This window comes from Wyeomyia smithii, chromosome 1, assembly GCF_029784165.1.
Source record: "Wyeomyia smithii strain HCP4-BCI-WySm-NY-G18 chromosome 1, ASM2978416v1, whole genome shotgun sequence".
Taxonomy (NCBI): domain Eukaryota; kingdom Metazoa; phylum Arthropoda; class Insecta; order Diptera; family Culicidae; genus Wyeomyia; species Wyeomyia smithii.
The window spans coordinates 171,830,797-171,901,839 of NC_073694.1; the positions used below are offsets into that span (position 1 = coordinate 171,830,797).

General features: G+C 38.9%; 5 protein-coding genes and 1 long non-coding RNA gene across 11 annotated transcripts in view; 2 read left to right on the forward strand and 4 right to left on the reverse strand.

The window, feature by feature from the left end:
- Positions 1-9,852: 9,852 nt before the first annotated feature.
- LOC129731610 (uncharacterized) lies at positions 9,853-53,076 on the reverse strand. Of its 5 annotated transcripts, none has more exons than XM_055691758.1 (12): positions 52,853-53,076; positions 49,371-50,159; positions 39,282-39,442; positions 38,979-39,224; positions 38,742-38,923; positions 14,806-14,924; positions 13,834-14,737; positions 13,658-13,788; positions 13,433-13,604; positions 12,986-13,372; positions 12,609-12,924; positions 9,853-12,546 (listed from the first exon to the last, which is right to left on the reverse strand). In XM_055691758.1, the coding sequence occupies exons 2-12, from the start codon at positions 49,959-49,961 to the stop codon at positions 9,876-9,878; spliced, it is 5,880 nt and encodes a 1,959-aa protein (XP_055547733.1). In that variant the 5' UTR covers positions 49,962-50,159; positions 52,853-53,076; the 3' UTR covers positions 9,853-9,875. The 5 variants fall into 5 exon arrangements, with proteins under 5 accessions (XP_055547733.1, XP_055547725.1, XP_055547716.1 ...); XM_055691750.1 differs by having other exon boundaries at positions 52,738-53,076; XM_055691741.1 differs by having other exon boundaries at positions 52,582-53,076.
- A 6,111-nt stretch (positions 53,077-59,187) lies between these two features.
- LOC129717690 (WD repeat-containing protein 37) lies at positions 59,188-63,332 on the reverse strand. Its single transcript, XM_055667784.1, has 3 exons — positions 62,679-63,332; positions 61,763-62,624; positions 59,188-61,705 (listed from the first exon to the last, which is right to left on the reverse strand). The coding sequence occupies exons 1-3, from the start codon at positions 63,001-63,003 to the stop codon at positions 61,330-61,332; spliced, it is 1,563 nt and encodes a 520-aa protein (XP_055523759.1). The 5' UTR covers positions 63,004-63,332; the 3' UTR covers positions 59,188-61,329.
- Positions 63,333-63,534: 202 nt separating this feature from the next.
- On the reverse strand, positions 63,535-65,112 carry LOC129722688 (uncharacterized). Its single transcript, XR_008727631.1, has 3 exons — positions 64,905-65,112; positions 64,610-64,838; positions 63,535-63,660 (listed from the first exon to the last, which is right to left on the reverse strand). It is a non-coding gene; the product is annotated as an uncharacterized LOC129722688 (long non-coding RNA).
- LOC129722679 (histone deacetylase 11) lies at positions 64,931-66,333 on the forward strand. The gene is made up of 2 exons (XM_055676338.1): positions 64,931-65,416; positions 65,470-66,333. The coding sequence occupies exons 1-2, from the start codon at positions 65,108-65,110 to the stop codon at positions 66,223-66,225; spliced, it is 1,065 nt and encodes a 354-aa protein (XP_055532313.1). The 5' UTR covers positions 64,931-65,107; the 3' UTR covers positions 66,226-66,333.
- A 170-nt stretch (positions 66,334-66,503) lies between these two features.
- Positions 66,504-67,877, forward strand: LOC129722667 (RIB43A-like with coiled-coils protein 2). The gene is made up of 2 exons (XM_055676311.1): positions 66,504-66,635; positions 66,704-67,877. Exons 1-2 carry the CDS (start codon positions 66,513-66,515, stop codon positions 67,724-67,726), a joined length of 1,146 nt encoding a protein of 381 aa, XP_055532286.1. The 5' UTR covers positions 66,504-66,512; the 3' UTR covers positions 67,727-67,877.
- Positions 67,739-71,043, reverse strand: part of LOC129722651 (nicastrin) — a 3,594-nt gene continuing 289 nt past the window's right edge. The window contains exons 1-4 of one of the 2 annotated variants that reach the window (XM_055676273.1): positions 70,527-71,043; positions 70,115-70,464; positions 68,015-70,049; positions 67,739-67,937 (exon numbers count right to left, since the gene is read on the reverse strand). The exon at positions 70,527-71,043 is cut by the window's right edge and continues 289 nt beyond it. In XM_055676273.1, coding sequence (XP_055532248.1) covers positions 67,913-67,937; positions 68,015-70,049; positions 70,115-70,175 — 2,121 coding nt within the window. In that variant the 5' untranslated portion in view covers positions 70,176-70,464; positions 70,527-71,043 and the 3' untranslated portion in view covers positions 67,739-67,912. Of the gene's footprint in view, positions 67,938-68,014; positions 70,050-70,114 lie in introns of both variants that reach the window. The other variant, XM_055676263.1, reaches the window with a different exon arrangement.

Sequence of the window (71,043 nt, forward strand, 5' to 3'; positions counted from 1 at the left end):
AATGTCATTTAGTTGGGTATCATATGAAGAATATGAACAAGGAGTAACAGAATTGAGCAATATTTTAAAAAAAATCTATAATAATAGCTGCCACACAAAAGTATTACTCTTTTGTTCCGATTTCAGAAAATAAGATACAAACGAAGCTGTTTTCAAAAGATGACGAATCATTTACTTATGATGTATATAATATATTAGGTGAAACTAGTTCTGTAAAGTATCTATGTCATAAAAAAATATGTTCCTAAGATAATGAAACTCGAAAATAAATATTTGATTCCTATATATATTTATATCACTTAGAACATTTAACTCTTTTCTTGAGAACCGTTCACCCAATCGTTTTGTTGTCAAAGAATGAATTGTATATTTTTGATCAAGCATTCCAATGAATGTATGTTTTTTTGCTGGAGAACCATGGACAAATTAAGAAAAACGTGTATTTTCTTAAATTTTTATAATTTTTCGAGCTTAAATTAGAAATAACTCGAAAACCAATGCCTTTAGAATGTTAACTACCAAGAGCTTTTTGATTTAAAATGACTCTCTGCATCTTTTAAAATCATCAGAATACAAATATTTTGAAAAATGTTTGAATTAGAATTTTCATAAAAAAATTAGTCTACCATGAAAAAATATTTTTCATTTCTCCATCATGGACTTTTTTTTTAAAGTTGCGTATTAACGTCAAGTTTCTTTTAAAAAAAAATTAAAAAAAAATTCAACTCTTTTTTTTTAAATTGAAATTTAATGTTTATTTTTATTTTGGTCAAAAAAAATTTTTTTGTACAGTGTATATTTTTTTATGATGCATTTTCAATTCCCTGCAACTCATTCTCAGTCAGTTTTTCTATACAACCAACGGTTTCTGGGCTACAATGCTTCGAATAAAACCTGTGCCAAAAGGCATACGCCCTTTTAGAATGTAACTCATGGGTGTAAAAAATCTCTCCACCTGTGAAAAATGCTCAGTTTGCTAAGCCAAATACGTGTGCAAAGTTTCATTCAAATCAAAAATGGTCGATTAAATTTTCGCGTATTTCCAGGCGATTTGAAATGATTTTGCTCGGTACTTCTGGCATTTAACCGTAACATTTGCCATAGCGGATAAAAATATGCGCGTAGGTATTGCGACTTTCGCACCAGTTTGGACAACCTCATAATACACGATTATCACCGTCGAATCTTACACACGATTCCGCAGTTATGGGCGATATTTATCGATACCATGGATATCGAAACATCAAACAGAAATATTCTAGTATATCGACAAAGATACTACATTATGACTGCTACATTGATAGGTTAATAAGAATATACCGATAAATATCAAATTCTTAAAGTATGTTGAAACCGTGAGGACAGGTATCGATAGCACGATACTATGATAATTAAAAATGTACCTTGATTCGAAAGTATCGATAGTCAGTATCACCCATTCAATCATTAGCCCTTGATATTGTTTGGATTAATTAAACATATAATTTTAAATTGAAGCTTGAATAAAAAAAATATATTACATGATGCAAATTAATTACTAAAACAAACAAAACTACCACTGCACTACTAAGCTGTCAGTTTAAGAAAGCGAAATAAGAAATTCGACAAGGAATGATTATTACAGAAGTCTAAATAGTCATGCAGGGGCAATATGTTTTTGAGTTCTTTCTTCGTTTTATTCCCGAATTTTCTCCTCAGTTCCCGCGACAAAACTATTGGAGTAGATCTGTCTCTTCAGGTTTGTCCAGAAATTCATGATGAGACGCAGTGCGTGGACATTAGGTCGGTTCGCCAACTCGGGTACCACATCGATATTCAGTCACTCTATCTCCTCCAACGATCCCTTCGAGTAATGAGATGACGCCAGATCCGGCAACACCAGCGCGTCTTCGCCCTTATGATATTTTTTGATAAACGACGCAACTTCCGGCAAGCACTTCGTACTATAGATTCCCCCGTTCACGATTTGTCCGGAAAATAAGTAGAGCGGCTTTGATATCCCCTTCTCGCTGAGTGTTACCCACAGCAGTAGAAGAACTTAAAGCCCTAGAGTTAAAGTTTGGACGACTGTCACTGAAAAGTTCCAATCGAACTGTCAAAACTCGTTCCAATCGAACATAAGAATGTTTGACATGTCAAGTTTGTCTTAGTAGATGGGAAGTATTGTGATTTAGCAATAGCAAAATGCGAAAAAAGAGATGAAACTCGAATATAACAAAAAACAAAACATTGAAATCCAAAAATCTTTACGATGTTTTTTTTTTCAAATAGACCCCCTTTTTATTGTCTCTGATCTTTTGCTTCTGATTAATTTTTAATTTTGTTTTTCCACACTGTTGACAACTGGAAGAGATTCTGAGTTGGACACATGGAATTTAGAACGGAGCGTAATCAATCGACATATTATCCGGTGTCTCACTGAGCCACAAACTTACTAACTAACTTACTTACTAACTTTTCCATTCTCCGACGCGAAGCATAAATCATCGTGATTAAAGTTTATTCGGATTGATATTTTCAAAACGCCAAACTCACGCTACAAAGACGTGTTGTTTCTGTTATTAAAATATCCTCCGGTAATTCACAAAACTCAAGCCATTTTTTTGGCGGTGAATCGAAAATAGCTCAGGTTTTCAGAACTTCGTGATATTCGATTTGAACAAAATAGAAAACAGTACTTCATTTTTTCACTACTATATGTAGCAAAACAAACTGAAACAAAAAACTATGAAACTGAAAATACGAGTAGTCATGTAATGACTTTTATTTTTTGCAATGTTGCTAGTTCTTTGAAATTTTAGAATGGCTGCCAGATCGACGGAAATTCAGTCGGCCAAACTTTAACTCTAGGCCTTTAGAAGAACTTGGTGTGTGAAATGAACTTCGCTTCGGAGCTCATTTCCTTCGTGAGGGAAGTAAAATACAAAGTGCCCTGCCAATTGTTTCCATCCAGGGTGAGATAGTCGTCCCTCACCACCGCCACGTCGCGATTCACTGGAAAAACCGACTTGACCCACTTATTCTGCCGCTGTCGCTGCGTCATTGCGTGCAGCTCCGAGGCCAGTGTACGGGACTGCCGCTTCCTTACATGTATGTCTATGTTTGCCCGGTACTTTTTTGCTATTTGGCCGGTTTCACCGACCTCCCGGCCAAGTGCACTCAACGATGTTGCTACTTTGGAGTTTCTTGTCGCCCAGGGTCGTCGGACGTCCGGAACCGGCCTTTCTTTCGATGCTTTGTCCAAAAGTGCCAAGAAGTTGTAGATGCCGGAACGGGCGTATCCGGCATCCAAAAAACGCCGCACAGTGTCCATTTTCGACGCGGCACACTTCTGAGCAGAATAGCCTCATTGTTTCTGTCATCACGGTTAGAATTCGACTGATATAGCTGTCAAATTTTTTATACTGACTCATGGGCTACTTTGATTGATGTTGCATGCATGGGTAGTTTTGTCAGTGTGCATGAAGGTAGGGTAAGCATGTATGAAACGCACCCTCCTCCCTTCCCGGGGCACAACTATGCAAGTTTGAAAATTGTCACTAGCAGCAAAAAATAAACAAAAACAAATTTTGTTCTGAGCTCCCTCAGATCTGATGTCTTGCAGCGTTTCCGTAAAGTTTTGCGGATAGTGTATAAAATTTATTACCTGGTATTTGCACTCATATATCTCAAGTGAACCTATAAGCAGCTGTATCAAGTAAAAAACGGTAGAAATTGTATAATTTGCTAAAATATTCAATGCTTTCTGCTACACTAAAGCTCCGGGCGGTATGCCCCACTTTAGCCGGGCTGATATGTTCAATGCTTTAGCGTTTACTTCTGAGACTTTAAGTTGCTGTTTCACTCCGCGTGCTAAACTGTTGTAGAGGAGTAGAGGCATATGAAGCTATTGTATGGGGCATATTATACTGCATCTGAGGCGTTTTGTCCCCGTAGATTGGAAAGCTTGCGATGCAATCATATTTTTTAATAAAATGATGGCGTTTTTGTGTAACAATCATTACAAAACAAAATAATAGCAGTGCATCACCAACTAAATAGAGTATCTAACTGCATGAAAGACTTGTTGTTTGTGATAAACATAGTTACAATATTTCTATTTCAAGCAGTAAATGTGGAGTTGACGATTGAAAAATATACTTATTGGGGAAATAGTTAATTATTTATTTTCCATCGCTTGCCCCCTTTTCGCGCGTCATCATTTACTTTACTCAGTAGACAACTACAAACCACAATATTGACGATGTTGCTTAGAGGAGGCGAATTGTTGCTATCACTCAACATTAAACTGCTTTCTCTACAAAAAAAAGTTAAATAAAATAATGTATTAGGGATTCTCGGCTCATCAGTCAGCAAGCATTGGGAAAACGAAAATGTCGCTACTTCTTCTCCAACGTTTCGACAATTTATTTTGTCTTTATCAAGGAGTATTAGCTCTACGTTTTGTTGTCATGTTATTGTCTACCGTCTGCCGGAGTGAGATTAAGCCACGGGGGTGAGATTGAGCCAAAACGGGAAATGTCTGTATGTTAAATTACTTGAGATTTCCAAAACCTAATACCTCAAATTCAATACTTTATGAAACATGACATATTTATTCACAACTTAAAATGGAATATAGATAATATCAGTGAACTGTTTCGCTTAAAGAATTTTTCAAAGTACAGGGTGAAAAACATGCGCAAATAACGTTATCCAAAAATGTCCCAGGAAAACCAACCCGATCAAGAAATCACATCAACTTACTGCTCAGTTGGTACGTGAGGATGTTGTCTCCAATGTGTTGAGAAAATATTATGCATTGAACCTGTGCCGGCTCAGAAAATAATGTTTCTCCAAACTGTAAACTTTTCGAGCCCTTTTGGGGTGAGATTGTGCCAAGCTATATTGAACGGCACAGTGTGCGGAATTCACATTCACGACAAAATTATATCAGTATACACCAAAACATATGCATTGTTTACATAGGGTATGTTTTTTTTCCATATAGCATAAGCATGGGCGCAACTACGGGGGGGCTGCAGCCCCCCTTAGCAAGTTTTAAGCCCCCCCCTAGAATTTCCCAGAGAATAATTGTAGTCAATATAAATACATCCCATACTTCCTATCAGAGCATCAAAATCAACACAAATTGAGAAGTCATCATTCATTGGCTGAGAACTAGTACTGTGCCCAGGATCGATTCTCAAACCTAGCTCTCTTACTTACCTTACTAATAAGACGAGTGCCGTGGTGGCTCGTGCTGTATCAAGGAGTTGTTGCCATGCTGCTCGGTTTTGGGCTGTGTTTCGCCAGTTCCTCAGACGTCTCATCACCCGCAAGTCTCTTTCGATCTGGTCGAGCCATCGCGCACGCTGCGCCCCCTAGTCCACAGGGTTGCTGAAGAGAAGTGATTTCACAGGATCATCGTCCGGCATCCTTACGACGCGACCGGCCCACCGCAACCTATTGACTTTCGCCAGCTGTGCAACAGGGTTCTCTCCAAGCAGCGCGTGCAGCTCATGGTTCATGCACTGTCGCCATTATCCGTCGTCTGTCTGTATTCCACAATAGATAGTCCGCAGCACCTTCTGTTCGAAAACTTCAAGAGCGTTGAGGCCAGAAGCGTTGATGTATCGATTCCGTAGAGAACTACCGGTCGTATCAGCTACATCGTCAACTTTTTACTTCGTCGCACTAGACTCGATCGAAGTAGTCATGCCAATAACCCCCCCCCTCCCCCCCACAATTGGTGCGTACGTTTGTATGTCTGAGGAAAAAGAGCCGTCGATGAGAACATGGTCAATTTGGTTTGTTGTACGTTGGTCAGGTGATCTCCAGGTGGTTTCGTGGATGTCTTTTTGGGGAAAGCAGGTTCCCCGGACTGCCAGTCTGCGGGAAGCTGCGAAGTTGACGCATCCCTGGCCGTTGTCGTTCGTGACGGTGTGCAGGCTGTGCGGGCTAATCACCGGCTTATATATGTTTTCCCTACCGACCTGAGCGTTCATGTCCCCAATTACGATCTTGATGTCTCTACGTGAGCAGCTATCGTAGAGTTTCCCCAGCTGTGCGTAGAACGTTTCTTTCTCTATATCGGGACGTCCTTCGAGAGGGCAGTAGGCATTGAGGATGGTGTAGTTGTAGAACCGGCGCAACGATGCCGAACTGGTGAAGTTCTAGCTGATGCAGCAGGATCCGGTCGGCACCCGAGGCGTTAAGCGATCTACTGTTACATGTACCGTGCTTCTAATCGTCGGCCTTATTTCGTCACTAGATCATTGCGGGTAATTCCGGTTCGTTTTCAATTCTTGATTGTTCGTAGTATGTTTATTTTAGCATGCTGCTTTACTAGGGCTGCGATACCTAGTCTCGCGACGGGGCCGCCGTCTTGGGTGTAAAGGCGTGAACCGCTTTTCATAGTTCACCGTCCACTTCGGATCAGTCGCTGTTCGAGCCGCCCCCATCCTGGAAAACAGACGCTCAAACAAGCTGCTCTCCAAAGAGAACAATTACCGCTTCCCTGTCAGCCAAGTTCCCACCGGTTCCTCAATCTTCTCATGGTTGCTCGTATTCCAGTCGGTTCCACGTGGAGTTAAGAATATGGTATTGTGCCTTGGACCACACTGGGATCTATTTTATGCCGACTAGCACGGGTGTACTGCTGGTACGCACTGCCCAGCCGTTTACCAAACCTAGTTCGCCTCAATATCGAATTAGTGTCAGCTGAAAGAGATGGTCAAGATATTCAATACATCTTCGGAGATTTATTCCCGATTGAAGTGATTTTGTCTTCTGTTACGACACTACTTTATGCGTTTTTAAATAGGCGCATTGTAACTCTTTTTCCTATTTTTTTTAAATGAAGTGTATGAAAACTAGCCCCCCCCCCCCCTAGAAATTTTCCTTAGTTGCGCCCATGAGCATAAGGTATGTTGTCTAGCTATGGTATTCTTTGAATTAATGACTAAAAGCTTAAGAAGCTTACTGTTCTCAATTGTTAGATTTAAACTTTCAATGATTGATATTACTTATGGAATGTAACAAAATTTTATACTCCGATTCTATATAAACTGATGACTTTTAATGTGAAGAAGGAGGGTTGTGGGTACGTTTCCAGAGGTTTTGAGATCTCCAATGGAATATACAGTTGTCAACACATAATAATTGAAACGAAAAGTCTTCTCAAACTTCATGTCCTAACGTTTTCCCTTTTTAGGCTACCTGGAAACGCCACTATGTGTATAGAGACTGTTTTTAAGCCACGTTCTCATAACTAATTACTCTATGTATCAATTTGATCCTGCCATACTTTTTTCTATAATTCATATGAGATATAGTTTCTGATCAACCCCCTAAAGCCCCTTAATAGTCCACGTTGTTTATGGTTGTCCCTATACTTACTGTTTTATCATGTTAGTCATGTCGATTATTCGTAGACATACTACTTTCCATTTAACAGGTATTAAATTCAACTTTTTGTTTTTGGCACAATCTCACCCCATAGAAGGGGTGAGATTGAGCCAAAGTTCATGTATTTTTAGCAAAATTATAGGTTATTGTAACTTAACCATACTTGTTGTAGTTGTTAACAAAACATACTAGAATGCATTGGTGTATTTTGGATCGAATTCTTTGCTTAAATATGTGCGTTACAAGCTTGAGAACAAAAAAGCATCATTTTTTGGCACAATCTCACCCCGGATGACGGTACGTTTAAATTGAAAAAAAAAGTCACTGTCGTTGCAGATATTGTTCTTAGTGTCACTGAAAAACAGTTCTATTCGTTCACATAAGAATTTACATGTTACTAATGTAACTATACTAATTTGCACGTCTTTTTAAAAATTGGATTAAATAGATTAGATCACGCTGTTCGGTTTTTGTCGTGTACGTTTAAAAAACTTATTAATTATTATTGAAAATTTCATCAAATTCGATGCAGTGTTTCTTAAGAGATGTCTATTTTTTATTTTTACCCAAATTTCAAATGACAATAACAACTAGAAAACTCACTCAAATTCAATAAACATTAGAAAATCAAGTTCTCGAATGAAACTCTTCAAGTTTTTAATACATATTCAAAAAAAAAGACATCGCGATTTTTAGTGATCCGTGTCACGTATTCTGACCCAATTTCTAATCGATGACGGTCTTGGTGCATCTAAATACTTTTTTAAATATTTGTTGGATTTTGAAATTGTTCGATTATTTATCCAAGCTTAATTTTTGACTGGATTTTTTTTTTACAAAACCACAAGGAACTTTTCGATTCACTCGTTAATCTTACCTCATTGCATCAGCCGCTGTTTGGGCAAAATATAACACCGAACGATGATGACAGTGAACCGTGTCGTAATTTATTGTTACAAAAAATAGCTATTTCGTTCGTTCCAACCTGTTCCAACCATTCGATGTATGAAAGAATTATTTATATCATAGTGTTTGCAAAAATCGTGCCATTATGACAGGTTGAACGCATAGCATGCACACAGAGAAAACACACTGATAAGAATGTTTTTCAAGAAGTGCTGACTAATTTTATTGTCACTTGTTGCAAAAACAATTTCCTATTGAAGTGCACTCCGGCAGCATTGATCTCTGATTTCACATCGTGTTCAAAAGTGTATTGCTTACAGAAGCATCGACATGTTGCGAAATTAAGGCTAAGAATTATTTTCCTAATTATGTTTTTGCATCAAATTTCGGCGTTGGTATTATTACGTTACTTTCCAGAAATGAACTCTCGTCAATAAAAACTTCATAATCCATCAAAGCTGGAAAAGATAAGCGCAAACAAACCGAAAGGTAACACAAAAAAACAACATCCTAACTCCCGTTCAGTTATTCGTTGCTTCACCCAACAGGGTGTACCAGTTACGGTGTAACCGTACCGGTCCGTGATATATCCCACACCCAAAAACCCCCACCTGAGGAAATATGTAGACGGGAATCATCGCTTCTGCCCGTTATCTTATCTATCGGTCACACCGTTTGCGTTATTTTTCGATATTTGCTCAAAGGTTGACATCGCAGACACATAAAAAAATATCCATAGTTTACTGCAGTTGAAAATCGTTGAAGCGGTTTTGGTTGTTCACAAAACTACCAGTCGAAAAATACGTTTTGACCCCACCGTCGTAGATGGCCTGGAACTAATCTGACCTGATTTTGCCAACTAGGTGTCACAATTTAGCTTACACCGAGTTTCATGAGTATTCATCACTGAGGTGCGCTATACGCTAATCAATATTGACCATACTATGTGGAGCGATAACGGGCAACAGTCTAAACTTTATGGCTACTTGGGTAAGAATTTTGTGTAGTTTCGAAATGTTTGTTCGCCGATGAGTTTTATTTTACCTCCGTGCGTTTATAACTAGGCATGATAAATTTATGTACTATATATTGATAAGTATGTAACTTCGATAACTTGGGGAGATTGGAGAATGAATGTTTCGCTACGGGTTTGCGTCTGCATCGATATTCAACGTAGTGAAGACAGTTTCAGCCCAAGCCAGGCAAACAGGTATGAACGTACGGGAAGCCGATTGCAGGTTGATTCCCCTGGGCTACATGAGTGATAGATAAGAACATGAAGGTTCCACACAAATTAATACAAAGTAATTGATTCCTCTATATTTATTGTTTTCTTACTCAATTGACTCGTTTTTATTCAGATCTATAATACAGGCAAATGTTCAAATCTACGACAGACTGTGTGAGCCGCATCCGCTAGACATTGTGTCACAGATCGTCAGAAGTGCAAATAAAATGCACACGAAAATACTGGAACTTAAAACATTTACACCAACATGTTCATATAAATTCGAATTGCAATGCTCCCTCTCTACTTTTCATGTTTTGTTTTTGTAATACTATTGATTTTGCCGATCTAGCTAATGTGACTGCTGAGAACCCTTCCGTTCTGGTTCCAAAAATCCTAGACTTCTGCTTTTTTTCAGCTCGTCACTTCGTTCGTGACTTTTGCGAAACCGATTGCAAATAGCCTGTACGCTGCCTGACTTTTTCAAAGACTCACCAGTGACCCCACCCCTGGCATCGCTCTGACCCAGGTTCTGCTCGCTACCCATTCTCATCGCTTCGCCACTGATGTCCACCATCAGACTTTGCCGGCAAAGCGTGGAAATGGTTTGCATCTTACTGAGATCCTTGCTGCTTCTTCTGAGTTTAACTCTTCTCAATTTCGACGCCAGGTTCGATAAGCCAAATCGGCTGCTGTGAGCACTGGCAGACCTCGACGAAAGCTCATCGGTAGCCCCCCCGATGCTTAACATACCCGACGAAGCACCCGGCAGTGACTCGAATGCACTCTCTTGCTGGCTGTCACCTCCATCGTTAGCACCTTCACCCAATATACCAGCACTGGCACTTTTCAACAGCAGCGCATCATCTGCACTACTAGTGCTCGCCATACTTATCTGGCTGATACGATTATTCCACACTTGCTGACGCTGCTCGGCTTTAACTGCTGTAGAAGAATTTCTTAGAAACTCTTCCTTTGCTTTCCTCAGTTTCAAGGCTCGCTGACTCATGTTTGCCAAACCTCTGTTCTCATCAAGTGGAGTAGTCGGTTCCGAGCGTGTCGTTTCTCGTTCGGAAAGCTTTCTTCTCATAGTCAACCGGGGGCTTGGTGGTTTGCCTTCGCCTACCTTAGGAGGTTTTTCATCTGAAACATTTTCTCCGGGAACCGATCGACATCTTGTGTACTTTTCTCTTGAAACTTTCCTAATTGCACCAATACCGGTACCCTTTGGAGATTCCGTTTTCTTTCTATACAGCCGTTCTTTCTTCAATGTCTCCATCTTTTTTATACTCTCTTGCTCCATCTCTTTTCTCTCCATCCGTGAAAGTGTATCTTTACGGCGTAAACTGTCGTAAGCAAGAAATGTCATTTTTGGCGAATCACTGTTATCACCCTCCTCGTTTAAGCTTTTGGGTTTGTTTCGATTTGACTCAATCATTCCGGTGCTGGAAGACTTCACCACTTTGCTACTATCCCCGGTATCCTGTCTGGCCTCACCAGCAGCCGCTCGAGCTGCTTCCAGTTGCTTCAGTGATTTACGAATACTTCCAGCGCTGGCAGACTTGGACAGTTGAATACTTTCCTGGTATTTTTCAGTTTGCTTTTTCACTCGCCGATCAAGAACCGGTGATCTCCAGGCTACTGGCGAACATGACCCCGAACTGACCGGAGAATTACCCGTTCGTTCCGAAGATAATCGCTGATTGTACTTTGCCACCATTAATCGAATATTGGGGGAGAGTTCTTTGGCAGTATTGTTTTTCAGCATTTCCAGTCTCCGTTGAGTACTCGGAGATTGTGGCAGCGGGGGCAAATTCGTTACGATCCTCGCTTCACTTTTCGACAGCTCGGGTTGATCCTTACGATCGGAAGTGCTGGATGATTCAATCTCACGACTTACCACAGCAGGGGACACACTCGTGGCGCCATTATTTGAACAATCCCCTTCGACAGCAGTGAAAATTTTACGCTTAGTTTTCACTAACACGTTTGTCGTGCAATTCGAAGTAGAATTCGAACTACCATCGTTCTCTGGCAGCACTGATTCTGTTGGAGGTAATGCAATGTCTTCTGCCGTAACAACTGCGGTATTCATCGATTCCGGCTTCTCCGGTGGTTCTGTCTTCTGTTTGATCTTGAACACATAGACTATTTCATCTGTTTGCTGTGGTTGGGTTAGCTTCTCCATTGAATCGGAAGGTTTTTTCGCCCGACTTGTTTTGCGCTTCGTTTTCCTTGGTACCTCCAAAACGTAGTTCGCCGGACTGTCATCGCTGTCACTTTCAGTTTTGCTATTTTGTCGGGAACCCATACGTTTGATTCTAGTTTTCTTTCTCGATCCATTACTCAGATTGCGCGCAACTTTTTTACTCTCTGATCTATCTTCAATCACGGTTGCTCCCTCCACGTGGGTAGAAGAATCCGGCGATTGTGAAGTTAGCGGAACTGGATCTGACTCGGAGCTTATAGGAAATTGGCGTGTTTTAGCAATACTGTTATCGACGATGTTAACCTTCACTGCGTTACATACGAATGTGGGCGTTACGTTAATTGTTGCCATACTGCGGAAACCATCGTCCGATCTTTGTATCGAACTTGTTGCCTGCACTCCATATGCTGGAGTAATACTGATCTGCGGGATTTCCTCATCGTTTCGGGCAACAGCAGAGGCATACTTCATGTACGAGTGAAGCGCTTTCTTCAGATCTGCCACGTACGAATTGATACTCTGAACATTTTTCAGAACATCACTGGCATGCTTGAGCGAACCGTCCTCGAAATGATTCAGGTAACGCAGAATGTCTTGCGCCAGTTCTTTCATGTAAGCAAAAAATGCAATACTATCACGAGAACCAGATTCAACGAACTCTGGTAACGTTGCAATCAGCGCCCGTAGAACTATCTTCAGTCGGCGAACTTCATCTCGATCGACAGAATCTTGCTCACGGAGGCGTATCAGTAGTTTGGTGGAGTCCTTCAGGATTGTGCCACTGCTGCTGGATTGTCTCGAGTTATAGTCAGCTCTGAAATACAAAACAAAAACTGATCAATATTGAGACTTTGCAAAACAAAATAGAACACTCACTCTGTTTCGTTCTGCCTAACAGCACGATCCACCGTAGAACGAGTTACGGAACCCGTTAGTGGATCAGTGACTTCCATCACATCCTCCTCGACCTCCACCAACACTGCTCGCGGTTCTTCTCGTTCCACCGAAAGCTCTAGTTCTGGATTGGACGATACCCTTCGGTTGGTAACTGAGTCCTTTTCTTCATTTTCCTTCCGCTCATCAGCGTCATTCAACGACAAACTGGAAGGCTGATGTGAAATCGACGGAGCCGAAGGATTCGGCGAAATGCTGTCCATCGACAACGATCGACTAAGTCCGGGTGATTTTTCTCCTGTCAATAGAAAAAAAACTAGCTAATGCGTATCTTATGTTCACCACTAGTTGGAACTTACGTTTTGTTTCGAAAACATCACCACTATTTTCCACTACAACTGGAGCATAACCCGGATGCAATAGTGCGATTGTCGATGATTCTGGTCCAATTCCCTTCGCCTTTTCCCACTCGAACAAGCGTCGGGTGAATTTCCGTGAAATGCCTTCGAACTTAATGAACCCTTTTGTTGTTTGAACGACCAGCTCCTTTTTAGGTGGATCGGTACTAACTAGCGCTTTTAGCTTTGACAAACCCTCGCCCCTGTGCTCCTCCATAGGTTTTGATTTTTTCGCCGTTGCGCCGGTAGTTTTGCTGTGCTGTCTCTTCATTGAGGCATCACTTAACTGTGAACTCTGTGCACCATAGGATGGAACCTTATTTGCTGCTTTCATCTGTTTCCATTCAGCTACAAAAAACGCAAACGTGTTACTAACAGACAAAACTAACTACACCCCTTACAACTCACTTAGCTTTTTCTGGAAATCCTCCGGCAAATCTTTTGCATTGGGCAGCTGCGTAAGGCCTTGACCTTCCAGTTTAACTTGACCGGTTTTCCAGAGTTGCCAGTCCGTGGCAGTTTTCTTTTTCCCATCGACAGGCCAATCTTTCGATATGATGGGTTTGGTTTGCGGCTGATGCTGTAAAAATTTCCGATAGTCCAAAAAATCACAGTACAACTTAACAAACTCACCTTGATTCGCCACTCGGTCAGTTTCTTCTTAAAATCTGGCGAAAGATTTTCCTCCACAATGGGCGCTTGTTGTTCTCGCTTCGGGCTAGGCGGAGTGTCGTCTCTCAGATATTGGTTTACTAAAACAAAAACTTAAAACTATATTTTTTGCTGTCTATCGAAGCGACGTTGCTTACTAGGACTGTTGGTAAGTAGAAGAGCTGCCGGACGAAGGCGTTCCCACTCCTGTTGCTTGGCATCGAACTCCCGTTGCAGTTTGTTCTGAAGCTCCATGTAGCGTTGTTCAATTTCCTCACGCTGTCGCAGTAGGTTTTTCGTTTTAGGCGAGGATCTTCTGTGGGGAGTATTTTGATCCGAAACATCTTCACTAGAAATATCTTCTGTTTCCGCTTCGAAAAAATCATACATCTTTGAAGGACTCTCTGGAGCCGATGTTTCGTCTCCGCCATGACTTTTCCTCTTCGGTGAATTCTTGGACGGCTCTCGCTGAGATCCGGGTGAGGAAAGGGATTGATCGGCGATCCCTTCAGTGTCCTGAAAATCCTGCCTAAGACTTAGTGGTTTGGGTGGCGATTTTCTTGGTTTGCTACAAATACTGCTTTGTTTGGGATCTATAGGTAATCCCTCAGGTACGGATTCAATTTCAGGTATATGTCGGCTTTTACGCGAGCTTCGACTTACTGTGGATTCTTTGGCAGCACCCGTCGCACCGGATCCGCGTTCTCCACTGCCAGAACGACCAAGTTTACTGTCCGACTTCCAATCGTTATCGTCACTGGAAAAAGTTGCGGGCAGTGATCCACACGGTGAATTCGGACAACTATTATTATCGCCAGGCGGAAGCGCCAAAAAGGTTGGTGTATTGTTTCTGTTGCCAGGAGAAGTCTGATTGGATGAAAAGGAATCCGAACGATCCCTCTGCAGCTCACTGGCTTCTAACGAATCGCACGGACTTGCTTCCCGGCTGCAGCCAACGCTGTTCGAAGGTTTCACATTTTTGCGCGACCCGTTCGATTTGAGTGATCCCCGATGATTTTTGACGATTCCCTTCACCTTGCTCCAGGCGGATTTATTTTTATTCTATTGCATTAGGAAAAATTAGGGTTTGAAGTTATATTATGTTGGGGGAGGATGTTGTGCTACCATACCTTGTCCAATTGCCGTATTGGGTCCAAAATTGCCTCACCGTCCAATGATTTGCTGCGTCGTGACTCCTCATCATGTGTCCGAGACTGATCTGTACTCTTCACCGAGTCCCGCTTGACCGCTGAAAATAGTGACAAGTTAGTATGCAAAGTAACGAGTAACAATTCATACATCGTTACTCAAACTAGGTAATTTCTTTCCTCATTTGTCTAAATCTTAATCTTAGTAACATCGAAGCAAGCGCACCGAAGCACGAGCGGGTGCTTGGTTATTTGTGGTAATGCCGAATTGACTCTCAGATGAATGCATGCCGATGACCCTACGTTCACCGTCGTCGTAGGGAGCAATATGGCGCGTTGCCTTCAAGCAGCAGAAATGAGATGGCCATCAGTGTGTTCGACTGATACAGATATGACTCAGATTGGCTTAAGCTCGCATGTATACTTTTCGCCTTTTTTTGGCAAAGGGCAGCTCTAAATTTAAACGAATGGGAAGTGAAGTTTAAAAATCCACCACCAAGCCATCGTGAGTAAGATGAAAGACCCGAAAATACACACAACCAAACATTTTAAGTATAAACGGGTAAACAAACTATAAAACTCAGAACGCATCAGAGCTGCTGGGAAAATAAGAAAACCCGATTGCTTCGGTTCAATTTTTCAAAATTCAGAGCAGCCCAGTTGGTACAACTCTTCTGCTGGTTCGAACGTTTGTCGCGGATCGCTTTGCCGCCTGGCAGCGGATGCACACTTTGCGCTCTCCTCTAGCTAGCGGCAAATTAAAGACGAATTGTGATTAAAGATCAGCCGTTTCGGCAGACGATGTTTGGATCTACACCATCGAAGTTGACCTTGGAGAAAAATGATTTCACCGGGATCAAAATAATCATTCAACAACCGGCGTGAAACCCCCTCAAATCGAGAACTGAGAACTACTTGTACAGTAGTGTCGATGCTGTGTGTTTCTAAATGAGGTTTTCATAGCAGGTATGAAAGCGTTCCGTAAGTCTTGATAAATTTCATCAACTTCGATTCAATCAAAACAGAAGTTCTACCTTCTACGAAAGTTAAAATGTCGTTAAAAATTCCATGCACACCATTCAATTTCAGGTTTGTGTTCCTATTGTTGGTAATTGATTTCATTGTTAAAGATGTATTCAAATGATTTCTGTGATTTCCAAATTTTTAATATTTCTGCGCAATATAACATCAAAAAACACCAAGCATTTTTTTATTCATATTTCACTTTAAAAATATCAAAAATACCACAAATGTTAAAAAAGTGTGGAAGTCAAGAATATTAAAAATGACAAAAATGTGAAGTTCTAACAATGAGCAATTCCATTAAAAAATATCCAAATTTGTATTTTTTCATATAACAATGATGGATGTCTGATCATGAAGTGATGGGAAAAGGTAAACGGTTTGTTCGGTCGGTGTGATGTCGTCGACAAAGTTGTAGATAACACAGTGCAATAAAAAATAAATTTTTCCTAAGTCAAACGTTGGAACTATTTCCTGCGCCTTCTAAACATATAAAAATGCAAATTTGTCTGTCTGTCTGTCTGATTCATATAGACTTGGAAACAGGGTTGATATTTGTTGACACTCTTGAGTGAAAGTGAAAAAAAGCATCCATAAACGTTATTTTTTCAAAATCCTTTCAGAGTTCTCCCTTCCCGCTTTTTGCATGGAAGTGAACTGTCAAAACACCTCATCATATTTCATGCGATGAAAGCAAGCCAACAAAATCAGTTTATCAGTTAACGAAGATTGTCAAGGCATCGGTCAGTGTCAGTGAAAAAGTGTTTCGGTGAGGTTCATTTTGGTTGAGTGGACTGTTTGTTTTTCTTTTTCGCTTTGAAGTGAAGATCATTTGGTTGGTTTTGTCGTCAAATTTTATTCCGTAACCGTGAACGATGCGCGCGATCTATTTCATCTGCGTATAACAGCACGTTACTAGGAAGAAAATCTAGTGTATTTGAAAGAGTGCTGCGATCATTGGAAGTTAAAATTGAAAATGATTGGCTGTAATTTTCGAAGAATTTTGCTGGGGAAAATGACTTTTATCAGCACTGCTTGGAAACTATTGAACTGAGGCGTGATAATTTGTATGTCGAATTTTTAGGAAGGGAAGAGAGAGATTCCATACAAATGAAACACAAATTTCTTCTGCACGACTCGAGAACTAATCAAGAACCAAATTTGACATGTGGGGGTTTTTGGGAGTAAGAAATATTTTATGATGGTTCGACACCCCTCCCGTTTCTATCCCATACAGTTTTTTTTTTTCCATTTCCTTAATTTTTCTGGTTAAACTCGAACGGAAACAATGTCCCTTAAGCTGGAAGTACAAAGTCAGCAGAACAAAGAGTTAATAGCATGAAAATTTAGTTCTCATTCGATGCTCATTTAATGCCATATCGCCGAATTCAATGCTCCATCATTTCTTTGAAAAATGCATTTGTTTGCTAGCTTAAGAAAATAGCTAGCAGACAATATACGAAAATAGCATTTTCAGTCACAAAACGGTTCTATAACGGTCAAAATAATTTAATGCTCATTTAATGCTCTTGAAAAAACTTGATTTTCATGATAATTTTATTGATTTTGTATAAATTTTTCAAGAATATTATAATAATATGATAATACATAAATAGCTTCAATTTTTTCAAACATTTTCCTCTGAAAACAATCAGAACCCTTTTGATACGATTAGATACCGAATAAATGCTCCCATATGCGAGCAGTTTCAATAACTTAGGTGCATTTTTCATTAAATATATTTTTTTCCAAAAATATCGTTCTGCTAGCTTAAGAAAAAAGTTAGCAGAACATTGGCCAGAAACAGCATTTTTAAGCAATAAACTGTTGTAGAATGGTCAAAATAATTTAATGCTCATTAAATGCTCTTGAAAAAATCTGATTTTCATGATAATTTCATTGATGTTGCATAAATTTTTCAATGATATTATAATAATATGATAATACATGAATAGCTTCATTTTTTTTCAAACATTTTTCTCTGAAAACAATCAGAATCCTTTTGATACGATTAGATACCAATTAAATGCTCCCATATGCGAGCAGTTTAAATAACTTCGGTGCATTTTTCATTAAATATATTTTTTCCAAAAATATTGTTCTGCTAGCTTAAGAAAAAAGTTAGCAGAACATTAGCCAGAAACAGCATTTTTAAGCAATAAACTGTTGTAGAATGGTCAAAATAATTTAATGCTCATTAAATGCTCTTGAAAAAATCTGATTTTCATGATAATTTCATTGATGTTGCATAAATTTTTCAATGATATTATAATAATATGATAATACATGAATAGCTTCATTTTTTTTCAAACATTTTTCTCTGAAAACAATCAGAATCCTTTTGATACGATTAGATACCAATTAAATGCTCCCATATGCGAGCAGTTTAAATAACTTCGGTGCATTTTTCATTAAATATATTTTTTCCAAAAATATTGTTCTGCTAGCTTAAGAAAAAAGTTAGCAGAACATTAGCCTGAAATAGCATTTTTAAGCAATAAACTGTTGTAGTATGGTCAAAATAATTTAATGCTCATTAAATGCTCTTGAAAAAATCTGATTTTCATGATAATTTCATTGATGTTGCATAAATTTTTCAATAATATTATAATAATATGATAATACATGAAAAGCTTCATTTTTTTTCAAACATTTTTCTCTGAAAACAATCAGAATCCTTTTGATACGATTAGATACCAATTAAATGCTCCCATATGCGAGCAGTTTAAATAACTTCGGTGCATTTTTCATTAAATATATTTTTTCCAAAAATATTGTTCTGCTAGCTTAAGAAAAAAGTTAGCAGAACATTGGCCAGAAACAGCATTTTTAAGCAATAAACTGTTGTAGAATGGTCGAAATAATTTAATGCTCATTAAATGCTCTTGAAAAAATCTGATTTTCATGATAATTTCATTGATGTTGCATAAATTTTTCAATGATATTATAATAATATGATAATACATGAATAGCTTCATTTTTTTCAAACATTTTTCTCTGAAAACAATCAGAATCCTTTTGATACGATTAGATACCAATTAAATGCTCCCATATGCGAGCAGTTTCAATAACTTAGGTGCATTTTTGATTAAATATATTTTTTTCAAAAATATTGTTCTGCTAGCTTAAGAAAAAAGTTAGCAGAACATTGGCCAGAAACAGCATTTTTAAGCAATAAACTGTTGTAGAATGGTCATAATAATTTAATGCTCATTAAACGCTCTTGAAAAAACATGATTTTCATGATAATTTTATTGATGTTGTATAAATTTTTCAAAAATATGATAATATATGAATAGCTTTAATTTTTTCAAACATTTCCCTCTGAAAACAATCAGAATCCTTTTGATACGATTAGATACCAATTGAATACTTTCTTCTGTTCTTCATGAATGATAGATTATTCATTCTCACGTACACTGGTGTTAATACTTAACTCAATTAAAAAAATGGCGCTTGGTTCAGTGAATTTCACAGCGCTCAAAAAAAATGCTTTGCAAGATCGATTCAACAGAGATAGATCCTGCAGCTGCGATTTTTTAGATGGATCGATCTGGGACCGCTCAGCTGAATCGATCCTGAAGATTGATCTTTCCCTGTAGATCGCCCAATCCCTTATTCCGTATCCTTTTCAATAACAATAACTTCTCTGGCTATTTTCTAACAACTGTTGGCCCTTTTTTTCGATTTGTTGGGTACTATTTGGTCACTTGTTTCATCAACTGCTTATGCTTATTAGCGGCGAATGCTTATTAGCTGAGTCAATTAAAGGCTATAATCGTCTTGTTCAGTATTAAACTAATAAGATATACAAATTTTTAACCTATGACATCAAGAACGCCAAGCCGGTCGAGGTTGTCTTGAAAGGTCTCACCAACGATCAAACCGTTGATGAGATCATCATCACCGCTCAACCACCGATCATCAAACTTACCCCAACAGAATTAATTGGCATACCTAATGAAACGAAAATCATGAGGCGAGAAAAGTCAGAAAGCTGGAATTTCCCTTGTTAATTATTTAATTCATTTTAACCGGACTTATCTCCCAGATGGTCTCGTCGTACGATGCTGGCCTAACAAGCAAGTCGTCGTGTAAGTTTGAGTCTCGGTTTGGGAGAGACTGTTAGTGTCTGTAAGATCGTAGCGCTAGCCCCGCAACACTAAAACAGTCGGCTGCGAAGTCTTTGTATAGTAAACAGAATGTCAATTTCCGAATCGGAATGTAGCACCCAGGCTTTGTTTTGCTAACCGCACTGAGGTTAACAATTTGAAATTTTTTGACAAACCACATATCATCCATAATGTTCAGGTAAAGTAATGATAAGTCCTAATTGAGACAGCAAACAAATCTCAATAAAATAAATTACATTTTTTAAATTTAATTTTAATTTTAATTTGATTTTTTAAGTTATTGAAACTGCTCGTAAATGGGAGCATTTATTTGGTATCTAATCGTATCAAAAAGATTCTGATTGTTTTCAGAGGAAAATGTTTGAAAAAATTGAAGCTATTCATGTATTATCGTATTATTATAATATTATTGAAAAATTAATGCAACATCAATAAAATTATCATGAAAATCAGGTTTTTTCAAGAGCATTTAATGAGCATTAAATTATTATGACCATTCTACAACAGTTTATTGCTTAAAAATGCTGTTTCTGGCCAATGTTCTGCTAACTTTTTTCTTAAGCTAGCAGAACGATATTTTTGAAAAAAATATATTTAATGAAAAATGCACCTAAGTTATTGAAACTGCTCGCATATCAGGGAGCATTTAATTGGTATCTAATCGTATCAAAAGGATTCTGATTGTTTTCAGAGGAAAATGTTTGAAAAAATTGAAGCTTTTTATGTATTATCATATTATTATAATATTATTGAGAAATTTATACAAAATCAATAAAATTATCATGAAAATCAAGTTTTTTCAAGAGCATTAAATGAGCATTAAATTATTTTGACCGTTATAGAACCGTTTTGTGACTGAAAATGCTATTTTCGTATATTGTCTGCTAGCTATTTTCTTAAGCTAGCAAACAAATGCATTTTTCAAAGAAATGATGGAGCATTAAATTAAAGGGACATACGAAACACATCGTAATCATTCCTTCGTAATCAATACTTATAATGTTTTTTTTTTGTTGAATTATCAATTTCTGCACCCCCCTTATATAGATGAACCGCCCTAATGAAAGCTGGAAGGATTCAACAATAGAATGACAAATTGTATAGACCATCGCACGGTGACGTCATGCACCTGAGTTTGACGGCTACTGGTAACTTTGTTTACCTCCGGGTGATGCAGTTTTTTTCCCAATTATAGCAGATCTTTTCAATTGTGATCAGAATGCCCTTAAAATGTTGTGCGTGAGGTGCCAGTACACTAAGAACAATTATAAATTGAGCAGCATATCCACTACGCGCACGATTGCTCCATCAGAAAAAAGTACAAAGTCCAAAACGTAAACAAAGTTACCACTAACTGTCAGAAAAGTGAGGTTAAAGGGATTCGGTGAGATAGTCTATAGCCGAGTTGCGCGCTGTTTACTGCCGTTCCAATCATAGTAGTCCCATGTTCTAAACAAATCTTATGCACGCTGGGACAATTATGCTTGGGAGGGCAGTATAGGCCTGTACTGAAATGCGTAGCAGCACTCGGAACAATGATATTGTGTTTCACTTTAGCAATCGCTAACGGACCATGTACGATATTTAGATATAAGAGACTGAGTTACACTGAATAAATTGTCATTGGGAATCAGACAGAACTAAAGGCATTTACTTAATTAGTATGTCGACTCAACATTTTTTAAGATTTGAGTTTTTAAGTTTATCCATTATGTTCTGATAAAAGAAATTTTTCTGATAGAAAAAAACAGTTTTTTATTCCAAAAAAAGTGACAGAATAAAGTGCCCGCTCTGAAAATGGATATAATTTCGATGAATTTCCATCGTAAAGCCCCTTAATTTTGTTTGTTGTAAGTATTTTGACGATTCATAAACAACTGGCTTGGCTCTGGAGCATTTGTACCCGTGTCTGCATTCGGTAAAGTTATAAAATATGGGAAACGCAGTACGATTCCGTTGTGCATCCGGAAATTGGTTGCTCGCTATGTCAATAAAGGCCATTAGCACCGGAAAGTGGCCAAATAATACAAAATCAGCGAGGCAGCGGTCGGGAAAGTCTTAAAGAAAATGAAAACGTTCGGATCGGTGGTAGATCGCCCAGAAAAAGGATGAAAACGCAAGACAGATACCAGAACGAACAAGAAAACCATTCGTGAGGCGAAGGAAAACTCAAAAATTACGGTCCGACTGATACAAGAGGACCTCCAACTTTATTCCGTACAAAATGGCTGTGAAAAGGCCTTCCATCAGCAAGGTGAATAAAGCTAAGCGTCTCAAGTTCGCCAAGGAGCACGCCGATAAGCCGCGGAAATACTGGAAAACTATTGTGGAGCAGTTTGGTGAAAATAGATGGAATCATGACAGCTGAGTACGACTCAGTATCCTGCGGGAAATCCTCGGGGTATCCCTCCCTTTTTTCCGTTCCTGTCGCATCATCTCATGAATGGACCCCAATAAATCCTGATCTGAACCCCATCGATAATCTGCGGGCCATCCTGGATGCGCAGATCGATCAAACTGGTGTAACTAATAAAAAAAAACTTATTTTGAAGCCCTGGAGCGCGTGTGAGAAAAACTCGACCCACAACGCTTGAAAAATCTTGTTGAAAGTATGCCGAAGCACTTACAGGAGGTGTTAAAAGCTAAAGGAGGCCATACTCAACATTGAATTAATCTTGTTTGCCTTCAGTTTGGCTATACTACTGATCTGGGCACTTTATTTTGTCCCTGTTGTCATTAAGGTGAAACCTCATTGAATCCAAAAATGGGCGATTTTAAATTTTTAATTTCTTATTTTTTCATGAACAGACAACCATCAATGTTTAGCTAATTTTTTTTCATGAAAGCTACCCTTCATAAAAAAAAATATTTGCAAAAAAAAGACTTTTCAAAATCACTAAATAAAAGTTTAAAAAAAAAATGATGATTAAATTTTTGTTCTCTATTTTTTTACAACTTGGTCGAAGACGTCACGCCGGTCAAATAGACAGTTCTGGTTCTAAAAATATTTGCAACTAGTTGAACGTTCCCGGCGATGCTCGGGATCAAAGGTTTCAAAGATAGATTTTTTTATATTTCATTGCTGCATTAGCTCAACTCACTTCAAAAATATAATTCACATCTTATACTTCCATCATCACTTTAAGTAGGGTGTCGAACGTCTTCGTCAGTGGTTTTCTTCGGCCCCTTTTTGCATAAGATTGCTGCAGAAAAACTACCGAAGAAAACCACTGACGAAGACGTTCGATACCCTACTTCAATATTCTGAGAACGCGCAGAACGGAAATACCCATATTGGATTGTTTTTTTGTGATTTTGGGCTGATTTACAAAAACTGGAAGTCATTGGATTTCAAAATGACGTATGGAGTTCCACTTTCGAAAGTATTGAAATTGTTGGCCAAATATCACTTTAGAAGTCATAAATTTCCATGTTTCACGTAGTTTTGTGAATAATATCTCAAATTTAGTAATCAGATACTTGTTATTTTTCTTCAAATGTCTTTTCTGAACGTTAACTAACATTTTAATGAAAAAAAAACATGTGTCATCGCTATAAAATGACGTATGGAGTTCCACTTTCGGAAGTATTGAAATTGTTGGCCAAATATCACTTTAGGTCATTTTCCTGAAACCGGAAGTCGCCATTTTTTAATCCACAACACTTCGTAGAAAATAAGAAAATAAAAGATTTTTAATGCTTAAGCTGCCTCTTAATCGATATTTTATTTGGATTAACGTGAAAAAGTAACAGTAAGATTAAGAACTGAATGACCTTCTGGTTAAAAGCTCTCTAATAAAATTCAAATTCAAATTCAAAAGTACAAAAGTAAATCGAATGCCGTATATGTAACTATTCACAAAACTACGAAAACATCAGAAATGTAAAATGTTTATGCTCGAGACATGGATTATTCTGCAAAAAAAATTGTAGATGTTGAAAGAACAACGAACATTTTATTGCAAAAAAAAAAACAAATCATTGAATTTTGATTCAGAGGCGAATTGCGCATAAAAAGTCAAAATTTCGCATGTAATCGTATAAAACGTAAAAATTTAAAAAAAAATTTTTCTAGGTGATTTTCTGTATTCTGTATGCTGTATGTGGTCCTCGTGGCTCTGTGGTTGGCGATGTCAATTGGCTCCCACACGGCTGTGATATCGGGTTCGATCCCCGATCATGTCGAGAATCTTTTCGAACTGCAATTTTATTCGACTCAGCTCTGGGGCACGGTGTATCGTTGTTCTTATCCTACAACATGCAAAATGTGCTAAAACAATATCGATAACGAATTTTCTCAATTGATTTGGTTGATCGAGAACGCTATTAGAAGGCTACAATATTGTTGTGCTGTACACAGAAAATCATCTTCAAGCATACATTTTATATTTTATCATAAACAAACATTTTAATGAAAAAAGAATCACATGTCATCGCTTTAAATTTTGATTCAGAGGCAAATCCAGCATAAAAAGTCATAATTTTGCATGTTTCACGTAGTTTTGTGAATAAAATGTCAAGTTTTAGTAATCAGATACTAATTATTTTTCCTTACATGTCTTTCCTGAACGTTAACAAACATTTTAATGAAAAAAGAATCACATGTCATCGCTTTGAAATTAGACTTAAAGGCAAATTCAGCATAAAAAGTCATAATTTTGCAAGTTTTACGTAGTTTTGTGAATAAAATCTCAAGTTTTAGTAAACAGATACTTGTTACTCTTCTTCAAATGTCTTTCCTGAACGTTAACAAACATTTAATGTAAAAAAACCAGATTTATTCGCTTTAAATTTTGATTTAGAGGCAAATTCAGCATAAAAAGTCATAAATTTGCATGTTTTTCGTAGTTTTGTGAATAATATCTCAAGTTTAAGTAATCATATACTTCTTATTTTTCCTCAAATGTCTTTCCTGAACGTTGACAAACATTTTAATGAAAAAAGAATCACATGTCATAGCTTTAAATTTTGATTTAGAGGCAAATTCAGCATAAAAAGTCATATTTTTGCTTGTTTTAAGTAGTTTTGTGAATGATATCTCAAGTTTTAGTAATCAGATACTTTTGATTTTTCCCCAAATGTCTTTCCTGAATGTTAACAAACATTTTCATGTAAAAAAACCCACATGTCACCGCTTATTTTTTTGATTAGGAACGATTTAAAATGGTGGTGGTCACTGTACACCACTAAGACGGAGGCAATAACATCAATAAGATCAAGCGTTACGAAATTCCATTTTTATATAGTAGATCATCAATAACCTCTTTTCATAAACCTTTTTCACAAATGAATCGTGATTCAAAAAAATAACAATTGCACAAAATGACATTTCAAGCCCATAAGAACATTTATCCACAGTTTCAGCCAAATCAAAAATGACAATAAAAATAATCAAACAAGGACATTTTCTGAGAAATCGATCATAATTCATTCAAATTCATTCAAATAACACAGTGCAACAAAAATTAACTTTTTTTCTGCCTTGGCTTCTATATATATTTTTTTTTTGTGTATTTTTATGTCTAATCTTCGTAAAATGTCAGCAGATAAACCTATTTTAGTATTGTAGGGAAATTGGGGCAAAATCGACATTTTGCTGACATTTTACGTTGATCAGACACCTACCATTCGATTTCTAAGACTTTTTTACTCAAAATAAGATATAATTTGACTACCACTTTAAGATATTAGCGAATTACCATTAAGAGCAAAATCATTTCAAATCGCCTGGAAATACGCGAAAATTTAATCGACCATTTTTGATTTGAATGAAACTTTGCACACGTATTTGGCTTAGCAAACTGAGCATTTTTCACAGGTGGAGAGATTTTTTACACCCATGAGTTACATTCTAAAAGGGCGTATGCCTTTTGGCACAGGTTTTATTCGAAGCATTGTAGCCCAGAAACCGTTGGTTGTATAGAAAAATTGTCTGAGAATGAGTTGTAGGGAATTAAAAATGCATCATAAAAAAATATACACTGTACAAAAAAATTTTTTTTTTGACCAAAAAAGATTAAAAATAAACATTAAATTTCAATTAAAAAAACAAGAGTTGAATTTTCGTTTTATTTTTTTTTTAAGAAACTTGACGTTAATACGCAACTTTTAAAAAAAAATTCAGGATGGAGAAATGAAAAATATTTTTTTTTTATGGTAGATTAATTTTTTTATAAAAATTCTAATTCAAACATTTTTCAAAATATTTGTATTCTGATAATTTTAAAAGATGCAGAAAGTCATTTTGAATCAAAAAGCTCTTGGTAGTAAACATTCTAAAGGCATTGGTTTTCGAGTTATTTCTAATTTAAGCTCGAAAAATTATAATTATTTAGGAAAATACACGTTTTCCTTAATTTGTCCATGGTTCTCCAGCAAAAACCATACGTTTATTGGAATGCTTGATCAAAAATATACAATTCATTCTTTGACAACAAAACGATTGGGCGAACGGTTCTCAAGAAAAGAGTTAAATGTTCTAAGTGATATAAATATATATAAGAATCAAATATTTATTTTCGAGTTATATTATCTTAGGAACATATTTTTTTATGATATAGATACTTTACAGAACTAGTTTCACCTTATATTTTATATACATCATAAGTAAATGATTCGTCATCTTTTAAAAACAGATTCGTTTGTATCTTATTCTCTGAATTGGAACAAAATAGTAATACTTTTGTGTGGCAGCTATTATTATAGATTTTTTGAAAATATTGCTCCATTTATTATTTTGCTGATTAGACCAATCATACAATTCTTTTGTGCTTGTGATGGGATGTTCATGTTTTTTAGCTAAACTTGCATTTCCTGCCATTCGTTTTAATAAGCCACCAATTGCTTCGCACGGGCCTTTAACATGAGAAGTCGCAAAAAAATGCTACTCTGCATCGACGTTATATTTTATTTTGAACTTGCGGAGACTTGCAAAGTTTTTTCTATTTTCCATCAGACATTAATATCGCTCCATCAGACATTAATATCGCTTTTTTCAACTCTATTGTTGTTTTTAAAAAACTCATGATTTGGCAATGAACACCTGAACCGCAACAGTGTCAAGATGGAGTACTTCCGATATTATGATGAAGCTGATATTCTTAAGTGTTCCAGATTCTGAATAGTAAACAACGAAGGGATGAATGGTGGCTTGACTATCATTCCAATAACTACACGAATCACAAATTGATAAAGACGTATGAAAATGAGCTTGACTGTTCAATATTTTTATTTTGCAATAACGTTTTCGTTTAATTTGCGTAAGCTTGATGAGCACCGATGATCAGGAAAGGGTTTACAGCATTTGGGCTTGGTGTATTCTATTTTCACTTTATTCATCTTCACAACATGCAAACTGTTACTAACACATCTGCACGCAAAAGTTGAAGTTTTGTACAATCATTGTGTCTTCCCGATTCGCACAAATGTTGCACAGAAATCGCACAATAAATGTGTGAAACGCATAACGCAACAATTGTACTGCGAATACATTGACACAGAATGAAATCAGCATATGTTTGTGCACGCGCTTTTTTCTCAAGCAACGAGAGAAATTTCTCTCTCGCTCGTAGAATTTCCATGTATGTGCGACAAGACTAGACACGTCACATACATGCATGAAGAAGAAAAAGTATCTCGAAAGCGTGTGGGCAAAAGACTTGAAAAGCGTAGCATATGTCTCGTCCTCAAGCAGAAAGGAGGAGATTGGTTTTGCTTCTCGCTCGCTTTGCAATGCTGCTTGATACCAGTTGAAACTGTTTAGGTGTAGTAGTTTGGAGCTGCCAAATACATTGGAGAAACGCTAGAGCATTAATTGCGTTATGCCCAACACGCAATCATTGTACTGGTTCCGAATTACATCAACTATTGCGCTAAAAACGCACAATTTTGTACTGGTTTCGCACCATCCAACTTTTGCGTGTGGAGTAGTGCAATCGTATTTATATACGAAAACAGATATTATAGGTAACCCAGTTGCGTTATTGGTTGCGTACTTTACAAACAGTTATTATTAGTAAACAAGTAGGTAGTGTTGCACGACATATATAGAACATTCGGCAAGGGGGAACGTGTGGGTACAGCGCTTGAGTTATTTATCCAATCGTTTTGTTGTCAAAGAATGAATTGTATATTTTTGATCAAGCATTCCAATGAACGTATGGTTTTTGCTGGAGAACCATGGACAAACTAAGAAAAACGTGTATTTTCCGAAATATTAATAATTTTTCGAGCTTAAAGTTAAATTAACTCGAAAACCGATGCCTTTAAAATGTTTACTACCAAGAGCTTTTTGATTCAAAATGACTTTCTGTATCTTTTAAAATCATCAGAACACAAATATTTTGAAAAATGTTTGAATTAGAATTTTTATAAAACAATTAAACTACTATAAAAAAATTATTTTTCATTTCTCCATCCTGGATTTTTTTTTAAAAGTTGCATATTAACGTCAAGTTTCTTTAAAAAAAAATAAAAAAATTCAACTCTTTTTTTTTAAATTGAAATTTGATGTTTATTTTTAATTTTTTTTGGACAAACAATTTTTTTTTGTACAGTGTATATTTTTTTTATGGTGCATTTTTAATTCCCTACAACTCATTCTCAGACAGGTTTTCTATACAACCAACGGTTTCTGGGCTACAATGCTTCGAATAAAACCTGTGCCGAAAGGCATACGCCCTTTTAGAATGTAACTCATGGGTGTAAAAAATCTCTCCACCTGTGAAAAATGCTCAGTTTGCTAAGCCAAATACGTGTGCAAAGTTTCATTCAAATCAGAAATGGTCGATATTCGACCATCGGTCATTTCGCGCGTTTTGTCTCTTGATACTCAGAAATAATCGATATTATTTTGCTTTGTGAAATATACTAAAACTATGCCAAAACCGGTTTCGTAGAATCACCGTTTTGAGCTCAGTTTTTGTCCGATTTAAGATCTGTTTTTTTTTTCAAAAGATGGGTAAAAGGATGCTAATATGTGGACAAACTCTTAGAGTTTTGATATTTGGCCTCAAAACAAAATGGCGTCGAAAAAAACACAAAAATTACCGGTTTCTCAAAAATTCAAAATGGCACCATTGTTGCCCCTTAAGTTGAAATATTTATTTTCGCATCAAACTTCATCAAAAAATCATACATAGAAGCCAAGGCAAAAAAAAATGTTGCACTGTGTAATAGTCAGAATTAAAAACAACTAAGGGGCCATCCACATTCCACGTGGACAGCTTTGGGGGGGAGGGGGTGGTAATGTCCACGGTCCATGCATTTTTTTGAGAATTTATATGGCCAGTTGTCCACGGAGGGGGAGGAGGTGGTCAAAATCGTTAAAAATCTGTCCACGTGGAATGTGGATGGCCCCTAATAGCAAAAAATTACATTTAGAAAAGAAGGATGTTAATTATCACTCGCGCCAATGTTTTTTTCGCAAGCCGATAGCTCAGTTAATAAGCACAATTGAAGTTCTCAAGTACTACTACAATATTGTCGCAGAGAGCATTGCTCGTACTCAAACACCAAGGTAGTGAGAGCACAATCTCGCAAATTATCGCGACAATTTTCTTGAATGTGCTTTAAGGTGTTTGAGTAAGAATAATATTCTCTTCGGCAATGTTGTAGTACTTTTTGAGGACTTCAAGTTTGTCATGCAAAGTTGTTCAAAAATGTGCTAAATGAGCTATCGGCTTGTGAAAAAAAGAGCGTTAGTGATGATTTGTTGGAAAATGAACAATTGAATGCATCACTTTTGCTAGTAAGATTTTCATACTTAAGTTTTTACATATGACAGCATATGAAATCAACACGCAAAATTTGGAAAAAAAGTATTTATTTAGCTTATACAAGCAGCACTTTTAATCAACGATATTTTCGACAACCTCCTACAAAGATCATAACAATTCGACAAGCGATTGTTACGGATCATGCGACGTGACAGCAACAATATCGATTGAGGGCTTTCCCGTCACAAATCAAGCGGAATTCGTTTTATTTCTTTCCTCACTCAAAAGTAGCAGGAACGCATCCTTCCATGCTTTAGTCATAAATCTAACTTATCTAAAATTAATTTTCACTCCGATCGATTAAAGAGCACGTCTTTTGTGGCCCGTTCGCGGCTGCCACTGTAAGCAGGTCGGTAACATCTAGATCATTTCTGACGTAGAAAATCACCTCGCAGTACGTTGCCAAACGCGTGCTCGAGACGGTCCACAGGTTACACCCGCCCGCTAGGGGCACATCTATTTCGAAGTATGGAAACCGTGGCCGTCGACCTCCACACCCCTAGCAAACGTTAAAGTGAGCGAAAGTAAACATCCACTCAAATCGAGCGTTTCAATAACAATAAAACTAATTGTTTCCCACAAGGTTTCTCCTATTGACGCCAGGCAGGAAGTTGGCGTATGAACAAATACAGTATGTTCTGTACAAATTACATCCAAAACCAAAAGCCAAATTACTCAAAGTGCATAAAAGTAATAGAGAGACCGGTGCTATTAACTTGCCTTTTTGCGCCAATCTTCCGCTAGATATGAGGTTAGAGCGTAAGTACATCGTATGAAACCAGAGATAGTCTGCTGTCACTGTGCAAGTACTACCAATTATCCGAAGGAATTGTTATGATTATGAAACACTGTCGATGACGCACATTCACGGCACAGTTCCACTTTACTATATACACACACCTCCTCGCGCATACAACCCATAATGATCTCCCGCGCGCGGGGAAAACGTGCGGATTGGCACCGCAAAACTGATTGGACGTGTTCTGGCACATCTAAATGGGAAAATTTGAAGCACGGCCAAGAAAACAAAAACAAATTCGTCAAGGTATTAAACATGCTCTTTGCAAATTTGTGCTTTTTCAATCGGGGAAATGCCGCATCCTTCTCTAAAGAAGTTCTTGATGAATCCGTTGCTATGAGCGTATTTTTTCTCTCTGCTCTCAACAATCGAAAATTAAAATAGTTCATAGTAGGTATCTGTTGATAGCGAAAATGATTAAAACAGTTTCACACCCAACACGCGCGCTTTCATTTCCAGCGCAAGCGTTTGAATTCCATTAATGACAAACGATATGGCCTCTTAATATGAACAACAATCGGGGCCCCAATAAATAATCAAAATCGTCCCTTGTTACCCCTTTAACCGCTGCCACTGTATTTATGTATCCAGATGTTCCATGTTCTCTTTTACTTTTCCCGCTCTCGCTTTATGGTCGAGAACAAAGCATTATCCAAACAATTCCCAATGCTTGGCGCCAACAAGCTATTTCAACATTTCGCGCATCTCTGAAACGCTCATAGATGCATCGCTTTAAATAACCATTATTTACTATAACTCCTAACGTGGTGCGGTGATACAATTGCAATTACCCACGCGCTAGAATGGCATCTAACTGCAGAAAATATGGCACCTTTTCCCAATCAACACTTTCGCTTTACCCAACTTCGAGCATGATGGGAGCGAACAGCAGTATAGTAATGAGGAAGGACCTCGCCGCCGCCCCCCGCAAGCCAGAAAAGTGTGAAGTGAGATTTCCCAGATACGATTTTTGCTATCGCCAACATTTTAGAAGTTTGTTTACAGGTACGCGAAATGGGCGCTCTAGAAACCATTTTTTCAAAACGGCCAGACGCTCAGTGCAGACGGTGTACGATAGAAGTGTGCCGGGATTTTCGTACCAGAAATATTCACTTTCGCAACTTTTCTGTGATTCATACAAGAAAATTGACCTAGTTCTTCGAACGAGAATTGTCTAGGAATGTCGTTTCAACAGCATGCTGTTATACTCACTATTTTACTACTTTGGTGGACTGGACAATCGCAAAACCGGCACACAATATTTTTCAATGGTCAGATTTTTCCCCTTAAGACCACTTTTAACCGTAGAGTAGTTAGGGGCAAAAGTACGCATTGAACGTTTCGGAACATACGAGCAAACTAAACTGGCAACATTGTATGAATTTGCAACATAATAACGTCAGCTGATCACACATGTAAACACAAAAGATTTCGTTTGCTGTTTTGATCTAATTTTTCAGTTTTGGGAAAAAAGAACAACTTAAGAAACTCGTGTAGTTTTGTTTTATTGGTTGAGTTTGTTTTGTCGAAATTCTTTGGCGATTGTCATAGAAATCGAACCAGTTGAAAAACTCACTTTGGACTAAAATTACGCACAAAGTTTCTGCAGCCGCAAGACAAAATTTTATTTTTTTATAACCATGTTTTTCTACATCGATGAACCGGTGGGAACTTGGCCGTATGCTGACAGGGAAAGGGAAGTTGTTTTCCTTGGAGAGCAGGTTGCCTGAACGTCTGTTCTCCAGGTTAAGGGCGGCTCAAACAGCGACTGATCCGATGCGGACGGCTGAACTATGAAATGCGATGTCTCGCCAAGCCGATGTCACCCAAGACGATAGCCCCGTAACGAGACTAGTAATACAGCATGCCGAAATAAACATACTACGAACAATCCTGAGAACGATACGAATCGAACAATCGGTAGAGACGTAGGCAAACATAAAAAGACAACGATTGGAAACTTGGCACTTGGAATATTAGGACTCCCCAGTTAACATTTTTTTTGGATAACGGCTTGTTAAGCCGAAATCTACTGAATGATAGCCTTTTTAGCTGTAAATCAACAAAATTATTTGTTGGGTCTGCTCGAGCCGGCACGCGCGGGGGCCTTACAAGAGGTGCATTGGCCTAAAACCGGAGAACGTGAATTCCGGGCGGTTGATCCGACCACGGGCACTTCTTTCAAGTACAACATATACTGCATTGGCTGCGACATAGCGGAACGAGGCGTCGGTTCCGTAATGACCGTATATGCGTATTGAGGATCAGGGGACGATTCTTCAATTACAGCCTTATCAACGTGCACGCGCCGACAATCGATAAAACCGATTGCGTAAAGGAGAAGTTCTATGAGCTCGTACGGAGAGTGCCCACAACACGACTTAAAGATCGTCATCGGAGATATGAACGAACAAGTCGGACGAGAGGAGTTCTTTCGTCCCGTTATAGGTAGAGAAAGCCTTCACTCTACCACTAACGACAACGGCTTGAGGTTAGTGAACTTCTCCGCGGCCAGGGGAATGGTCATCTGTAGTACCCATTTTTCACGTCTGAACATTCGGAAGCACACACCGGTAGACACCCTAATGGATAGGCCTGCTCCCAGATCGACCACATGCTGATCGACGGCCGGCACTTTGCAGACGTCATAGATGTGAGGTTCTTTTAAGGGCCAAACATCGACTCGGATCACTACCTCGTGGTAGGCAAGATAGGCGCCCGGTTTTCCAACGTATTCAAATCGATATCGGCGAGGAAGGTACGTCTGAACATCCAGAGGTTATCAGCAAAAGGAGTTGCTGCAGAGTATACTCGAACAGTTGATAGACGGATCGTTGAACCAGCTGGAGTGGACCTGAACGAGCAGTGGAAGCACATCCATGATGCGGTCTGCTAAACAGCGCGAGAGTGGTAAGCATGGCCATGGGAACCACGCGTAGTGGGTGATGCCTAGAGGTTACGGAATAGAAGAACCGGGCCTACGCCAACATGTTAGTAGCAGCTAATCGTCTGACGCGTCAGATGTGGGAGAAATATCGGGAGGTAAGAGCTGCCGAAAAGAGGCTTTACCGCCGTAAACCGTGGAGATGGAGAATTGCTTCACCAGGTACGGCACGAGAAGCTTCTACAGAACGATTAACGGAATCAGGAACCGGACCGGGCCAGTACCTGTCATGTGTAATGACAGAGAGGGGAACCTAATTACCGATAAATCGCAGGTGGTCAGGCGAAACGATGAGGAAGGTAGGAGAGTCGTCGAGGTGAACAGCTTATAAATTGAGGAGGACAAACAAGCTGTGGACCTACCAACGTTGGACGGGGTGAAAAATGCTTGCAAAGAGCTGAAGAACCACAAAGCCGCTGGGAAGGACAGCTTACCGGTCGAACTTTTTAGAGCCAAGAGCGAGCGGATGTGTAGTGTAATGCACCAGATTATCCTAAAGGTATGCTCTGAGGAACAGGCCCTGATTTGAGGGAGGGGGACCCCCCCCCCGGTCAAAGAGAAATAAAGTAAATACCCAGGGCCTTCCGACACGAGAGACCCCCAGCCCTGTGCCAGACGTGAATAAAGAGTGGAGACCTTTGTTTTTGCTCGTAACCTTCCAGTCATTTCAATTTTCAAAGTTTTCTTACCTCTGAATTTTTTAGGAAAAGAGGGCCCTACGAAAATATCTGCACCGGGCCCCCAGCACCCGAATCCGACCCTGCTGAGGAACAACTACCTACGGACTGGTTGGAAGAACTCATATGCCCTATCTACAAGAAGGGACAAAGATTCGACTGTAGTAATTATCGAGGCTTTCCCGTATCCTGTTTCAGCGACTGAGGCCGTTGCAGGAAGCCTTTGTTGGAGATTGGTTTGGTTTTCGACTGGGGCGATCTACAACGGACCAAATGTTCACTTTGAGACAGATCCTCAACAAGCTTCGAGAACACAATTTGCAGACACATCATTTGTTTGTTGACTTTAAGGCGGCGTACGATACAGTGAAACGCAACGAGCTGTAGTAAATTAAGCTTGAACATGGTTTTCCAACAAAACTAATTGAACTGTTACGTGCGACGCTTGGCGATTTAATATCAAGCGTCAGGACAGCGGACTATGTACTGTGTTGCTGTTACAAAATAGCTTTAGAAGGTGCAATACGAAGGGCAGGTGTGCAGAGGAGCGGATTCATCATCACGAAGCCTCACATGTTTTTAGGCTTCGCGGATGATATTAATTTAATTGGTGTTAACCGATAAGCAGTTGAGGAAGCCTTTACGGTGGCTGGCTGAGAGCATGGTTGATTTGCGGGTGTTGGTGCTACGGTGGAGATGGATGGGAATACATTCGAAGTGGTCGACGAATTTGTGTATCTTGGACCTTGGTACTCTCGTGACATGTGACAACGAGGTGAGCCACGAGGTGAAGAGACGGATATCGGCAGCGTTGCGCAGCCGACTAAGGTCCCGTAGCCTACAGATCCGTATGAAATTTGCGCTCTATAGGACTCTGATCCTCCCGGTGGCGCTCTTCGAAAACGAGCGCATTTAAAGAAGAAAAAAACGCTTTGTCATCACGACAATGCGCCTGTTCATTCATGCTTAATTACACAAGCAAAATTGCATGAAATCGGCTTCGAATTGGTTCCTCAGCCACATTATTCACCAGACCTGGTCCCCAGCGCCTATTACGTTTTACTTAACCTGAAGAGATTGCTCACCGGTAGCATTTTAACTCAAATGAGAAGCTCATAGCTGAAGCTGAGGCGTATTTCGGATATTCTCCGATCGAGTACTTTTCGAACGGTATCAAATATACGACGGTATAAATAAATATGTTAAAAAAACCGACTTTGGCCAAAAACAAACGTTCCCGTGTATCATTTTTCAGGTATTTATAAGACTGCCTAGTATTAGAAGAGGGGATTTTAAATTGTTACATTTAGTGGCTGAAAAAAATTGGTGCAAAATTAGCAAAAAACTGATTGATTACTACAAACAAAGTTCGAAAAACTGGGGTAACTTGGTAACAGACCGAATTTTATGTATATTTTGTTTACAATAATTGTGTTGTGAACAAGCTTAGGAAAATGACTGGAGAGCGACACTATACTGACGACTTTTCTCTCTTTCATGCATGAGCTATTCATGAGAGCTCATATACAGCTACAGCTTACACAAGGCAACGAAACTGTCTTGTGTTGCGTACGACAGCTCATTCTTGCGCATGTATTTTGTTCGTTCTGACATGACAGCCTAGTTTGCTCATTTTGAGGATGTCCTTTTGCTGTTGACAGCCAGCTGATCGGCTGCGGCTGTCATCGACTCGTATTTTTTCGTTTCTACTTTTTCACAGGCCGGTGGCATATTGAATACAAAGCAAACCGTTTCCATTGTTGATATTGTTCCCCACGTAAGAAAAAAACGTGCTTTGCATCATCTCTTTTTCATTCTTTCATCGGCCTTACTGTCGTGAATCATATTCACCTGACATCCCGCTCGGGTTCGTACGGAAGGATGTCGGAAGATTATAGGCTGTCATTTGCGACAGCTTGGAAGAACCAACATTCATAACGAGATGAAAAATAACAGTACGTTTGGAGTTACATGTGTGCTGTCGTCAGTTGCTGTCGGACTGTTTACCGAACGTGTGCGGAGCAGAGAGAGCTGTGCAATACAATGAGAGCCGGATCAGTTGAAAATTGGCTGTCATTGTCTTGCAGTCATTATCATAACACTGGTTGTGAAAATTATAAGGTGTGTACTTTTGCCCCTCACTACTCTAAGGGTGCAAACTCAAATGTTTCTTACATCCCATGAAAGATTTTGTGTATCAATAGTATGAAATTTCAGCTCAAAATCAAGGCATTGTATCATTCTAACAAATTTTAAATATTACAACAATACAGAACAAAATGTTCATTGCGAACTTCAACCTCTGTGAACTGTTGACCTTTTTTTCTCTATATTAAAAAAAACTTTTCAACAGCGTTTTTTTTTTTTGCACAAATTTGCAATCAAATGCTTCACAAATTTTTTTCCTTTTTTTCTGGGTTTACGTGTACATTAACCACACGGCGTTCAGAACAATTATTCATTTATTTTCAATTCTCAAATTCCTCATCGCGCTTCGTTGCTTTTCCAAATTTCCCTGCAACCGCCAGCAAAATGTAAAATTGTTTTACTACACATGAGATACAACCGAACCTCAACCTTCTCATCCTACCCCTATCCTGTGTTCTACTATACGCCCGCATCTTAGCGCAAGTGGGTAAAAGAGCAGCGAGTAGAAGTTGTTTTAAAAATAAAGCGATTATGTCATAACATATTTCCACACACACCCGAGATTCTACGGTGTCTACGGTGATGATGATGATGATCACGATGACAGAGAGGAAAAATGTCTACGGTGATAGAGCGCACAGCACCAGTTATAGACACGGTGGATTATAGACGATGGTTACTATGTTTTTGGGGCAAGCTTCGTTTTTGCATTCAATATCGGCAATCAGGTGATATGCATCATGCAAAATCAGCAGACGGATTGGGGGGAGCTTTGGGTGATCAAACTTTATTAAATTTAAATTTTCAACTCAAATAATGCGCGATTTGCCTCCAGATACACGTGAAAGTCCAAAACCAGCGAAAATTATAAATAGGAAGTATCTGTTAAACCTTCGCTAGCGCGGTGACACGAAATGTCCATTCATCAATCGTCATCAACACAAGAGAAGAAAAAAATTGCGGAAACAACTTGTTCAATTTGCATTACTTTTTTTAAACTAAAAAACACTAAACAAATACAAACCCAACCTGGAATGTGTGGAAAGGGGCTCTATATTACGTAAATTACGTATTTGCTTCAAAAAGGATTTTTTAAGGGCATTACCCCTTGACCTGAATTCTCTTCATGGACCATCCTAAAACCACTTGTCGCCGATTATCAAATTGTAAAGGTACGGAAAATCTGGCCATTTAATTGGACACACAGCGTGAAGGCTGCGTATGTGTGTATGATTCAGCATAAACATATGCAAGTGTGAAAAAGCTGTATACTGTTGGCCAGACTGGCCATCGACACCAAATTTCGACTGCATGCAGGCGAACTAAAAATAGCACATTACACGCACGCACTCGGTTTCGCATTTTAACGTTACAAACTGCGCTAGGGAACGGTGATGCGGAACAGAGTAAGCAAGCTCACTTTCAGGGAACGCATCGGTTGGAATTGGAATTCAGGAAACTGCACACTTTTTTCACGAAATGGAGAGAGAGGCGAAAAGAGGGCCACCGAACTCACTCATCTCAAAAGTATGTAGAATTGTAAAAGGAAAGGTAGATTAGCCATTTTCATGAACATTCTTCATTCAACTGTCTGATATAATAGTAACCTTCAATTGAAAAGGTAACGCTAATCGTACTCGTAAGAATCTTCACCAATCGACACAGAGAAAAATACCGCAGCAATTTCTAACCATTTCAGTGGTTAAAGTGGTAGGTATATGGAAAATATGGTCGTTTTTATCCGACAATCCAAATCAGATTTAGATAACAACTTGATGGTTACTACCAAGATCCTTACGCGAATAGCTACCACATTTGCTTGTTGCTAAAATAGCCATAATTTTTTTCGTGTACAGTGATGCCTATGCATCGTTTATTTATCAAACTTTCATCTCCTGACGCGCTGCCCGGTGGCCAATGATCGTATGAGTGAATGCAAGCAACACCAGCGTCAGGCGTGAGATTCTGTTGAATGTGTATTGCGTACACCCAGAGCAGTTTGCTATTTTAGGTGCTGGAATCTCATTGTTTGGAAAGTTGGAACATTTCCGTTGACTCCTCAACCGCGGACGAAGCAAATATTTTTCACCACGATTTTCCTATATTTTTCTCCTTTCAATGAAGAAAGTTTTCTGTTGTTCAGAGAGTTTCTGTCTAGAATCGCACCGGCCGCCAATGCCACACTTATAAACCGGTCTTGTTGTGCCGTGCGCTCGTGCGATCTTGCAACAAAACGCAGATGCGACGCCTAAAACAGCAAACACATTTACGAGTGTATGGTGGAAAATACTTGGAAAATATGATTTACGGTCCAAACACGCTCATATTTCATTTTTTAGCCTATGCTGCCCCCTCGGTTAACACATTCCAACCACAGCAATTATTCCTGCGAATGTGAAAAACACCAAATGTACTTACCTTTGTCGTTGCCGCTGCGGCAATCATCGATCAAATCGGTAAGATCTTCGTTTGAGCTAGCCAAGCTGTTTTCACCGGGAGTCCCCGGTCCGGAACCTCCGCTTACAACTATGCCTGACGAGGAGCTAAATACTGAATCGCCAGAGCTCCCAACACATGGCACTGATGGCACCCGAAGATAACTGTAGAAAGAACGAAATACAAACATGTGGCCAAAAGTATATCGGCAGAACTTACCGTGCCACTTCATTATTGATCGGTATCATCATAGCTTCCGAGGACTTGATTTCATTCGCTGGAAGTGCACTGGTTTTTTCCCACTTGAAAGCAGCCTTAACTTTAGTCCATTTAGAAACCTTCGGCTTGAAATCCGATATTGCACTCTGACGTCGCAGTGGGTAGTTCCTACTGGATCCTTTACTCCCACCAACAGCCGACTGGAAACCACCGATATCGTCGTTGATAACGGATTTACTGCGTTCTCTGTAAAAGCAAGAAAGAAATCCTACGCATCCGATAGAGTATAGTAACACAGCTTACCGTTTCGAGCTGCTTCTCTTGCTACTGGCAGTATTACCAGCTGCAAGGATCGTTTCCAGCAGCGCTAGGTTTTGTTCGATTTCATTATCAAGCAAATCGTTGTCCGAATTATCATCCTGCATGCTGTTGCTCGCCACAAATCCTTCAGGATCTCGAATAATCTGAAATGCAGAATAATCTCATCCTTATTCTGTTTTCAGTCTTGAATGAAGAGTTAACATCTCACGTTGATTAAAAAAAATTGAAAAAATCATTTCAATTCCAATTCAACATTCAAGCCCACGTTCCACCGCGAAATGTGGACTCTTCAAGTGTCTTGCATCTAGAATAGAGGTTTTTATTTTACAAACTGTGACAGATGATGATCCTACACATATATCCTACACATATGTAATAAATATTGGGTTTTTAATATGATAGCCCTCTGACATCAACCGTTAACGTCTTAGACCTAACCTCAATCATGAGTTTTTTCTCTTATCGAAAAAATGAATGTGGACTATAACAAGTTAGATGTATAATAAGTTAGATGTGAAGCAACACTGATAGTTTTGGAACAGAAAGGAATGTTAGACCAGCTCTTGTCGCCTCCTAACGAGTTATTAAACCAGACAAAAAAGTCTCCATGCAGCTGGCTCCAAACATATTACTTGATATCTTCGATAGACATCTCAAACGAATTCATGATCAGTGCATTCCACTCCGAACAGGAAGTAAACGTCAACGAACCAAACCACTGGACCATGATATAAGGAAGTCAATACTGGAGCGTGATCTGGCTTACAACGATTGGTTGAATGCTCCGGCGGATTCGGAGACGCGAGCTAAACAGCGATACAAATCAATCAGGAACCGTACCAACGCTTTAATCAAGGATGCCAAAGCACGTTTCTCGCACGACCACCTGGACCAGAGGTTCTCAACCTGGGGTACGTGTACCCCTGCGGGTACTAGAAAGCCTTCAGGGGGTACGCGGAAGAAAAATCAGTAATAGCGGACAAAGAAATTTTTCTTTGTAATACTTTGTTGTTCAAACTTGCTCTTAAAACAAGACTGTAGCAATCATTGTATGACCATAGTTCAATTTGAAACCTTAACTAGACTTCCACAACATGATCTACCAGTACTCTCTCCTACTCTGCGAGAACATTCCAAGCCAGGGGGTACAATCGATATGAAAAATATTGCCAAGGGGTACGCGGACAAAAAAAGGTTGAGAACCGCTGACCTGGACGATAGAGTACCGCCTGAAGTTCTCTGGAAGCGAATTAAGCAACTTGATGTAGTCAAGGAGCAGGTGCCAGTTGACTGTGATTTTGATCCCAATGAAATTAACCGGATGTTTCTTGCCAGCTACACGAACAGCTCGCCTCGGCAACCACGTTATTTTGACAACGCTTCGCCTCACAGTTTTTCGTTCCGGACATTCGAAGAATGGGAAATTGTTAAAGCAATATGGGACATCAAGTCAAGTCAAAAATCGTTGTTTCTTTACTCTTGTAACAATTCACCTATATTTTCAATACTATCATTGAGTCTGCAACTTTTCCTGAAGTCCGGAAGCAAGCAAAGATACTTCCACTTCAGAAAAAAACCTCATGTTCATGCGTTCTAACGAATCTGAGACCGATTAGCATTTTGTGAGCGATGTCTAAAGTTTTGAAAAACTTTTGAAGAAGCAAATGACAGCGTTTATCACTGCGAATCGTTCACTGTCGCATTGATGAAAGTCGTTATTGGGGACATGAATGCTCAGGTAGGTCGGGAGGCAATGAACAGACCGGTAATCGGGCCAGATAGCCTGCACGCCGTGACTAATGACAAGGGCCATCGATGTGTGAACTTTGCAGCCTCCCGTGGTATGATAGTCCAAAGTACCTTCTTTCCCTGCAAAGGTATCCACAAAACCACATGGAGATCACCCGACCAACAAACAGAGAATCAAATCGACCACGTTCTTATTGACGGAAGGCAACTGCGGGACGCCGGGCAAGCAAAAAATCAGTCCTCCGAAGAAAGTCGCGCCAACAAGAGGACCGAGATCGCGTAGCGATGTAAGAGCTGTACCAAGCTAACTGCTGTACCAAGCTCCCGTGAATGCTACGTACCTCAAGCCGATCTGTGCAGGAGCTTCGACGGCAACCTCCTTACGGGGTGATCAAAACACTACGATGAGCATTTGAACGGCGATGCAGTAGAGAGCGCGATCTTTGTACACGAGTAGAAGACAACAGAATTCCAGCCCCCGATCTCCTAGACCAATACAGCTGATGGAGTGAACCAACTTCCCAGCGAGCGGTTAAAATACGGGTTTCTCCACCGTACTGGCTAGAGCCGTACACTGAGTCATTGTCAAGATTTGGGAGGAAGAACGAGTAAAAAAGGCGAAAAGCTAGAGCGCTGCAATTATCGGGCTCACTCTGCTGAACGCCGCCTTCAAGGTACTTTCCCAAATACTCTGCAGTTGACTATCGCGGTTTGCGAAGCAGTTCGTGGGGCACTACTAGACGGGATTCATGGGTGCCCGCGCCATCACAAATCAGATACTCGCGAATCGGCAGGTAATGCAGAAGTGCCGCAAATAACGCACATAGGAGTATTTGACCCAAAAAGTTGGCCAAAAGTCCGTCATACAAAATACACGATCTCCATTATTTTTAATTAATTTCAGTTAAAGCATACCCTCATGCTATCCCAGAACCCATTAGTGTCTTATCACATAAACCAAACTGCTATATTTCAAAGTTATTCCGCAGTAAATTGGTCAGTTTGAAAAATACGTGCTACTGATCGGGTGGCGTACAATATTGAAAAATTATGTCAAATAGTTTTTCTCTCTCACAGGACATAGTCTACAATATAAGTAAAATGTTTTGCAATTTTTAAACCGTTGAATGCATAAAATAATCATGGTTTGTTTACGAAATAAGTGATTATGAAAACCATCCGCGAAAAATCCATAATATTGTGGAATTATTTTATGATTTAGTAACCTTCCGGGCAAGTCCCGTCGAAGCTTTATTCATTGACAAAAAGGTCAAAGCCAAGGGCTTCTGAAAATATGCGAAAAAAAAAATCTTCCTCCTGGTTCCTCTTTTTTATTTTATTGACATTTCATTAAATGAAGATTTATATGAAAATTTCTAAATCTTTGTTTTATATCATGTGTAAAAAGACACTAGAAAAATGGAGCAAGCGAATTAGAAGTAATATTTTATATATTGGGTGACGTTTTAAATGGATGTCACCTTTCTTGTGTTGATTATACGAAAATAACACGTTTTTGATGTAATTCTATCCAATCACTACTAAAATAGAGCGACTTGGACTTTTGGCCAGCTTTTTGGCTCAAATACTCCTATGTGCGTCGTCTATTCATCGATTTCATATTAGCATACGACACAATCTATCGAGATCAGCTATGTGTGTAGTTCGAGTATCAAGGGGAATTCCCGAGCCCCTTCGAAACTCTAAGAGGTTTAAGGTAAGGTGATCAATAAAACAAATAATATAAAAGGCAAGGTAATGGTCTCTCATGCCTACTGTTTAATATTGCCCTGAAAGGTGTCATAAGAGGAGCGGGATGAACCCAAGTGGCACCATATTCCAAAAGTCGGTCCAACTGTTCGGCTCCGCCGACTATATCGACATTTTGGCTCGGAGCTTTGTAGAGATGACGGATACGTACATCGAACTAAACCGGATTGGACTGGTCATCAATGCATCGAAGACGAAGTACATGAAAGAAAGGGTTTCACTTGAAGATCTCCCACCTAAACTTCGATTTGCTGGTGATCGACAAGTTCGTGTACCTGGGCTCACTGGTAACTGCCGACAACGAAACCAGCAGAAAAATTCATCGGCGCATTATGGCAGGAAATCGCTTCAATCGAGTAGGACACTGATCAGACCGGTAGTTCTCTACGGTCATGAGACATGGACTATGCTTGTGGAGAACCAACGCACCCTTGCGGTCTTCGAGCGAAAGGTGTTGCGTGCCATCTTCAGCAGGAAAAGCCACGAGTCGCCCCTGGCAGACGACTTTTTCTTCCTGTGTGGACTAATCACTGCGACCATCGATCTTTTGTGATATCGCCGTTTATATGCACAGTAAAAAAAATTTACATTACTTTAAATGCACATAAATGGAGCATTGGAAACTATGTAATATTCCGTGTGGCATTATATTCACATGCAAAGTAAATGAATATATTGTGAATTTGCATGCATATTTATATTCGAAGCTTCAAGTTTATATCAATTAACGACCAAATTAAAATGGCTCAAAACGTTTCTGCACTGTGCATTATTAACGGTGTGAAATTGTATATGTTTTTCACTTTATGTGCTAGAAATCGTTATGTGCTTTCATATGTATTAGTTGTAAATTTCATTTTTTGGTACTGTGTGTATGTATCGTGTGTTTGCAGTATTCCGCACTTCTATTTTTAGCAATATCACTATTAAAAGTAAGTGATAAAGCAAAGCAAAGCCTTGGTGCTACATTCCGTTTCGGAACTTGACATTCTGTTTATTTATACACAGACTTCGCAGCCGACTGTTTAATGTACAGGACCATTGCGGGACTAGCGCTACGATCCTACTGACACTAACAGTCTCTCCCGAGCCGAGACTCGAACCTACGACAACTGGCTTGTTAGGCCAGCATCGTACCTCGAGATCATCTGGGAGACTGAAAAGTAAGTGAAATGAATGTTATAATTCGTGCTTGTGTGCATGCCCTTCCATTTTACGCTTACGATTCCGAACCTCGCTACCTCCGGCCAATATTATCGCCAATTACAATTTCCTGGAGAGGTTTCAACTGAATGGCCCTCTGACCCAGTGATGCCACATATACAGATTTATCTGCATTTATACAGATTTTTTACGTTTTTTTAATACAGATATCTTTATATACAACAACAATATCGCACGCTTAGCCTTGGGGCTAATAGCGGTCTCGATCAACTAGATTAGTTGAGAGAACTCGTTATCGATATTGTTTTGGCACATTTTGTATGTGTAGGATAAGTACAACGATACACCGTGCCCCAGCGCTGAGTCGAGAAAATTTCCAGCTCGAAAAGATCCTCGACTCGATCCGGAATCGAACCCGATATCACAACCGAGTGGGAGAGCTAGCCGACCGACATCGCTTATCGAAGAGCCACGGGGACCACACAGTATATACAGAATACAGATTTTCTGGAAATAATACAGATTCATACAGATTTTTTTGGTTTTCATGGGGTCGTAAATTAAACTTCTTTATATAGTTGAAAAACATAAATTAACTCAAATGCGGTTGAGCGTGTCGGAGGTTTTATTAAATTTACATGCTACGCATAAACGTGTGCATGAATGATTCACGGGAAAAATGTTAAACAAGCTATTTTGCATTTTTTTTTCGAGAAGGATATGTCCATATGCAGATTTTTATACAGATTTTTTGAAACTTTACCAAGGTGACAAGATTTTTTGAGCTCCAAAATACAGATGAAAATGTGGCATCATTGCTCTGACCAGTTTTATTGTAAGAGAGATTTAATTTTGACAAGAGGTATTTTCGAGGTTTTGTAGAATTCAACGTGAAGTAAGGGCTAATGGAAAGCCTGAGAAAAAACCCATGCTTAAAAGTCCGTTGACATCGAACGGCCCTGGTTCCACTAAGATTCGAACCCACGACCACGGCTTGTCAAAGCGGACTTTGTAACCTTGCGACTACGAAGCTCTCGAGATGACTCTTATGTACAGCAAAGGCCACAGTCCGACTTGGGACTGTTTGGTAAGGTATGGTGTTTCTTTGGCATTTAGGGGGCTTTTAATCCGCCTTTGTTGATATTTCGGGTAAAATTCACCGACAAGGGTTAAAATTTTTCATTTTAAACATTTTTTTACACAATTTGTTGTCTGAAAAGCACACGCCTGACGATTAGGCAACTTTTGATGGGTCTTCCCCAGAGCTCATGCTTAAGCTTCCCCCCTTACAATTTTTATGTAAATCACATTGACGGATCTCGAAGACAGACTGTATCGGGGATCAAACTCTTGCCTTTAAGCTTGAAGTGCAGTGCTCTGAGAAACGGAATTATAAGACCCTTATTGTCAAAAAAATATGGATATTCAAAGCATGAGAAAATTAAAACTTTTGCAAACAAGTCAAAGCAAAATATAACAATGATTTACTATCGAAGTAGATAGGTCTTCATGATATCCTAGCCTAACCCTTAGTGTTCTATTCGACGTTAACCCTTCTATTGGCATTACTCATTTTAATAATGTCTCTGTCTTTGAAACAAACAAAATGTATGTCTGGCTCTTAATACTGGAAGCATTAACTCATAATACTGGGAGAGTCAAAAAGTGGCCCATAATAGTGGGAATGGGATGAGAATAACATTTTCTGAATTTTGATGAAATAAGCTGTGTGAGAACGGAAATATATATTGTACATCAAACTTTAATGTATTTACTACAAATTAGTCAGTGGCCCATAACACTGTATGACTGTATTACCAAATATATAATTCGTAGAAAATTTTCAGCAGATTTTTGCATATGCATATGGGTCATTCCATACGAAGTGTCCACGAAAAAGCACAAACTTGGACACGACCATCACAGATTTTGTTCAAAGTTGAGAGAATTATTCATCTGCTGTCACTTTGGAAAAATCCCAAATTTGGTGTCGATTGGAATACTCCCCGCTCTGTGAGACCCCCTGTTTATTGCAAAGTCACGCATTTTTTGTTCAAAATCTCTTTTTTCTTTTTCCTACAATTCATAGACGTAAGATGTCCGAAAAATATTGATAGATGATTTTTGAAGAAAATAAACTAAGGAATCCAGACAAAATATAAGTTTGAACCGGAAGTGTTGCCAGATAAATTATTTTTGTATTTGAAAACTAAATTTACATTTTTTCGGCAAAAACAATATTATCAGGGCAAAAACAATATTTTTTCTGGATTCCATGGTTTATTTTCTTCGAAATTCACCTATCACTGTTTTTCGGGTGTCTTACGTCCATAAATAATTAAATAAAACAATTACGAAGTTTACAACTTTTTTCGTAAAAATGTTATATCTCGAGATTGGCTCATATTACCTCGGAATGATAGTTGTTTCTCATGTGGAATTTCTCCAAGGAATACGATGAAATTATCAAATATAAAATAAAACTGGCTGCATTTGCCGAAAAATGTAAATTTAGTTTTTAAATACAAAAATCATTTATCAGGCAACACTTCCGGTCAAAACTTATAAAAATCATCTATCAGTATTTTCCTGACATCTCACGTCTATGAATTGTAAGAATAAGAAAAAAGAGCTTTTTGACAAAAACTGCGCGACTTTGCAATAAAGAGGAGGGTCCTAGAGAGCTGGGGGTATTCCAATCGACACAAAATTGGGATTTTTCCAAAGAGACAGTAGATGAATAATTCCCCCAACTTTGAACAAAATCTGTGATGTTCGTGTCCAAGTGGCATGTACACTTCGTATGGAATGACCCATATTGATTTTCGAGAAAAATCACTTAGTATTCTAAAAGCAAACTACAACACTTCGTATGGAACGACCCTTTTTTATTTTTGTGGAGTTATTTTTGAATATTTTACATGCTTTAGTTCAGCATCGCATTCAGTTATCTGACTCACAGAGCCAATTAAACTTCGTGAATTTTTCCCATAATTTTTAGATAAAATACCTCAGAACACACACAAAAAAAAATCAAATCAGGAACTGAAATTTTTACTGCAAAGCGGAAATCATGACGAAAATTTACATAAAAAAATCCTTGATATCTTACCGGGGAGCTAAGATATTGGCATTTTTACATGTGATGGAAAACAGAGCATTTTTACAAAAAAAGCCGCTAAAGCTCAATATCTCTATTGAACAGTGTTTTAATTTGCTGTTTTTTACGATTATTCAAATAGTGATTCAAATGTTGATTATAGCCGTAACGTATGCTCGGAGGGGTTTCAGGATATTCAAAAATGCATGATCAATTCACCAATGAGTGAGATAGAAAATTTTCTTTTTAATCAGACGCCGTTTTCGACAAAATTTTAGGTTATCTTAAGGGGTTATATACCTTTTTGCTCGAGAAAAAAGAACAAAGTTTGAAATTTTTTCAAGCGTGTAGCATCTTTTTGTTGCATAAAAGTATTAATTTTCCGAGTCTTTCCCTGCAAAAACCATGTTTTGAGCACTAAAAATTGCATTAAAAAATTTTTTTCGGCAAAGTTCAACTTCGTACATAAAAAGCGATTGTTCAACGACCGGGAAATTTAATAACGAACATTCAAGAAAAAAGATGAAGAAAATCGGTTCAGTAGTTTTACAGTATTTGTAAACACGGCAAAGTCATTTTTTGAGAAACACCATTCCGAGATAAACGCGTGTAAAGTTTCAAGTTTAGCTTATGTGGCTGTGGCTAGGCGCGCTGCGAACCGCTCTAACTTTCTACCTATTGTTCAGATGTTTATGCAAATTTGTAAAAATGTTCTCAAGATGTTGTACTTTGAGATAATGCAAAAAAAAATATTTGCGAATTTTTTAAAAACTAAAAAGGAATATAACCCCTCAAGACAAGAAACTTTGCCGAAGACATCATGTTTCTATCTATTGCATATTACGAGCAACATAAAGTTTTCTATGAGGACTTAAAATCACAATTTTCGTTTTAACGTTTTTGCCAGATTTTTTCCGAATTTTTAAACCCTCTACTGAGTTATCAGCCATCCAAAAATGTATTTGCTCTCTAAACATTGTTATTTTTCATCTCCCAAAATAAAAAAGTTATTTGACATACAGTATAGTCTTTTTTTACGAGTTTTCTTTTTCGCAGATTGCTTACCTCCAATACTCAAAAACGGTACAAGATATTGACCTCATTCCAATCACGTTTTCTGTTTTAGACCACGAGTGATCGTATATCAGTTGAAAAAATGAACAATTTTTGGTTCAATGAACAATTTTTGGTTTAAATATTGCATTTTGGTCTCTATATTGACCACTAGCATATTCAAAGAAGATTCAAACATTTTAGGACGATTTCCTTCGTTTGCAACTCAAAAAAGTCTTTTTTACGCGGTTTTTTTTTGGAACGCATCCCCCGCGTAAAAAAAACTTAGTGTATTTGTAAAAATGATTAGTTTTTTTATCACTAATGAAATGCCAAGATCTCAGCCCCCCGATAAATATCAGGGATCGTTTCTCATGGAAATTTTTTGTCATAAATCCAGCTTTGTATTAAAAATTCCAGTTCTCAACCGAAATTTTTTTTATATGTATTTTGGAGGGTTTTATCTAAAAGTTATGGAAATAAATTACTTATTCACGATATTTAATGGGTTCTGCGAGTCAAATGCTGAACTAAACCATGCAAAACATTCAAAAATAATCCCAGAAAAATAAAAAAAATACGAAAAAAATGTGGAAATCGAACCGGATTGCAAAAAAAATCAAAAGGTGGTTTTTTAGCTTGGAGAAGTCATTTTTTCATGAATCACGTTTGTGCAACCTGCAAACAATTTTTTAGAAAGACGAAATGTTCTACAAAACTACCGTGAATAAAATTAGCTTTAAGCTTAGGTTGAACACCTTGACTTTTTCAACATCGATTTTTTTGGGACATATTTTAATCTGAAATCTGAGCCTAAGTAACTAAACTTTTCATTGAATATACCTTCAAAATTTTCACTCAACAGGAAAGCTATCATTATGAAATATGTTAAATTTTTTTCTATCATTTTCATTTTGAAAATAAATATTTGTCCATTATGGCAACAATCCATATGGCAATCGTATTTTTGGCAAAAAAAAGATTCATTAATTATTATGTGACGTGCAATTATCTCTCTTTTCTAGAGTGCAAAGAAAATAACTTAAAGAGCCGTGAAAAGAGTTGTATGAGAAAAGATTTGACGACCGATTTTGGCAGCTATGTGTACTTTGCTACATGTATTCGTAAATTTTTCTACTTCATTTATTCGTAATTTTCTTTTTTTAACATTTGCTGCATTTCGTGAAACATAAAATTGAAATTGTACACTAACTAAAACTGTGTAGAGATCTTACCGTATTCTGCATCAGCTTCAGCTTTCGCAGCGTTTCAACATTTTTGAGCTGCCAGTGCATCCGCATGGTCTGCTCCTGAAGGGTGAGCAGCTGTTTGATGAGATCGTGCAACCGATCGAGTTGATCGAGAGCTCCCTTAGTAGAGAGAGCCGCCGCAACGGAGGGACCCGTACGGTTCAACAGCATCAGAAAATCGTTGGATGAATCGAATGGAGCTTCGGTGCATTCCAACGGCACAGTCGGAGCAGTCGTCGATGCGTTATCACAAACTGTTCGCTTCTCTGCCGCGGTCGTTCCCACCGACGACGATAGGTTTTTGTTTAGACTAGAAGCACTGTCACTATCACAAAGCAGCTTTAGGAATTGACTTTCTCGCTCTGAATATGTGAACAAACGCTTGAACGGGTCCGTGCTAGAATCGGCACCGTTATCTGGTGTCAGAACTATATCTAAAGGACTTTCTGCACTGGAATCGATCATTGATGGACCAAGCGTGGGGTCGGGTGGAGGCGTTGGAAGATTATCTTTCCGAAACTCTGACGATCTCTTCCGATGAGGTCTCACTTTAATTTTTTCTTTTTCTTTTTCCATGGTACTGTGCTTTCAAAAAGCTATGAAATTATTAAATCAAAGCACTGCGATTTAGACTGTAAACTGAACAGAGTATTTAATCAGAGCTACATCTCTTCACAATTGCGAGACACTTTCACTGTACACTTGTCGTTTTAGTAGAGACAGCGTAGCAACTGTAGGCATCGGTTTGAAAAAAAAAGAACGAACATTCTTGCACTGTAACGAACAATAACAAACGATATTCATTATCAAGTTGAACACATGGTTTATCCAACGCAGAGAACACCAAAGGCATCCGACTGTATTATAACTATGGCGACGACGATCACTTGCAAGCAGTAGGACAGCAAGCTAATAATGTGCAAAAAAATACAGATTCAGCGTTTTATTTGATTTAAACTTCTTCTGTTTTGTTCATAGTAGAAGCCTACTGCTGCATTACTGTTAGTATGTGGGTTTTGTTTATGCGCGGTTGAGAGTTGTACTGTTTGCATTAAAAGAGTTGCCTGCACCGAAATTACACACGTCGGTTTTCTCTTGACCAGGACACCACTATATGCATCGATAAGTTAACTAAACCTTTCTCACGATTGAAACACTGCAGGTTCTTTGAATGCCATGTTGGTTGGAATCATTGCGCTATACGTAGCAGAGAAAGAAAAAAAACCCATCTGTTTGCGAAGGTCGCTTAGAGATATTTATGCATATTTTATTCCACTCTTGCATTTCTTTCCTTACGAAACAAAAATAAATCAATGATCTAGGTGTCTCGGATGTATCAGATTCGGTCTAGTGTCTCATGATATTTCCGAAACAGTGTGCTTGGCATTTTCTGGCGCAACAACATAAGCAAGAAGAAGAAAGCGTATCCGTCCTTGAGAAAAAAAAACGAACCGGTTTCTAGACAGTTTCAGAGCATATGTACATTGACGGGGCAGACTAAATCGGTGGATTGTTGAATCGCTGTCTACTTTTCTTCTTTTTACGAAGTTAGGTACCATGCGTTTACATTTCGTGATTGGAAAGCGGAGAAGATTGGTTATCGGTGTAAAGTGTCAACAGTCTCCCCTCTTTTTCTCACACACAAAAACAATTAAACACCGTCAACACGAATTGATATCCATGTTTTCACGAGCCATTATAACGGATTTTAACGTTTGACGACAAATGTGACAAGGTGTTCACCGTGGAGCCATCAACCTGGCGTAGTAGGTGACGTTTCCGCTAACCACGGCAGAAATCTAGATTCGTGTTCCAATAAATAGTAGTTTTCGCTGACTAAGGGATAAGTGTAAACCCTTCGCAGCCCAAACCGATCCTAAAGTCAATTCCAACTGACGACATCTCAATACGGTGCCTCTTCTATCTAACGAATAAGTAAATGATGATTGGTTTTTTAAACCCCTCGTATGGAGTGCCGAACGAGTGTCTGCAATTAGCCCAAAGAAGTGTCGAAATTCAGCAGAGGGAACATAGAAGTAAAATAAAAAAATCATTAATTTGATTTAAAATTTTTCGTCAGTGAAAAGTATTAAGTTTCTGAATACTCGAAAAATGTAAACTTATCTCAGAAAACAAAGTAACATTTTCTGGAAAATTGAAAATATCTACCTCTTTGGTTTTTAGAGATTGAGCGAAAACAAAACAAACTAGTCCAATAACCTCGAACGATCATTTCCATCAATGCAATCAAATGTACTTTGTAATACTGGCAAAATGTGTAACAGTCAACCAGGTTCCTAAAACTGTCCACAAGCCTCTTTAAAATTGACTGTGATCCGAGCACTGGTTAGCGGACTATTTCTAATCCAACAGCCCTCAATAATTATGAAAAAAACACTAACGTACATTCAGAATAAGTACACTCATCCACATAGTTTTATGAGGAATGAAGGAATTGTAACCCATCCACTTTTTCAACTAAGTCTTTTACACAACAAACACTTAAACGGTTTTGGTTCCCAAACATGATTCGAATCATTTGGATTTCATCGTTTTCTTTAGAACAACTACGCCCTCCGTTACTCATCACAAACTGTCATTAATTGCGAATCGTTTGACAGCAGGATACCAGCATAGCAGGCGAAGACTTTGATCTCGACATTAAATCTTGTATAAATTGATCAATAATCGTAAAGGAAAGAAACGCAGGGTATTTGGACCGTCTACTTTTCAAGATTAATTTACGCAGTCACTCAATTCGAATCCGGCCGCACATGAACCATGAGTGCTAGATTATAAATACAAAAATAACTACGAATAGCAGCGAGTCGCAAAACAAAAGTTTGCTCAAAAACACGGCGACGTCACAAGAAACGGTTCTCTATATATTATGGCCAACCGTTACATTTTTTTATTCCGCCACTTTTTCATTTTACGTGTCTCATCATCACCATATTGCCGTCGTCGTCGTCGTCGTCGTCATCTTCGCTAGACCAGACGCGCCGTCCTCACCTGCGAACCCAGCTGACTAAAATTTTCCTTTGTTACGCGCTTCGACTTAGTTTACAATAGATTGTCTTCGTTTGAAAAAATGCACACGGAACCACTTTAACCAAACACCTTCTTGGATTTTCGTCTAACAATTTCGTTTCCAATATATATTCTTTTCTCGCTGCCTACCATTCCACTAACTGACCTCAGAACTGCATACTCTGCATGGACAGCGCCTCTAAAAGAACTGCCCCTAGTTTGAAGATCCCTGCGGTCGCGATCACGGTTCGGCGAAAACTGTTTCTCTTGCTCTTAGCAGTCCTCAAGAATTTTTTTCCAACTTCATAATACCAAAACTCACACGCGCACACAGTCCTGCTATTAATCCGTGACGATCAATTTCTAAAGGAAAGTTCACCAGTGACACAGAGAGTGCAAACTTTCCCACAGACTCGTATGTTCTGAAATGCACGCACCAGGCGCTACTACTGCTGCTCGAGTATGACTTTTCCGAGATTAGTTTTCTCGATCACAATTTCCACCACTAGCAAACGACCGATCGGACCAGCAAGTGGAAACTGCGCACGCACACCCTGGGCTGCCGATTTCGGGACGCGGCGACGGCACGCTGGTCAGTGGTAACGTTAGATATTTTTTTCTTTCCTGATCGCACCAAGAACGCGTCTGTGTCTTTCGGCTACTCTCGATCAACTACACCTTGGTTGGTTGGTTTGCCGACTTCGTGACGATGCAGATCGAAAATTTCTCACGCGATCGTGAAAATAAGAGGAAACCATTAATGCTACAAGCGAGCTAAAGAGTTAAAACCGTTTGTTTACTCACTGCCAGAGCTGGGTTGATACCGCAAAGGGAAAACGACCTACTAAGAAACAACCATGCACACCCATTATACGCTTGTATGGGGTACTCTGGTTGTTCGTTTTTTTTTGTTACCGTGCACTTCTTTCTTTTTTTATGTTATTCTTCACGCATTATGTAAAAAGACAACCACATTCTATTCTAATCTACAAGTTTGAAAAATCATTATCATTTCGAAGCTATTTTGAGTAACCATCGCTTATTTGGTTAGTAATAATTATTAACACCAATGTTATGGGAAATGAACTTTCATGGTTTGCTTTGTTCCGGTTCATTGACAGCTTAAATAACTCTAGCAGAAGCCTATAAAAGTGTGCTGTTACGAGAGTGACAAAAATACCTTCGCTTACACACCTGCCAATGTTAGTTCAATGTCTCCAGGGCATTGCCTGAATCACAATGTTACACCAATGAATAGAGTTTGCAATATTTCCGGGAATTGATTTCCCGCGAAATGGAAATACCAAAAAAATCTCATGGGGATGAAGGAAAAAATTGACAAAAAAGAAAGCTTGCAAAGTTTATAAATAAGTGAAACAATCGTTCACGTTTCGTTGTCGAGTCGCTTAAAACACGATTTCAAAAAAAAAACCATGGCAAAGCGAACTTTACAGCTGAAATTTGAGCTTGAACGGCCAAACATTTCGTAGTTGCTCCTTCGCGATGAATCTGAACTAGTAAAGTTACACAATGAACCTCCTATAGATGGTTAAGTTTAAATTAATTCATACACAACAACTTAGTAGCTTCCATTTTGTATAGATCGATAACAGCGCCGGCTGCGTCCTTACGGTCGGTTGAGGAAGGAAAGAAGGAGGTCGTTGCTGCCAGAGGAATGGTTAAAAAGCTATAATCTTTCTGGGCCATTTTTTCGCTTTTGTCGACCAGTGTTATCAATTTCAGCAACACACGTAATAGAAATCGGACAGTTCAGCCGGCTTTTATATGACCAATGACATTTGCCAATTATTAATACATGATGGTGCCAGACCACGATAGTATTCTCTTGGATGACAGCTTTTCGGATGACAGCCGCAGAGATAGGGTCGCCAGGGTCGCACCCCAACACCTCACTTTTTTAGTAGAGCTGGTATGGCTCATGGCGTACCGGTGTATGTCGTTGTTTCGAAGAACGTCGCAGGAGTGGTACCTCGAAATCAGATACCTGAGGCGATGGAATTCGAACACGACGTTGCTGATCTGACAATTCGGAAAGCTTGGTCTGTCCAGGATTCATCTTCCGATGGTTTCAATCTCCACGTATCTAACTGGATATCTAGTGATATGCTTGCCACCGCTTGGTTAGGTTTTTCATTTACGCCCAATCGTTTCCGTAGTTGATCGCTGTGTAAACGGATTAACCATTGCCGTTCTGGGAACCATACATTATACATGACTCGACCTATTCGCTCTACGACTTCTCCAGCGATCCAGCTCCAGTTGATACCGTGGTGCACTTGCCCGTACACCTGCTCTTTCGCCCCAAAGCTCTTCTCCTTCGCCTTCGCGTTGAATTGACGGTCTTGCTTACTGTTGTTCATCTTGGTGAAAACCTTGGTTAGGAGTTCTAACGAAGTACCTATTGGTCGACCAAGTAGGACTTCGGCAGGTGACTTCCCTCCAGGTGCACTATGACAGGGTGTTGAACGATAGAACACAAGAAATGTGCCCTCCGGCCTAAATTTTCTTGATCCTTTTAAAGAACCTTTTAGAGGTGTCAACGAAGAGTTCCGCCTGCCCGTTGCTTTGGGAATGGAACGGTGTTGTTTCCAGGGTTTCCTACGAAAGACGGAAAATCAAAAGGCGAAATCATAAAAGGCAGAATTACGAAAGGCAGAATATTTCATGAGGCAGAATCACAAAACGGCAGATCCGATTTTGGTTATATACTTTACTAACATTGTATCATCTATTTTCCCTTTCATAACACACACTCGCGGCCTTTGGCCGGCTCTATTGTCTAAGTGTATGTTGTCCTTACGCGCTACCGCTTTGAACTTAACTAAGGGCAAGAAAACCTGTTTGAATAATCCTAGAAATCCAGTAGATCAGTCGTGCGAGAGGCCGCCGCTTCCGACGGCAGGTTGGTGGCCGGCTCGGACTGCGGAAACCACGGCGGCTTTGTGACGCCTCGGTCCCTTGCCCTCGTTTATGCGTCTTCGCCGCATGAATTGTGTTATGTTAACCATACCGCACAAGCCGTTGAGACTAGTGTAAGTTATACCTAACATTAAAAAATTACTCTCCGCAACGTCGTGAAAGTCTTAAAGATCTAAGCCAAACCAGTTTGCACGTTTCGGATCTAAGAATTAGGCTTGATTTGCACCTCCCGCCAAAACTGGTCATTGCTTGCGACCAGTTATTAAGTCTGGTTACCAAATAACAATAAACAATAAATGTAGAGTAGCAGCTTTAGAACCGCGACCAGGATTCGCACCAATTTGCCATCACGCACTTGGCTATCGTGAGTCAGGTTTTGCTTCCAGTGATTCTGCCTTTCGTGTCCTTCGAAATTCTGCTTTTCATATATCCGCCTCTTGAAATATTCTGCCTTGTGTGTACGGTCATACAATTCTGCCTTTCATGATTCTGCCCCGGGCAGGAGAGCAGAACAAAATAATAACTCATCAATAACATATTTAGCTATGAGAACTTATCGTGTTATTTTAAAGATATTCAGGTTTGAAACATGCATATGAAAATATCATATCTCGCTATGCCTTCAATAGGATATTTGAGTTGATTTTATTATATCTAATTAAATGTAAGTTTTCAAGTGAAACTTGTTCGTTATTGATTATTCATAATATATTCAGTTATGCATTCAAGGTTCAATAGGTTGAAAATATCTTAGTTGGTCATTTTCGTGATTTTTAATTCAAATTATTAATTTGTTATTGAAATATCAAGCTTTGTTATTCATATAGTCTTTGAGGAATAATATTTTGGTATTATTTTTTGTTATTTTATCAACTATGTAAACCATATTAAGATCGAAATGAGGTGTATTTCCAATATCTGGTTGTGATATTATTATGATATTTTCTCCTGCTCGGGGCCTTTCGTTCTTCTGCCTTTTGTAATTCTGCCTTTTATGGCGAACCCCTGTTTTCAGATACATGATCCCGTTTTTCTCGCAGAACACTTCGAAGGTGTCGCTGATCAGCTATGGACCACTGTCGGTCACCAATACTACCGGCATTCCGAATCTCCCAAAGATCTTTCGCAGACTCAACAGTGTAGGAGCGGTAGTGGTGCGTTTGGTCCGAATGATTTCCGGCCATTTGGAGTATGAACTAGAAGGAAGTATGTGTAGTCGATGGTTCATTTCGAGTGCACTTCAACCCGCGGGAGAAGTCCACACAAATCCGCACAGAACGATCCGGCTTGCGGACCACCAGAATCCGCATAGGTGACTGCAGTGATGATAACCAAATTCACAAGTCGCTCTAGCTCATCCTCGTCTTTGGAAAAGTACCTGGCAAACATTGGTCCATTGGTCTCGGAGCTGCAGGCAATGACGCAGTGGCATCAGCTGATTAATATGGTCACGTCGGTTTTTCGGCGAATCGCGACGTGATGGTGGTGGTCGACGTCAAGACCTATCTGGTAAAGACTGGCAGGGCACTCCGTATTTTACTTCCCCCACAAAGGAAGTAAGCTCTGAAGTGAAATTCTTTCACACACCAAATTCCCAAAGAAGGTGCTGCTGTGGCTGACAACCAGCGAGAAGCTCCGTACTGGTCGTGAACGGGGAAATTTATAGTACGAAGTGCCTGCTGGAAGTTGAGTCGTTCATCAAGAAATACCATAGGGGCGAAGACGCTGTGCTCTGGCCGGATCTGGTGTCGGCTCACTACTCGAAGCAATCGTTGGAGGAGGCGGAGCGGCTGAAAATCAATGCGGTGCCCAGGGTGCGTCCCATTCAAGAACTCAAAAACATGCCTACACGCAAGTTTTCGTCCACCATGGCAAATTATCTGGTAAACTCCCGGAAGGCCAAGTGAGCTTATATAATTACCTTCCATGGTAAACTCATTGAAGTCAATTATGTCTTGGTTTTTTACTATCACCATCCGATTTTTTTAATGCAAACATTACTACTAAACAAAATTCGAAAATTTATTTTCTCTTAAACATGCAATTGGCACCCTATTGTTGATGCACTGTCGAATTTTTGTTAAATTATGTTCAGGTATCAGTGGCTGGGATGAAAGTCATTCCGATGAAGATGATTCCGAAACAGACCAATCTGACAACGATGAAGTTGACTGCAGAAAGACCGATTGGCCACAAGAACCCATTACATCCAATTTTGATATAGTTCATTTAAAAGCCTCAGGGTGTTTTCCAGGAAACGCACGTCCCATTTAATATTTAAAAAAAAAATTGACGATAATGTCCTGGAACTTATTGTTACGCAAACGAACATTTACGGTGATCAACAGCATAGTCGACGCTGGGAATACGTTCGCAAGCGGAAATTAAAGCCTTTCTAGGGATTATGATTCTGATGGGACTCAAACCACAGCCAAGTATTGATTTGCACTGGTCAATCGACCCATTCTTTCATATGCAAGAGATTCAAAAAAAAAATCTAGAACACCTGCATTTGAACGACAACCGTATGATGCCTCCGAGGAATTCTAAGAACCATGACAAGCTGTTCAAAATTCGACCTCTTCTTGACATGTTAAATTCTGCGTGTCAAAAAGGAGCTACGCTGCTACGTTGCTTTTTTCTTTGACAAGATTCAAAACTGGTAACATTATTAACAACAGCGTTTCATCCTGGAAACGAAAAAACTACATGTAAAAGAAAACTGCATGATGGAACCAGGAAGACTATTACCTATACATGCCCAAAAACAATTGTGGAGTACACTAAGCGGCTGGGTGGAGTTGATCGGTTTGATCACCTATGAGGTGGGTAGAGAAAGCAAGAAGTTGGGATGAGTATTTCCTGTTTTAGTTTGGACTTGGCTATTACAAACACATACACTTCTACCAAAAATGTGCGGAGCCGTATGTCCCAGTTGCATTACATATTGAAGTTGGCACGTAACAAGCGATTATAGAGCTCACAAGCGATTATAAATCCAGGAAACGAAGCTTTCAAAGTCAGCCGAAAATCAGTGAAAAAATCAAGAAATTTAAACTATAAAAAAGGCGTTCCAGATTGTCTACGTTTTTCTGATGTCGGTAGTCACAAGCCGTTCGTTGCCTTCTTTCCGTCGTTGTCGCCGATGCAGTACAAAAACCAACAATAAAAGATCGCAAATTCAATGTTCTAAGTGCAAAGTACCACTTTATGCAACTCCTTGTTTCGAATTATTCCATGCCAAATAAATTAAATTTTACTATACTTTTGTATTTTTCAATTGCTACACTGTTCCGATTTTCCAAAATTACAATAAAGTGAACTTACGTAGTAGCGGCAAAAATATTGCCACCAACGTTTTTGGGGTTAACGGCCAGTGACAACATTATTGCCACCATTTTAATAATTGATTCAATAGTTTATTTAAAAAAAAAGGCACATATGTGTTTTCACTCATGTAAGAAATACGTTTTACTAAATAAAAACAATGTTGTTTTTTCGAGGAGCTCTTTGAACTACTCTTCCACTTCATCGGGTCTATCGTTTGTCGGTGCATATACATTGATCAGGCTATAATTAGAGCATCTGCCGTTGATTTTCAACACCTATAAGCGGCCCCTGACGGAGCTTCACCTGATGACATGCTTAATCGACGTGGTATTCAAAAGTCGGTCCCGCGATAGGTTTCGTTCAGTTTTCTTTGTACCGAAAAGTTATTTTTCTAACACAGACATCAGAAAGATACACTGAATGATTGCAAGTTTACTTACGAACTGCGTTTAGGCACTTGGACACATACACTCATAGTTTTATTCAATAAACACAAAACACGTTGATTCCACCGATATTTTATTTTCGCAATTTGTTTATATTATTTGGTACTTTGAATAGTCGGGCTATTTTCCTCTGAAGTTGTACGACATCTGATACTTGTAAAGAAAGTAGTAAATATCCAGCAAGCAACTCGAGCCTGACACCGTTGCCGCTTTAAACAATATATTGCATAAAATCCCTTCAGTTCACCCTAAACACTTGAACTCTATGTCTAATAACACCAAGATATATGCTTAAAAGTTTAACTTTTCATTGTAATGTAAATGTAAGGTGAAACAAGTATTTTGCACGTATGGTCATGCATATAGCAACCTAGATTGAAAAAGAGCATTCATAAAATCACAGAGCTTTTCACATTAAACTAGAACGGATCCAGCCTATGCTCCAATACATCGCCTGTACGCCACATTTTAAAACCTGTTATGCTCATGAGTAAGTGTTATTAAAAGAGTAAAACTGTACATATATTGTTACAAAGGCAGTTTATCCTGATTTCATTGGATTTGTGCTCAGTGCAATAAAGTGCCCAACTCCACAAGGCTTCCGTACACTGTTACACTATTCGAGAATCCTTACAATAGTGGTGAGATTCTGTTTTAACCTTCATTCAAATGCATTGTAATTGATAAACCCTTACAACGTACAGCACAGAAATAAATGACATTTATGTACTACTATGCCTGCACAAGAAATACAGTTAAATTCCAACCGCCTCAGTTGACTGATTAGTTTGTTTTATCATGATAATATTACAAGCTAGTTACCGTAAACAATCGAAATAACGTACGGATCAGTAAGATCTCTGTTAACCAAATTAACAACAATTATTCAATAAAAAATAACATTCTTTCATACGTAGTTATAATACAAACAGATCAATATGTTTCACATAACATGCATGGAAGGGTTACAGTATTGTTATATCCGTCAGGTTTCATTGATATACTCTCCTGAAATTTGTTGTAAATTATAAATCAATCTTTTCAAGATTCACACAACGATTAGAAAATCCAATAATTCAGGAAAATATACAAATGTAAATTATCGTCATTTGTGGGAATTAAAATAACATTTAGTTAACAAATCCAGCGGCAGATACAGTACCGCGCCCCAACCTCGGCTAGGCAAATTGTTAAAGGTTAAAATAGGTAGCTGCCAGTGAATGACAACTGGCAGAAGTAAAACTGTAAAACGTTTTTAAATTCCTAAAAATATGCATTCTATGGGGTCTAGCTGTGAATCTTTAAAATGATTATACTTCAAATTCCAGCACAGAGGAAAAACATTTGAGCGATGATTTATCAGAAGTGAGTCGAAACCGATTCTCTATCGCTTCCGACAGCTTTGAGCAGAACCTGTAGTGAACATTTTTTACATGCGATTACTAGCGTTTGTTTGTTTCGTCTGTTTTGTTTCGCAGATCCGTATCTGTACAAGTACACCACGCGCAAATCAAGCGACTAATTTTCTTCTTTTGAATAAGTGTAATGTGAATAAAGGCGGAATTTCCTATTGGCTGCTAGATGTAGAAATCTGATATAGGCACTACACAGTTTTTTTAAACGAATGTCTTTCAGAAAATTTGTTCTGTAATGTCTTTGGAGTACATGCATTGAGATTTGAATCGCCTTATACTTGGAGCCTTTCGCCAAAAAATACAATAGAGAATAATCGAGAGGCTAGTTTAATACTTTCCAACGATATCAGGGGGCTTAGAAGATATATGACTCACAAAATGAGTTTTTTTTTATAAAAATGTTAGAAAAGCGTTATCATGATTACGAGTCCAATTTTATAGCATTGTCAGAGGCATCTTATGATATAATCCATTTAATGTTGAATATCATGACAAACAACGCATAGCATAAAAATATGTGAAAAATTTTTGTTTTCAAAAAGCGAAAATTTCTGCATTGATCTTCCTGAAATAATCTTCAATGATTCTTTTTCATAACTGTTACCAAGTAGCCGCATCATTGTTTGTAAACAAAAACTTGCAAAATTATTCCATGCGATAGAAAACCGGAAACGATTCTCCGAGTGAGAGATATTTTCCATTCTTGTTATTCACAAGACTCTAACAAAACCTAACAATATGTTCCCTTCATGTCCAATTTATCACGCTTACATATGTTTTGAATTAGTTTTCTTTGGGTGGCAAACAGACGCCCCAACCAAGCACACGTCGGTCAAATCCGCAAGAGAAAAGATTGCAAGTGGAATTAATGTCTTCAGTCCAAGCAACAGATGAAACCATTCGCCGGTGTCCCTGACGGCTGGTGCGAGGTAACCGCGCAATTCGCTGCCCATTCAAATCGAACAGTCTTATGTGACGATTATCATGTGGAATAGCAATAACCCCGCCAGCTGAAACGGCAAGCCGATTCACAGCCGAATCCGTTCGAATGGTAGTCAATGCTGAGCGCATGTTTCGCAATTCCCATACCTTTACCGATCGATCATCCGATCCGGAAACAACCTTATCGTCACGCGTGAATACGGTAGAAGTGACACTTCTGTAAAATAAAATGTAAAAGAATAAACAATGTTCGGGATTGTTAGTTAATCCATACTCAGTGTGGCCTTGGAAAACAGACACCGCAGGAATCGGATCACGGAAATCCCACAGACGAAAGGTCGAATCCCTCGAAGCTGTCACCACCAAGCGTTGACTCTGATGTGCCGAAGCATGCGTTAATTCATGATCATGTCCGCAAAGAGGTTGCAACGGTTCGCGTGTCTCCACATCCCACAAAATGGCTGTTCGATCCCAGCTAGCTGTAATAAGCTGGTCGCCTCCAGGGAGCCAATCTGCGGCAACGATCACCGAAGTGTGTCCACCTGGACCCGAAAACTCGCATATTGGCGTTCTCAAAACGTCAATTCGTTCTTTTTCCTCATAAGGTTCATCTTCTTCGTCCAGTTCCTCTTCGGAGGAATGTCCCTTTCTTGCTGGTACTTCCCAATTCACGACTGCCTGCCAAATGTGAGCTGTTGCGTCACCACTTCCAGTTAGTACAAGATCTCTGCTTTGGTGAAACTTTATCGAGTTTACCGATCCACTGTGACCTTGATATTGCAACATACAGCGTCCTGTATCAATTCCCCATATGCATGCACTATGGTCTGCCGAAGCAGTTCCAATAATCGGTTGACCTGTTTTCGAGCTAACCTGCCATACTCCATCTTTGTGACCACAAAATTCTCGTACCAATGAACTAACTACCGATTGTGCCTTGAAACTCGATACAATCCTGCTGGTTTGAGCTCGAATCTTGTGACTAGCCTTAACTTTATTTCCCGTGCTGCCTAGCTTAGATTTGAAACTCTTATTGACGACTCCATCTGCTTCATAGGAATCCTGCAATGGCAATAGACGATCTCCACCTGTCGAATCTCGAGGAGTCCCAGCCACGGCTTCTAACTTTTCTTGTACTGTAAAACATATTAAAATTATATTCAAATATATAAAAAATACTTTTCACATACAGCTTAAATTCTCCGCGTGCAACAATTCAAATTCTTTTTCAATCTGAGAAAAAAGTTGATGCAGTCGAGCTCTAAATGGCTCTTCATGATGACTTCCGGTAGCCGAAGGTGGTCCTAACATATCATCAGTCAAACTGGACAACTTAAGTGATTTTTTTGCCGAAAGTTGTTTACCAGCTGCAGCCGTGTTACCAACCCCTACTATAGCCGACACCGCAGGATTTACCACTACCGTTTGTGTTCCTCCAACTGCACCACAAATGCATCCTGTCGCAGTAACTTGCTTTCCCCCTGAACCACTTACCACGCCAGAATCCAGCGGCATTTCTGGCTATACTATAAAGGGATAATTCAGGTTCGACTATTATGCAAGCGACTCCGTATTGCCCGTCCTCGTTAAATCGTAAAAAATGACTAGATCTAAACACGAATTAATCACCGTCGATTGCAGCTATTCTAAACGCACTAGCTCGGCTTTAAAGATTCAAATCTCATTTTTCATTTACTTTATTTGGATTTATTACCGTTTTTTTCTATTTTCAATTGTCAATACTCTCTGATCAATATATGTACTATACTTTTACAAATATGTGCAGTAATGGCAATTTTTTTGTTACTTGTAATGCAATGTTCTTGACATTTGCATTGGCCGATACCGTATCGATACCCAGAGGCCCGAATATCGTTGTTTTTATCGATATAAACGACGTCGATATCGTCGATATGGTCGACAGGGTCGATGTCAAGCTGGATCGGATCGATATTTTCGGGTCGATATTTTTTCGAAACTCAAGGCAAACTATAAAATCCAGGCCTTAGATGCGCCTATGCTTTTGCACTGGGTTGTATGTGTCATTTTTTTTGGCTCCATTTCCATTTCGAACCAACCGTGGTTCCATAATGTTGCTTATTATTTTTCGGTCACAAAAAAGGCGTCTTTTCATAGGCCTGATAAAATCCTTATAAATATTGCTGATTGCATCTGAAACGCGAATTATATAGTAAGGACAGCATTGACCTCAGACAATCGAGTTGGCCAAAGGCCACGAGTGTGTTGCATTATATGTAGTTTTTAATATAAACTTATGTTTAAATGCAGAAATTGTGCTATTGAAATATCTCATAGACCGGAAGATTTTCGGTGGTAGAAATCGCATAAAAATATACAGACTTTGGCGACAGTCTGATAGTCAACCCGAAAAAAATAACATCAAAAAAAACAAAAGTTGCTGCGATAGTTACATAATTATACTATAATTTAACCATGTTTTTCATTGTAAATACATCAATTTTACATTGAATATTATTGTCCAGAACAATAAAAAACATTGTTTTTGCCATTTTTACCATGAAAAAGGGGTGTTGTTATGATTTTAACAGCATTTTTCAAGCATTTTTTCCATTCATTTAGAAATCACTGACAATGTTTTTCATGGTTAAATTATTGTCGGTGGAAAGTTCAACAACAAAAAACGTTGTTAAAACATGGTAATGACAATAACAGTTTGCAACCTTACAGTAAACATGTCATGTTTTTCATGGTTACAATAAAAATCAATGTCCAATTACTGTTCTCACTGTAAAATATGTCGTATATTTTTTTTTCGGGAACACAAATAGTTCACACAAATGATGAAATCGAAAATAAGAAACTTTTTGAATTTTCAGCCTTTCGTGATTCAGCACATGATGTATAAAGACATGGTGTAACGATATGTCAAAAGCAGAATCGGCCATATTGGAAAAAAAATTGCCAACCAGTAGGTTTGTTTATAAACAACTAGGGCATAAAAATTATCGCATCTCAAAATATATCATTTGGATGCATTTAAATTATAAATATAGCAATGCTACATACCTTGCTACCAATATTCATTAATTTAAGAAACAATTTCCAACTTAAAACACCTGAATTTGCGATATTCAATTACCTAGTGATGCCTCGTCTCCAACCCTCCAAAGTGAAACAACGCTTCCTCACTCCGCGCCTAGTTTTTGGTCAAACCGTTACACCATGCTCTACTCATCATGATTCAGCATTCCGTGTTTTTCAGCCTTTTGTAGTTTTTAGCCTTTCGTGATTTCAGCCTTTCGAGTTTCAGCTTTTCGTGTTTCTGCCTTTTGAGTTTCAGCCTTTCGTAGTAGACCCATCCAGTCGCTCTAAAAAACCGAATTGATTTTTTGCTTTTACTCGTGATTGCTATCTGGCATCACTGTTTCTTTTACCTATTTTCCCTTTTTTCACTTGTCACTCAGTATCTATACCTCAGCTTGATTTACTTTGTTCAACGCACGAAGATTTCTGTATATGCTCGCGTACGCGTATAAACTTGAATCCGTTGGTCTTTCGGGCGCAATAAGCGACTTTCAAAAGCTTCGAACTTTCACATCAACATAAATGTTTCGTCGAAATCACTAGACAATTTGCGATGTGTTTAAAAATACGTCGTCCTGGAAGTCAGACAAGACCAGATTCGACGGAAAACGATGATGCATTCGATGGTGATACAGTATTACGCAGTACTAAATTTCCCATCGTTTATCGAGCTGAATACGGTGTCACATTTTGTGGCCTTCAGAGGCTGCACCCTTTCGATGCTGCTAAAGGAGAGCACATCTACAAGATGTTAAAAGCTGAAAATCTTATTACAAATGATAATGAAGTGTACAGACCTGAAGAAATTACCACGGAGAAGCTGTTGGATGTTCATACCAAACGCTATATTAAAAGCTTGAAAGTATGGCCATGATTTTGACCAAAACACTACTATATATATTTTTCTCGTTGCAGTGGAGTGTTAACGTAGCCAAGATAGCTGAAATCCCACCTCTTATTTTCGTGCCAAACTATTTTGTCCAACGTAGCTACTTACGGCCCATGCGCTATCAAACTGCCGGATCTATATTAGCTGCAAAATGTGCGCTCGCTTATCCGGCTGGTACCGGTTGGGCAATAAATCTTGGGGGAGGATTTCATCATTGCAGCTCCGATCGGGGAGGAGGGTTTTGCCCATACGCAGACATTACAATGACTGTAAGAATGCTACAGTCTAGCGGAAAAGGAGTTGAAAAAATTATGATATTAGACCTAGATGCTCACCAGGGCAATGGTTATGCCCGAGATTTAATAGGAGATGATAGCTTGTTCATAATCGACATGTACAACTATTTGATCTATCCGAGAGATCAAGATGCTAAACTCGCTATCAATCGAGCAGTGGAATTGAAACCCCACACAGGCGATAAAGAGTATTTACATAAATTGCAGAAACACTTAGGCGATTCGTTAGCAGAGTTTGAGCCAAATTTTCTTGTGTACAATGCCGGAACAGACATTCTCAAAGGAGACCCATTGGGTATACTAGACATCACTCCGACGGGTGTTATTGAGCGTGATGAGATTGTGTTTCGAATGGCTCGCGCTAAGAATATATCGATAGTAATGCTACTCAGTGGGGGCTACCTGAGAAGCTCAGCACGAGTTATTGCCGATTCAATAATCAATTTAAACGAAAAAGGGTTTTTGCCGAAACCACATCAGCAATAACGAAAATTGTTGAGCAATGAAACTACGTTGAAACGATATGTGATGCAAACTAGAAAAAAAGAAACACTGTATTTTCAAAATTAATGTATTTATTGACTTGCAAAAGTGGTTGCCTTCTATTTATTTATAATCACAATCTACTCAAGCATGCTACTTCAAAAGGGTTATGCGCAGAACAGAGTTTGTCCAAAGGAAGCTATGCTTGTTTGTTTCCATAGTGAAGTGGCATTCAATGAGACAAGTTTGTACGATTTCATGAGCTACAGTCGAAACCTTAAAAATTAGCTATGTTGAATTCTTTATTTATCAATCATCAGGATCGAAAAGAAGCTGCAGCTATCGAGCGACGCCGCCAGTACGAAGAAGCTCGAAGGCAGCGTATTTTCAATGCCCGTCAAAGAATTATAGGGGTAATACTTAATTTTCAATATAAATGCAATCGTTCTTTTGCCATTTTTCAATGTGAATAACGTTGCAGGTCGATACGATAGCTTTAGAACAGCAGCTCAAAGAGAAGCATGACATTCAGCAAAATGTACGAGAGCAACAACGAAAAATCGAAGACGAGCAGCGTCGCCAGAATCAGGTTATCCAACTGAAACACAGAGAGCAACAATTACTACGACAACAATTGGAGACTGAAATCAACCAGTTTCGAGCTTTGAGCCAAAAACCAGAACAATCGCGCGATTTTGATTTATTCGATCCGAACTATCTGAAGAAATCGCAGCCGGCACGAGTCGGTGACTACGACCCTAGATTGACAGTCTCAGGGGCACAAAAGTTCGACGGGGAGGATCTTTCACAAAAGGAACGAATACAATTACAAAAACAGCAGCAACGATCCTGGCTAGAACAGCAAATTCGTGAAAAAAGGAAAGCGGAAATGGATCGTATTGCAGCGGAACACTTTCTTGAAGAAACTTTACAAGCTAGAGAACAAAGGGTATGCCAACTGGCAGCAGAAGAGCGTTGTTCGCGACATAGAATACAGCAAGCCATCAATCAATATAATCACCATTTAAAGCAACAACAAGATTGGAATCTAAACCAGCAAAAACGTGCAGAGCAAGAAGATAATCAGGCAGAAATCTACAATCATCTAACAAGCGATATTCTAACAGAAAATCCAGATGTAGCTAAAAGTAGTTTAGGTCCAAATCGGATTATTCCCTACGCTTACAAAGGCATGAGTACTGAGGAGTTGCAGCAGATACGGGAGAATCAAGAGAAACAACGAGAAGAACTGCATCGTCGTCAGAAAGAAGAAACGGCAACTAAAATGGCATGGGACAAGTTAACCAACGACTTCGATCGGATGGTGCTGGCAAAAGAGCGCGAGTTGAATCGAAACCGTAGACAGTTGGCTGGTAAAATTGGGCACGACAATTTTAGACTTTCAAACGAGCAGCAACAGAAACTGGACCATTTGAATCAAACGGTGTATCAGAATCGTCCCACAATGGAATATTTCAACCAATTTAATACATCCAGCCGATAAAAACGTAACAAGTTTGAAGTAGTCAGCTTATTAATTTTATATTTCTACTCCTGTAATATTGGTGACAAAATTAAAATTTAGCGGAAAACAAAATTATTAATTGATTTACATTACACAGCGGTTTTAATAAATAGATACATCTCACAGAAAATTGCTTCCTCATTTAGTTTGCTCAATGGCGGGCATTCAACACTGTGTCGGTGAAGCAATACTGAAACGAAATAATGCATAGTTAGCTGAGCAGACCTACCCAAACTATGTAATAATCAATGTCAAGTCATTACTTACGGAATCGTCGATGCACTTTGATTGAACAGCACTTCCGAGCGGCTGTTCACGAAAAATACCAACACAAACGAAAGCACCAATACGACAAAGCCGACAGATAGCGTGAGCGTCTCGTGTGATGCTGACGGTCGAAGGAATATTCGTGCTGACATCTCACGCCACGTTGATTCGGTCCATGTGGAGTACTGGCCGGATGCGAAATCATAGCTATCATTCAAAAACGCCGGCGACATTGCCTGACTGAAGTTTTGAGTAGTCAAACGACATTCCCCTTCTCCTGAGTAACCTGCGTACCAATTGTAGGGCAAATGCAGCGCTTGGCAATCGGTCTTGGTATTGTTATCCACCTTTTGGCCGACCAGAAGACCTAACAATCGATGTGTCCAACCAGAAGCCTCTGAAGGAAGTGTAGAGTGAACGCTGATGTAACGTGTCGGTGGTACTGGAAACGCTTTAGGTGAATCCGGTTTCGCTGCTGCGTGAAATAATGGACAATTGGCCGAATGCAGAAAACAGTACAAAAACTCATCAATGAGAATACTGTTGGTACCCAAACGTGCGGTGTAAGGGTTTCCAGATATTAACTCTAAGATCATCATTCCTAGCAAAGAAGATACATTTCGAATCCGAATCTGTAGTGAATCTTCGGGAAAATATACATTTGGCTTCGACAGATCTTCTAGCTGTGTGAAATCAATTTCCTTCGAATGGTTTCCGTAGACAAACTTTAAATTTTCGTTGTCGTCGTATATCGAATGATAAAAACGATTTCCTGGTACTGATGTAAACATTATCGCAGGAAAAGAACTATTCTCTCGAAGAAATGAATGCGATGACATAGGGGGTAGATTTGTCGTCAATATGGGGCTATCCATTTTTATGTTAAAGCCGAAGGATAGGTTTATGCGTTCAATAGCTTGAACTATATGAGGAACTGCCGATAATTGCGAAGCGTGATATAACTTGAGATCATTGAGATTATCCATCGATCCCAAATCAATCATTAGATCGATATTATCCATTGAAATAGGATTCGACAATCCACCTTTGGTTGGGAAGGCTCCTTTTTGTAGGTCATACACAAATCTTTGGGAACCGATATAATCGTACGATTCTCCATTGAAGAAAACGAACAAAACGTTCGGTCCGCTTGAACTAATCCGCTGCGGGTAGGCTTTTGCCAGAAAATGTGCGATTGCCATCAGAACCGAGAAAGATACCAAAGAGTCCATTGCCCCTAGACCGATTCCGTCAAACATTGTTGTTGTATCCATTCTGGTAGACAGCAGAACGATTCTTTCCGTCAAATCAATTTTTCGGTCTTCTGGATTCACCTGAACTCGAGGAAACAGCGTAGCAAAAACATTTTTTCCTTGTAGCGGATCACAAAATTTCACCGGATTCAACGAGTTGAAGAACGTTGATCTCGCCAAGCAAACACGAGAATCCACAGCAGCTGACATGAAGGCATTCACTTGAATACTGCATAAACTTCTACTATGTTGGTTATTCAGATCGTGATTGTTGTACTTTTCAAAACAATCGTACAACTTAGCAATCTCGTCCGGATCCGCGACATAATAAATGGGAAAAGGAAAATCTTCCAAAAGCAATCCTGTCCCCCAAGGATTCCAACTTTTCTGTGGCTGATCGATGCTACAAGTTTCACTGCCCATCTGCGAAGCAATCAACCCACTAAACTGATTAGGACATGGTGATTCCTGACTGTAATGATCCAACAGAGTCGCATTATTAATAAGTATCACCGCCGATATATGTTCGCCTCCATGATCACGCAATCGCAATATGTTTTCTCTCGTAAACAAATGCGGAGATATAACCGGTGCATATGGTGGAGCCGGATGCTGCTCAACTACAAAATCAATATCCGCTGACGAACGCACAAAATGTAAAACACCAACCGAACCTCCCAGTTTCGAGCTACAACCCGTTACATGAGTTCCATTCAATCGGCGAAAACAATGTGCTCCACTGATCGAAGTGTACATGTCGTCCTTAATACGCTGAGAGTGTACTGCAATGAAGATTAGTTTGTCACAAAAACAGCTTCGTATTAGAGGCTACCTCTGTCTGACTCACCATGATTCAAAAATATGAAAACTAAAAGGACATTCAAATGCCTCAGGTATCGCGGTGGCATTGCGAACCTCCCAAGCGATATTTATTTAATTTACTGTATGATATCTATGGCTATCGTTTATGCTTCTTCTACAACACTCAACATAGAATTACACTGAATATTATAAAATAACTATAGTAACACGAGTAAAACAATCAAGATCTGTTTACCATCTAATTTTCGTGTCTGATAGCTAACAAAACAACTTTCAGTATGGCCAGGGATGCCAGATATACCGACACTCGTGTATATGAGTGATTCCACGCGATATGACGAAAATTTTATTTTTTGTAGCTATTTTCTATTTTTGCTGAAAATATGAAGTTAGAAATTCGTGAATAGCTGAACAACCTAATTTACCATCAAGCTTACTGTTTTGATTTTGGCAGTGTTGCTGAACAACATGTTTTTGTTGTTTTGATATATGTTATTTTTTACGATTTTACCCTAGATTTTATCTGGTATTATTATCTAAAATATTCAAGTGAACATTCAAAGTAAAGTGGAAAGCGTACAAACACAGTAAACAGACGTTCATCTTATTTTCAAAGGATAAGTAAAAACTTGCAACCGTCGTTTAACCGGTAATGGTAATGGCAAAAGGTAATGTTCCTGGTATGTGGCACTCGCGTCGAAACAAACCAAGCACTAATATTGATAAAATATTGATACGGCAATTTTTATGCAGTGCAATTTTGGCACCACAAGACAGATGTCGTTAATGTTTTAACGTATTTTGATTACAAATTGCACACACCATTTTCAATTTTTTATATAATCATCAATGTCTGTTCTCTGTGCCGGCGTCCCAAAAGTGGTCATTTTACCTTTTTTTTTGTTAATTCGGGTAAACGGGGCAAACAAATTATAAATTAATTGTAATTATTGA

What these genes read in the sequence shown, in the direction of transcription:
- LOC129722679 (XM_055676338.1), top strand. Translation starts at nt 65,108, where the DNA reads ATGTGTTTAAAAATACGTCGTCCTGGAAGTCAGACAAGACCAGATTCG. An exon ending in GCTATATTAAAAGCTTGAAA is followed by an intron (nt 65,417 to 65,469) that starts GTATGGCCATGA and finishes TTCTCGTTGCAG; the next exon opens with TGGAGTGTTAACGTAGCCAA.
- LOC129722667 (XM_055676311.1), top strand. Translation starts at nt 66,513, where the DNA reads ATGTTGAATTCTTTATTTATCAATCATCAGGATCGAAAAGAAGCTGCA. An exon ending in CCCGTCAAAGAATTATAGGG is followed by an intron (nt 66,636 to 66,703) that starts GTAATACTTAAT and finishes ATAACGTTGCAG; the next exon opens with GTCGATACGATAGCTTTAGA.
- LOC129731610 (XM_055691758.1), bottom strand. Translation starts at nt 49,961, where the DNA reads ATGGAAAAAGAAAAAGAAAAAATTAAAGTGAGACCTCATCGGAAGAGA. An exon ending in CAATACGGCAATTGGACAAG is followed by an intron (nt 14,738 to 14,805) that starts GTATGGTAGCAC and finishes CTAATGCAATAG; the next exon opens with AATAAAAATAAATCCGCCTG. An exon ending in GTTAGGCAGAACGAAACAGA is followed by an intron (nt 12,547 to 12,608) that starts GTGAGTGTTCTA and finishes TTTGTATTTCAG; the next exon opens with AGCTGACTATAACTCGAGAC.
- LOC129717690 (XM_055667784.1), bottom strand. Translation starts at nt 63,003, where the DNA reads ATGCCGCTGGATTCTGGCGTGGTAAGTGGTTCAGGGGGAAAGCAAGTT. An exon ending in GCACGCGGAGAATTTAAGCT is followed by an intron (nt 62,625 to 62,678) that starts GTATGTGAAAAG and finishes TATGTTTTACAG; the next exon opens with TACAAGAAAAGTTAGAAGCC. An exon ending in GTTTTCCAAGGCCACACTGA is followed by an intron (nt 61,706 to 61,762) that starts GTATGGATTAAC and finishes TTTATTTTACAG; the next exon opens with AAGTGTCACTTCTACCGTAT.